The 71655-nt window shown below is 44.4% G+C and overlaps 2 protein-coding genes and 2 long non-coding RNA genes across 5 annotated transcripts in view; 2 read left to right on the forward strand and 2 right to left on the reverse strand.

Annotated features, from left to right (window-relative positions):
- Nucleotides 1-4704, reverse strand: part of LOC309528415 (opsin-5-like) — a 12187-nt gene extending 7483 nt beyond the window's left edge. Inside the window, exon 1 of one of the 2 annotated variants that reach the window (XM_082215813.1) lies at nucleotides 4563-4704. Coding sequence is in view for 1 of the 2 variants with exons in the window: in XM_082215812.1 (XP_082071938.1) it covers nucleotides 4608-4659 (52 nt within the window). In the remaining variant the exon portion in view is untranslated. The remainder of the gene's footprint in view (nucleotides 1-4562) is intronic. The other variant, XM_082215812.1, reaches the window with a different exon arrangement.
- Nucleotides 4705-7800: 3096 nt separating this feature from the next.
- On the forward strand, nucleotides 7801-35568 carry CDC5L (cell division cycle 5 like). Its single transcript, XM_082215757.1, has 16 exons — nucleotides 7801-7952; nucleotides 9348-9451; nucleotides 10970-11131; nucleotides 15359-15486; nucleotides 16496-16595; nucleotides 17576-17794; nucleotides 19356-19500; nucleotides 20049-20237; nucleotides 21546-21694; nucleotides 21943-22105; nucleotides 22913-23077; nucleotides 23171-23251; nucleotides 23739-23984; nucleotides 26325-26522; nucleotides 33949-34161; nucleotides 34992-35568. Exons 1-16 carry the CDS (start codon nucleotides 7908-7910, stop codon nucleotides 35094-35096), a joined length of 2412 nt encoding a protein of 803 aa, XP_082071883.1. The 5' UTR covers nucleotides 7801-7907; the 3' UTR covers nucleotides 35097-35568.
- A 26979-nt stretch (nucleotides 35569-62547) lies between these two features.
- LOC309528433 lies at nucleotides 62548-67232 on the reverse strand. The gene is made up of 2 exons (XR_014217738.1): nucleotides 66901-67232; nucleotides 62548-62847 (listed from the first exon to the last, which is right to left on the reverse strand). It is a non-coding gene; the product is annotated as an uncharacterized lncRNA (long non-coding RNA).
- A 3884-nt stretch (nucleotides 67233-71116) lies between these two features.
- LOC309528432 overlaps nucleotides 71117-71655 on the forward strand; it is a 9965-nt gene continuing 9426 nt past the window's right edge. Inside the window, exon 1 of the long non-coding RNA XR_014217736.1 lies at nucleotides 71117-71655. This exon is cut by the window's right edge and continues 641 nt beyond it. This is a non-coding gene — a long non-coding RNA (uncharacterized lncRNA).

Here is a 71655-nt window from a genome sequence, read left to right on the forward strand (position 1 = left end):
ATTGGGGGGGGGGGCTTTTCTCTATTTGCTCCATGCTATGCATAATTTTATGAACTTCTGCCATGGCACCATTTACCTGCTTTTTCTCTGAACTAAAAAGTCTCCAACACACAGAGGAGTCTCTCCATCCCCAGAATCCTTTTCTGGACCTTTTCCAACTCTACAATATGCTTTTTGAGTGAAGCGACCAGAACTGTAGACAGTGCTCCAAATGTGGTTGCATCACAGATTTGCATAATGCACTACGATGCTGTCAGGTCTTTGGGCTGTTGCTGTTTTGGCACGTTAATCCACCTCCTGGACTCGTGAGTGTCGCCACACAGAGACTTGCACGGCATCAAACAGGGGCTGGATGTGTCCTGAGCAAGCAAGCCTTCCCTTCTGCCTTCCCAGGACTCTGGTTCCCTAAGAAGATGAAGACATTAGGTACCCACAGTTCCAGCCTGAAGAGAGCCAGTTGACACCCCAGCCTGAAGTCACACACCCCCTGTATAAAAATAAAACCTTGCAAACTGCAAAGAGGACAATTTATCAGTTCAAACAACTTGTGTGTAAGTGCTCTACTCTTCTGCTTCCTTTGCCTGTCATCCGGAATGTGCCATCAAAGGCCACTTCCACTTTTGCAACAGGACTTTCCCTTCCTCTTCCCCCTCCTCCAGCCCCCCGCCCACCTCCAAAACCCAACACTCCAGGGCAGATATTGAGGGTGTGGGGAGGGCTGCAGTGATGGGGAGAGGATAGAGAAGTCATGTTCTGTAAACAGACATCTCTTCGGCTCATGCAGAGAGAACTGGATGCAACCCTAGATGCACACTTAAAAAAAGGTAAAAAGGTAAAGGACCCCTGACAGTTAAGTCCAGTCACGTGGATTCAAACTGCCGACCTTCTGATCGGCAAGCCCAAGAGGCTCAGTGGTTTAGACCACAGCACCATCCGCATTCCCAGATGTACACTTATACACTCACAAACCAATGTAGCCCTTATTTTGTTAGGGAAGATAAGGGGGGGGGGGACCCACTTTTTATTTTATTTCATAAGGTCAAATATTCAGTGTATTTTGAAACTTTTAAAGTATCAAACTTTTAAAATACCAGAACTGGTTACAGTCTATAAACTAGTATATACCAGAAAACAGTGGTAGAATTTCTGCCTTATGTGTTTTGAAAGTAAAGTAGCCCTGGCAAATTACAATTATCTACAGCATTTTCTTTCTGTTTTGGAAGAACAAAATCAAACATTATTCAATGCTTTCGTCAGCAACAAGGATTTTGGTGTCCCCGCCCCCCTTTGAGAAGCATTTCAAATGAGGCAGTAGGAATGATCCGTGTTGGCATATTGTACTTCCCAGTCCTATTCTGACTGCACACATACTTTAATGTGAAGGAGATCTGAATCTGTACCAAGGGGTACTGGCTGTGAATAGTTTGTGGTTACCACATGTAGATTGGGACCTGCTTGTTCAGAATAACTAGAGGACCAGATGGTTCATTGGAGTCTTATAGACTTAAATTACTTGCTAGGCATCCAGTATGAACTGGAGGGCCAAACATAATAATAATAATAATAATAATAATAATAATAATAATAATAATAATAATTTATTTATACCCTCCCATCTGGCTGGGATTCCCCAGCCACTCTGGGTGGCTCCTCTTGAGGCAGAGAATAATAATAATAATAATAATAATAATAATAATAATAATAATAATAATAATTATTATTTATTTATACTCTGCCCACCTGGCTGGTTTTCCACAGCCATTCTGGGCGGCTTCCAACAAAACACTAAAGTACAATAACCTATTAAACATTAAACACTTCCCTAAACAGGGCTGCCTTCAGATGTCTTCTAAAAGTTTGGTAGTTATTTTTCTCTTTGACATCTGATGGGAGGGCATTCCACAGGGCGGGTACCACTACCAAGAAGGCCCTCTGCCTGGTTCCCTGTAGCTTGGCTTCTCACAGTGAGAGAACCCCCAGAAGGCCCTTGGCGCTGGACCTCAGTGTCCAGGCAGAACAATGGGGGTGGAGACGCTCCTTCAGGTATACTGGACCGAGGCCATTTAGGGCTTTAAAGGTCAGCACCAACGCTTTGAATTGTGCTTGGAAACGTACTGGGAACCAGTGTAGGTCTTTCAAGACCGGTGTTATATGGTCTCGGTGGCCGCTCCCAGTCACCAGTCTTGCTGCCGCATTCTGAATTAGTTGTAGTTTCCGGGTCACCTTCAAAGGTAGCCCCACCTTCAAAGGTAGGATTCAACCTAAATCTGTTAGCCGCCATCCATCCTCCAACCGCCTCCAGTCACTCACACAGGACCTTCACTGCCTTCCCTGGTTCTGATTTGAAAGAGAGGTAGAGCTGGGTGTCATCCACATGCTGATGAACACCCAGCCCAAACCCCATGATGATTTCTTCCAGCGGCTGCATGTAGATGTTGAAAAGCATGGGGGAGAGGACAGAACCCTGAGGCACCCCACAAGTGAGAGTCCATGGGTCTGAACACTCATCCCCCCCGCCACTTTCTGGACACGGCCCAGGAGGAAGGAGCGGAACCACTGTATGACAGTGCCCCCAGCTCCCAGCCCCTCAAGACGGTCCAGAAGGATGCTATGGTCGATGGTATCAAATGCCGCTGAGAGATCCAGCAGAACTAGGAAACAGCTCTCACCTTTGTCCCTAGCCCGCCGGAGATCATCAACCAGTGCGACCAAGGCAGTTTCAGTCCCATGGTGAGGCCTGAATCCCGATTGGAAGGGATCCAAATGGTCCGCATCCTCCAGGCGTGCTTGGAGTTGTTTGGCCACCACCCGCTCAATCACCTTGCCCAAGAATGGAAGATTTGAGACTGGGCGATAGTTGGCCAAATTGGCAGCATCTAAAGATGTTTTTTTAAGAAGCGGTTTAATAACCGCCTCTTTTAGCGAGTCTGGGAAGGCTCCCTCACGGAGGGAAGCATTCACTACCCCGCGAAGTCCATTGCCCAGCCCTTCCTGGCTAGCTTTTATAAGCCAGGATGGGCAAGGATCAAGGAGACAGGTGGTTGGTTTCACTCGTCCAAGCAGCCTGTCCACATCCTCAGAGGTAACAGATTGGAATTGATCCCACACAACTTGACTAGACAGAACTCTAGCACTCTCCCGCCCCGGCCCTGCTCCCACGGTGGCGTCTACCTCTTCCCGAATCTGAGCGACTTTATCTGCAAAAAACTTTGCAAAATCATTGCAGGAGATCATGTGGCCCGTACTGGGCCCCGATGTTGCAGGTGGTTTCGCTAAATTGCGAACCACCTGAAAAAGTCTCCTGCTGCTGTTTTCTGCAGATGCAATAGGGCGGTGGAGAAAGTATTCTTCGCTGTCGCTACTGCCACTTGGTAGGCTCGACATTGAGCTCTAGCCCGTGTCTGGTCAGCTTCAGAATGGGTCATCCGCCACCGGCGCTCTAGCCGTCTCAACGATTGTTTCATTGCCCTCAGATCCGTGGAAAACCACGGGGCTGTCCGGGCTCCATGCAATCGGAGAGGGCACTTCAGAGCCAGACAGCCAATAGCCCTGGTTAACTCCGCATTCCAGCGGGCCACCAGGGAATCAGCTGAAAGGCCATCAGCATGGGATAAAGCATCCCCTACCTGTGATCACTGAGATCGGTTGTCCCAGTCCATCCCCCCCCCCGTGGAACATGCCCCAACTATTTTGTTGGCTGGGACCCGACCCACTCCCCGGCAGCCCTGACCCTCCCCTTAAGTACAAAATAAGACCTTAAACAACAACAACACAATAAAACAATGCAAACAAAAAACTGTAAAAATTACAAACACATCAAAATCAAACAAATTCCCGAACCCAACCAAACATCCATCCCACCCCCACCCCCAAAAAAAAATTCAAAAGGGAAAAAAGAAAATTGTAAAACATTTTTAAAAGAACTCTGCGCCGCTCCGAGTCCTCCTGGACAGCAGCAGCAACCGTACTTATGAGGCCTGTAGGACCCCGCCCTGGGCCAGGTGGTGAGTGGCAGGAGCGGGGCCCTTAGGCACTCACGCAGGGGAGCATCAGTAACTTGTGTGTGAGTCAGCAAGGCATCCAGAGCTACTCCTTTATTTTTAGTTATTTTGATCAGCACTGGATTGGTCACTGGACTACAACTCAGAGGTTCCCATTGCCTGCTCTTGCTTTGGGGTACAAAGCAGCTCCAGTGTTTCCTGCTCATTGTTCTCCTGGATCCTCAGTGTGCCTCTCCATCCCGCTTCCCCTTCCTGTGCAGCCTCTCTGGAGCGCTGTTTGTTACAGCAACTTTGCTAGGCATAACCAAGGGAAACTGGGTAGAAGAAGCTGCAGCTGCCTCATTTGTGGATATAGCAGCAGATTTAAAACAAGGGGTGGTCTTGGGGCTGCAGCCTGGTAAGCCTATCCTGATGAGAAACAATATGCTGCTCTTCCCTAAGAGCACATCCAGAGAGTAACACCAGAAAATGGAAGCAGCACACAACGAGGCAAAAGAAAATGAAGCAAGGGGCAGAGGAGGACATAACCTAAAGTCTTGGAGAGACGGCCACCCTCTATACCTGATGAGCTTGCATGAAGGCTCAGAAGTAGCTTGTTTCACACACCTTTGGCTACTGGCTTTCTCTGGAACTGAAGAGAAGATACCCTTCCTTGCATGGCATGAGCACATACTGGCTGGCTTCCTGCGCTGTGGAGTGGTTGGAACAATGTTCCTATTGGGGCCAAACTACTTTGTGTTTGGAAGACAGGCCTGAATGTTTGGAGAGAGATGCCAGATCTCCTGACAAAATTTAGAGCCAGTCACAAGACAAATTTCCTCACCAGTGTCACACTACGAATACTGTGGTTCTAAAAATACCAAACAAATGTTCCTATAGTTGCTAATGCTTTCTGTAACACTAGGGACCCTCCTGGAAAAAGCTAGACTATATAAGCGTCTGTCACATAAGGAGAAAGTGTTGTTCCCACCCTCAGAGATTACTAACTTCTCATAGCTGCATTTGCGTTGTGTCTGGGGAGAAGGAAGGAAGGAAAGAGAAGGCCAAGCTGTAAGGAAAACAAGAAAGTGGTGTCAAAAAACAGGGGCAAACCCATTTACACTAACAGTCCTGCACCAGTTGAGTAATACCCAAAGCTAAAGGCACCAGGGGATTTTTTTACACTGTTTGCAGGCTGATATGAGTTGCATAAACTGGAATAAATTTCAATCCTTTGCATTGTTCTGGTGTGTCAAAATTAATTCACTGCTAATACAAACAAATCGTATTTCTATCAAATGACAGTTACAACTTGGTTTAGAGTTACAAGTGTTACAAGATGCCTGTCTCAACTAAAGGCACGATCCATTCTGTGATCTGTACCTTCATCCCTTTGTTGTGAAATATAAGTAGGAAACATTGTGGCAGAAGACAAAACCCACCTGGAGAGGCTTCTGATAGAATTTCCTGCAGAGTCAGCAACCTGCATTCAGATATCTTCAGTAAAATGCACAGAGATTTCCATTTCCATTTTTATGAGGACTCTTTCAGAGACATTCTTACCTCACTCTTCATTTGAGGTTCTTCATTCTAGACTTATTATATGCCCTGTAGTTGAGCTGTCACGCCTATTGTTTTTATAGAAAAATGTTCGTGTGTAACATTTCAGTGAAAGCTCTCTCAGGAAAATCTCAGAGCAAATAGGGCTGCTACTCACACTGGACAGCTATAAAAATGGATGGTGTTGGGTCTTCCAGAAAGGTGTACAGAACTGAATTTCTTTTTTAAAAAAATATTTTTTTATTGAATTTTACATGTTTTCCATCAAAATATCATGCCATATAACAAGAATAAAAAAAGAATTCCATTCCCCAATTACCCCCCCATGACTTTCCTCAACTTCCTCTTCTGTTTTGGGGCATTATTAGCTTCTTTTTATTATGCTTGTTTTTATTATGTCTTAATTTTTAATATCTTTAAAATAATAATTATTATTCTCTTAACATTTTGACATCATCATTATATTTCTTATATTCATTTTGTTAATTGCAAGTGTTTAATCAAACTCTGGTAGTGAGTCCATTTCTTTACATTGATCCATCTCCTAGCCACAGTTGTAGCATACATAAAAAGTTTTTTTCTTCTTTTTTGGCACCTGAAATGCCTTTTGGCATTCTCTTTTGGCACCTGAAATGCCTAACAGAAAAGCTTCTGGATTTTTCACAAAAGTTATCTACAGAACTGAATTTCTGTACTTAGCTCTGCTTTTCTCCTATGGCTGCTGGTCTGATCTACTTGGCTCATTCCCCCCCCCCCCCCATTTCACTTTCAATTTATATACCGCTTTTCTATATTACTATACAGTGGTATCTCAGGTAACAGACGCTTCAGATTACAGACTCCGCTAACCCAGAAATAGTACCTTGGGTTAAGAACTTTGCTTCAGGATGAGAACAGAAATCGTGTGGCCCCATTAGCTAAAGTGGTGCTTCAGGTTAAGAACAGTTTCAGGTTAAGAACGGACCTCCGGAACGAATTAAGTACGTAACCAGAGGTACCACTGTACACAATTGCACACCTTATAACAATCTGATCCAATACAAAAATGTCACAATAAAAACATAACTTTAGAATATAACTTTATATCAAATAAAGTAATATTCAATAATCCATCAGAATATAACAGTACACAATAAAATTAAGTATCAGCAAATAATTGGACAGCAATTCATGGACAGCAGAAAGTCTCTTGCCCCTCAGTGTCCAAAAATTATTTGAGGTGGCAGTATGAGAGGCCCTGTAATAAGGTGATGGCCTGACATGAAGGTTGCACCAGCCCTCTGCAGTCTGACCCCAGGAGCACCGCAGCACGCTGCTTTCACCTTCTTCTAAACTTGACTCACCAGACTGATCTTCGGTGGAAACGGAGGCATGGGGTGCTCCGTTGAACAGAGGGAGTTCACAGGAGATGCAAAGCGCTCTCTCACTTGCAATGTTCGTGGCAGACTGCTTTGGCCGAGGGGCTTCCAAGCCCGACTCCGTTTCCAGAGAGGGAGCGCTCGGCCCTCCGTGGCTCCCGGGCGGCTTCACCGCCGATGGAAGATTTGCGCGTTGACCCGGGTCCCAGTTTGACACGCAGGCATTCCTTCAGCGTCGCGGTCGCTTCGCCCACAAAAAGCGCCTCCGTGTTGAGCCCCGCACCCGCCGCGCGAGACAGTCCTTGGCCTGGGAAACTGAAAGACGCACCTTAATTCTCCCCCCCCCCGACGAGATGAGGGCGCCAACTTGAATAAAATATGGAGGGGGGGGGGAGGGAGGGAAGCCCTGCGCCGCGTAACTGAGCGCCCACACTCTGCGAATAGCAAGGACGACAACAACAACCATTTTATTATTTGCACGCGCGCACCTGACCGGGCTTCCCATAGACCGCGTAAAAATATTAACAAGGCATCACACGTTAAAAGGCTGCCTAGAAGTCGTCCATCTCCCTGGCACCTGACGGGGGGGGGCGTCCCACAAGGACAGCGCCCCCTCAGCTACGGGGAATCTGCTCCCCCGGGAGAGGAAGATCCTGAACAGAATCCGACCCTGAAATCCCGGAAGTCGCTCTATGGGCAACTCTCACTTCCGCTTTGGGAAAAGCTTTCAAGGAACCCGGAAGCTTCCTGCCTCCAGAGTGGAGCGGCTTCAAAGGCGCATGCGCGCACCCCACCCTCTCCCCTCCGCAAGCGCCGCCGGAAACCCAAGAGAGCACCGCCTCCTTCCTCCTCCTCCTCCAACCAGAAGCGGAGTTCGATCCCGCTGGCAGGCGGCGTTCCGCTAGTCCAAGGCTGCGCCTGCGCAGTGCCCTCCTGCACCCGCCTCGCGCTCGCGACCTGACGCGCCTCTTCCTCGCCGCCGGCTGCCGTTTCCCCTCCCGCCGCCAAGATGCCGCGGATCATGATCAAGGGGGGCGTGTGGCGAAACACGGAGGTAGGTAGCGCAGCTCCCCTCGCCCCCCCCCGCCCCGAGTGCCGCCGTCCCTTCGCTCTCCGGAGGCCCCTCTGAGGCGAGCGGGAGGAGAGCGGTGCGCCTGCGCCAAGTGGGCTACGGCGCCTGCGCACCAGCAGCGCTCGCTCTCTGTCTCTGCGTAGGAGGCGATGGCGCCTAATAAACATTTAAAAAATAACATTGTTTAAAAAGTAGGAAGCAATGCCAAGGTTGCAAGAGGCACAGTCTTGTCCGATCAATAAATAATAATACATGTTCGTGTCTGTAGCAGCCTGCCACCCACTTTTTCTCCTCTTGCTGAGGGCACGCCCCTCCTCCCGCTGGAACTTAGCGCCCCAGAATGAAAAGTTTCTATTTGGGCTTGGCGGGCAAGACTTTCCCTTTGTTGGATTTTGCTTTCCACTGTTTCGTTTGGATGCCTGCCCTTCACCCTGGGGTCCTGGAGTGCTTGGTAGCAATTTAAAATGACTTTGTCAAAAGGTAGAAAGAACTGGGTGGGGATGGCTGGGGATCAGCTTTTAAGGCATGTGACAGGTATAGCGAACGTTTGGCTTTTCAGATGTTGCCGAACTGCAACTCCCATCACCCCGGGCTGGTGATCAGGCTTGTTGCAGCTGACGGCAGTTGCAGTTCAACATCTGGGGAGCCAAAGGTTCCCATATCTGATATACAGGATGGCACTATTGCCTTTTAAACCTCTCCATACCCAGAATGAGAAGCTGTTACATGAAGTCCTCTAGCTGGGGAGAAATAGTGTGTGTGCATCCTAAACATGGAGAAGGAACTGGCAAGCCACTCCAGTATTTTGCCAAGAAAACTCCATGGACATAAAAAAGGAGAAGCTTTGAGAAGAAAGTGAGAGTTTCCAAGGCATGCTCTGGTTCATGGCATCACGGAGAGTCAAACACGACTAAGACGACTAAACAACAACATCCTAAACGAGCCCCATATTTGTAGGCACAGATAAGTGCATGAACCTTCTGCTTGTGGTTGTAGTCATAGTAAGCAGGCTATGGCACTCAGGAGACATTTAAAACACAACTTTCTATTCTTCCTATGCTTTAGTCAGTTTTGCAGGCTTTGACATACTAAAACCATGTGTGCAGTTCCTGGACGCACTGTCATTAGTCTTCAATAAAACCCTCCAATACTGGAGTTTATCTTATCTTTAGCTGTTTGTGCAGTGTTGTGATGGAATTCTCTTACTCAACCTGAGTGAGGTGTGCCTACTCTAGTAGCAGCAGTAAAGGTTTTTCCCCTGGGATGCATTCTTTTAGCATCATTGTTGGGATGAAAAAAGCTTGTCTTGCCTTGCCTTTTTTTGCATAGGGTATTGTGGTAATGACTAATACACTTTTATTCTCTTTTCGTTTTAAGGATGAAATTCTTAAAGCAGCTGTAATGAAATATGGCAAAAACCAATGGTCTCGTATTGCCTCTTTATTACACAGAAAATCAGCAAAGCAGTGCAAAGCCAGATGGTAGGTACCAGAAAATAACCTATGGGGGAATTTTGATACGTTGTTATTGGGAAACGTCTTGAGAGTTTGTCAAGTCAAGGCAGGTGAAGTGGGGACTACATATTGTCTGTGTCAGAAATTCCTGCACAATACTCCACAGACATCCTAATTCTGCAATCAAAATAAGTAAATTTGTGTACAGTAATTGTTTCTGTGCAGAGAAGGATCACACAAATATATCCAGAGGCTAAGTGAAATCCAAGTGAGATAAATTTTCCTGCATTAATAATGATTCGTGCTTTACATTTAGCTGCTTACATTCTTTGATATTCTTCTTACAAGAGTGGCTTTTTTAAGTTGTGTATTTTGTAAGATGGAGCTTACAGAGTTCAGCTACATTATCAAACAAATTTCAAGTGTAACTTTCCAGCTCATATTATAGTTTGGGGGAGAGTAAGCACAAGTATGTAATGTGTTGTCAGGTGTATCCTAATTTTGTCATATCAACTGATATATGACTGCTTAGGTCAGTGATTTTTAGCCATTGTGCCATGGCACCCTGGGGTGCCTTGAATGATGGTCAGGGGTCCTGTGGGCAACAGTGGCCTCTGTCCCTCTTTCCGTCCCTCCCCAGGGGGAGAGAAAAGGATGCTGAGGTAACACTCCACTAGGGAGGGTGTTCGAAAAAGTGTGTGAGGCTGCCAGGTCTGCAGGCAAGGGGTGACATAACTGGACTCCTGAGCCCCACAGGGGTGCTGCAGAAAGAATGTACCATATTTTTCGCTCCATAAGACACATTTTCCCCCCTCCTAAAAGTAAGGGGAAATGTCTGTGTGTCTTATGGAGCGAATGCACTGCACAGCAGAGGGATCCTTCGGCGGCGGCTGCAGTCGTGAGCTGCGGGATGCCTCCGCAGCCGGAGCCATGGCTCCTCTCGCCTCGCTGGAAAGCAAGCAAAGCACCTGTCCTGGTGTCTCCCCCTCCTCTTCTTGCTCCGGCATTGCCGTGCTTTACAGCGAGGCGGGAGGAGGGATGGGTAAGCAAAGTGAGAGCTGCGCAAAGCGGGACAGAAGCCATGTAAGCGGCTCTAGCTTTGCTTGCTTTAAAGCGAGAGCCGCTTACATGCCCTGCACAGAATTTTTTTCTTCTTGTTTTCTTCCTCTAAAAACTAGGTCTTATGGTCAGGTGCGTCTTATGGAGCAAAAAAATACGGGTAGTTGGTTAAGGGAGCCGTGGACTCAAAAAGGTTGGAAACCTCTGGCTTAGGGCATTTTTTAATTTGCCTGGGCCATGTTAGTTTTTCAGTGTAGATTACAGTTCATACTTTGAAAGTAGCCTATATATTACCTTTATAGATGCAGTAATTATGAGAAATAAAGTTGGCAAAATTGGGACTGTTCATTTTCTTTATGTATCTATCTATATACTATAGAAGATTCAAGAAAGGCTATGTGAAATCCTCTGTGGAGCTAATTTATAGGTGTTTAATCATGTTAACAGTATCTTGAAAGAATTCTCATTTTTATTATTTTGAACAAGGTATGAGTGGCTGGACCCAAGTATCAAGAAAACAGAATGGTCACGAGAAGAAGAGGAGAAGTTGTTGCATTTGGCCAAACTTATGCCAACCCAGTGGAGGACAATCGCACCAATTATTGGGAGAACAGCTGCCCAGTGCTTGGAACACTATGAATTTCTCCTGTGAGTAATTCTGCTCTATAATGAAGTTAGTTTTTGATATTGAGAGACCTAGTTACAGAACTAACTCAGGATTTCTGAAGAAAGCTTTTAGGTGTTTAAGAGTTGTTGTTTGCATCCAGAGACAATTGAGGAGTGTACCTTTGGGGGTGAAGTCAACCCGTTATAGGGTTAAAGTGCTTGCTGTGGCTGTAGAGACCGATACAGGAGAGACATTTTTTGTTGCAGCTGGGGCAGATGAAGGTGTCCTGTTGTGCTGCTGCAGATGCACCATAGTGTGCTCTCTGCACTCCTCCAGCAGTCATTCCTCATCTGGTCACTGCTGTAGATGCATGACTTGACTTTCTGTCTCCAGACACTCTGATAATCTGTAAGGGATTCCCATATGAAGGGATTAATGTAGCCAGCCTTCATGTCATGCTTGCAGACATCTTTGGTCTGTCAGCGGGCCTGGTACTGGAAGCCTGCTCCCCGTGGAGCACGTCCTTGGGGATCCTGCCATCTTCCATTCTGTGTACAGCATCAAACACAAATATGGGCAGCAAACTCAAAATGACAGCTGTGGGGCATGACCTATTGCTGCCATCTCTTAAAAAGCAGAAAAAGATAGGGCATCACAAAATGCCTGCCCCATCAATGAAGTAAGAAAGTGACTGTATAAGTCACCTGCACACTCACAAACTCTCTGCACCTCTCTTCTGTTCAGAACAGATGGAAAGATGGGTGTTCAGTCCTGGCATCCATGAAATGTGAACATGTTTAAGGAGGTTGTGCTCAGTATAGGAGTGGGTGGGTGAGCAGGAATGAATGAATGAATGAATGAATGAATAAATTTATTACGGTCATAGACCAGAAGAAAGGGAAAAAAAAAAAAGGAAACATAAAAGGCAGCAATAGTTTACAAGGGAATGATGGTGTCAGTTAAAAGTTGTAAAGTTATACATAAAAACAATACACATATACTCACACACCCACACACACACACATATACATACTCATATATGCACTACAGTATATGTATGGGCTTAAAAAAGGGGGGGGCTTATCCGGGGGTCAGATCTTTTACTTTTTTACAGCTAATGCCCTCCGCTTGATCGCGGCCGCAGAAAACTTGGCCACTTTCAATGTTACTGGGTTTTTATCTCCTAGTAGAATTTTCAGCCGCTGAGATTCAGATCGACCTGGAAATTTCTGAACGATAGGGGAGATAAACAGTAACCTGATATCCCCGTAAAGGTCGCAGTGTAACAGCACGTGTGAAGCCGTTTCCACCTCCTTCAGACCACATGGGCAAACTCGTTCAGCATAGGGTATGCCCTCGTATCTGCCCTTTAGTAAGGCAGATGGCAATACATCAAATCTAGTAAGGGTAAACGCCCGCCTATATTTTGCAATTTGTAGGTCCATCAAATATGGGGTTAGGTTAAACCCTTTTCCATAATCTTGGATAGCTGGATATTTATCTATCTTGCTCATATGGTCCTGAAGCTCTACATCTCTTATTCGCTGGCTCACCATCATTTTAGCCTTTTCAAAGCCTGAGGCTATAAGTTCTTGTGAGGAAAGCCCCAGGCCCCTCAGTTTTTCATAGAGCGACAATCTCCATTTAGACTGGAACGGGTCTAGTAGAGTCAATGGAGCCACTCCCACTGGGAAAAATATGAGTTTTAGCCAGAAGTGAATCTTCAGGATCCATATCCTGGCATTAATAGGGAGTTGGCCAACCTCCAGCCTAACGGCAGTGTTAGAGACACAGGTAGGTAACCCTAGTAGGGAACGATAGAATTTAGTTTGTACAGATTCCAGGGACTTGAGTTTTTGACAATTAAATATCTGGGTGCCATAGGTCAATTGTGGAAGTATTTTTGCAACAAAGACCTGGGAGGCAGCGGGAACATATTGACCTCCTTTTCTGTAAAAGAATCTTATGATAGCTCTGGAAGATCTTTGCGCATTTACAATGGAATTCTTAATCTGATGGCACCAAGATCCCTTCTCATCAAAAATTATTCCAAGATATCTAAAAGATGTTACTTGCTCAATAGGTTGGTTATTAATTTTCCATTTATGTCGGAGTTTTCTCTTGGAGAACACCATAATTTTTGATTTGGTGTAGTTTATTATTAGGTGTTCAACTTCGCAGTACTCTGTAAGAGCTCGTAAAAGTTTTCTTAGACCCACACAAGAGAAGGAAATAAGTGCCGCATCATCCGCGTACAAAAGGACCGGGATTGGTGTATTATTTAGATTTGGGGAATGAGTACTTGCTTCCTCCATCTTTCCGACTAAGGAGTTTATATAGAAGTTAAAAAGAATAGGGGCAAGAACACAGCCTTGCTTGACACCATGGGAACTTTGGATTTCCTTTGATAGGTTCCCATAACGGTCGCATCTAACACGGATCCGAGTATTTTCATGTAGTCTACGGATAAGAAGCAAAAGACGTCTATCGATGTTTGTGACATTTAGTTTTTCCCAAAGTCTGTGCCGGGATATCGAGTCGAAGGCTGATTTGAAATCTATAAAGGCTACATAGAGAGAGCCTCCTTTCTTTGAGGTGTATTTCTCCACTAGATGTTGCAATACCAGTCCTTGGTCTAGAGTTGATCTATGTGCCCTGAAACCAGCCTGGGCTTCCTTTAGGATGTGCTCCTGTTCCAGCCAGTCCGCAAACTTTTCACGTAAGTGAGTTGCATAAAGTTTGCTGATGATGCTTAAGAGACTGATTGGTCTGTAATTGGCTGGATCAAGTTTACAGCCTTTCTTGAATATGGGAACGATGATTGCCAATCCCCAGTCCTCTGGTATTATTGCTGTTTGATCTATGCTGGTGAAAAGGGTGGCAAGGACTGGGGCCCACCAGTCAATATTGGCTTTGAGAAGTTCAGGAGAGATGTTATCTGCTCCCGGGGCTTTCCTGTATTTGAGTGCCTGAATAAGCCTCCTAACCTCCGCAACCGACACCGGAGGCCACTCATCACCTGCCGCACACTGTATTAGTGGCTGTGTCAAAGGCAGAGCTGAATATGAAGATTGAAAAAATGCCTCCCAAGTCCCTACAGGTATAGTATACTCCACTTCTGAGGAAGTAGGTCGCACTCCATTTGCTACCAGTCTCCAGAAGGTGGCTGAATCTCTCTCTCTGGATGCATCTATTAGGCATTTCCATTCTCTTTTCTGTGCCAGGAGTTTTTTGTTTTTGATCAAAATTTTATAATTCCGTTTATCTTCAACCCAGCCCGTGGGGAGTTGGGGTAAATTAGCAGATCTATAATTCTTGTATTTTTTCAGCAAATTTAGCTTCATATCCTGACATTCTTGATCGAACCAGGGTTTGGAGTTTTTATATACTGAGGATTGCCTACTTGGCCTGTTCCTTTTTTCCTTCAGGGGATCTTGAAGGAGTAAAATTAGCTCCTGAAATAAATTTATCTTTAATTCATGGCTTGAGGAAGTTATGAGGTTTTCTCTCTTATCGAGGAATTCCTTTGAGCATAGCTTACTTGAAATTTCCTTATGCAGTTCATCTGTCCATCTAATGCGCGAATATCTGAACTCCAAAGCTGTAGGGCTCGAATGCTCGATTTTTTCAGCGCAGGATAAATCCTTTCCCGCAGCTACAAGTGCACTTAATGGCAGATGATCACTGTCTAAGCGCTCCTCCACTTTGCATTCCAGAACTTTGTTTTGAAGATCATACGACACAATTATATAATCAATTGTGGAGGCGCCATTGTTAGATATAAATGTGAATTCTCCGACCTTCTCCCCCTCTGTGCGGCCATTTAATATAACCAGGTCCAACTTATTGACCAAGTGTAGTAGGCATAAGCCGGCATAATTGCAGCCTTTATCCTTTGAGATTCTAGCTGGTATTGGGTGGGTTTCCTCTGTAATGGGGACTGTTTCGTGGAAATGGGCACACAAAGCCTCATCAGATTGTCCAGTTCTGGCATTTAGGGGTGAGCAGGAACTGTATTCTGGATTTTTGAGGGGATGTTTACTGAGGCTTTTCGGTTGTGCCATAGGAAGTACTGGTGGGCACCATGTTGATAGCTCCTGATTTTCTTTGTGTTGGTTGTATTGGCTTTGGTTTGTATCCAACTAAGTCATACTGAGAGGAAAACCGCTGATATCAATAGATATGGATAACTTAAGTCCATTCAATGTCTTATATTGGTATATATTTGCTTCATATTTTTGCACTTGTTCTACATGTTATCTTTTCAGGGATAAGGCTGCTCAAAGAGACAATGAGGAAGAAACGGCTGATGATCCTCGAAAACTTAAACCCGGAGAAATTGACCCAAACCCAGAAACCAAGCCAGCCAGGCCAGACCCTATTGATATGGATGAGGGTATGCTTGAAACAGTTTTATGAATTTCCCCCCACTCCATCCTTTGACACATTCATTATGTAGCACAATTCTTTCCTTTTGTGACTTTCCTTCATTAGCCCATCAATTGTTTTATGGTTTCAGTCAGCTATTGCAAGGCTGAAGAATCTTCCCCCAAGCACAGAATTCTGTTAGCATACATCACATTATTTGTCTCTCACAAACACAGACACACCATGCACACATGAATAGAGCTGGGCTTGTGTTTCATCTTTGCAAAGAAAAAGAGTTCCCCTTTTCTAGCTCACAGACTAAAGCTGCGCATGGCCAGATCCCTCGTGTGTGCTGAGAAGGCATTCCTTTTCAGAGATTGAATGTAGCAGGCCAATCATTTGTTTCATTTCCGCTTCTTGGGGAATGAAGTAAACGGGCCTCACAGGAAGAGATATTTGACCGCATGGCTAGTTCACTGCAGAGTGAAACTTGGTAAAAGGGCCAAGTGACAAAGGGCAAGTCTTAAGGAGAGTGCTGAGGGGCACGTAAAGAGGTATTGCAGACTGGATGAGGTCTGCAGGCTGGAGGTTTTTCCAAAGGATCCCCCTTAAAGTTCTGCCTGCGAATTAATTAATTAACTTTGAAGTGACTCCAGTTTGATAGGAAGAAATAAATTTTATTGCTATCATGTTAAAGAAAAAGTCATAATATACAAACTGTTGGTGGACACGGTCCATCATTTTAACAATATGTGTGCATTGGATTGAAACCTCAGTAATATAGAAAGAAACTTGTTGATTACACTTTTTAAAAATCTATAGAAATAGAATTTTTTTTTCTTGTATTCGTACAAGCGATAACAATAGAGACTCCTGTTGGCCTAAATCATGTTTTGAACACATTCAGAAAAGGCAGAAGTGACCTGGGATCTGTTAACATACAGATTTTCCTACTTCTGAGAAGCATTTCATTCTTACCTATTTCATAGAGCAAGGTGTAAATGAGAGTGTGTGAACTGTGTACATTCCTTTTGCAGATGAACTGGAGATGCTTTCTGAAGCTAGAGCTCGGTTGGCTAACACTCAGGGAAAGAAAGCCAAAAGGAAAGCAAGAGAGAAGCAGCTGGAAGAAGCTAGGTATTACTTGACTCAGCTAAAACTGTTAATTGGCAGAGCTCCAGTCGAGGCAGGACGCTTCTCCAAGGGATGGAATAGCTGTCTTGCCATAAGATAGCAGCAGAATGGTTAATTCTACTCCTTGCAACCCCTAATTGATTTGCACAAACACTGTCAGACTCTGCATCTCTCCTTAAGATGATAACTGCCGTGCTTGGCACATGGTTTGTTTTCTATCTGTTGGAGTCTAATGTTGGGAAAATAAATAAATAAATATTGGGCTAAGATTGAGATGGGATCTTGAATCTCAATGCAGTGCTCCTGTGTTTCCCACCTATTTTCCTCTCCCCTTTTATTAATGACCCGAGTCACCAGGTTTTATTGATGCTGTTAGTTACCTGTTCTAAGTATTAAAATGACTATAAATAATAAACTTTAAGCAGCTAAAATGCTGAGCTTTGATGGGTGAAATCCAGGTTCAATTCAGCATTGGCGAAGCTCAAGGTATGGTTTGGTGCAAGTAAATATTTCTCAATCTGACCAGTTTTGCAGAGTTGCGAGGATAAAAGCCTGAAGTGTAAGGTTTGGATTCAGATGTAAGAAATAAACAAGAAGCTGTTTTAATTGCTTGCAAACCATGCACCTTTCTTAATAATTTCTGAATTTTCAGGCATTCTTTATGAGAAGTCCAGAAACTCGGGATGATTTGTTAAATTGACAGATTTGGAGTTCAAGGAAGATTCTTCTCTTCCTCTGCCCCCGCTCTGCAATCTGGCAGCAGCAGAAGTAAAATCAAGCAGATCCTTGAAACTTTGTGTTAAAGCCTTTTGAGACTTTGATCTCATGACTCAAAACTGATGTCTCGTGTGGAACTAATTTTCAGTATGGACTGCAAACATTTTACGCAGTACACCACAGTTAATGCTTCCTCTAGAAGTGGCCTGTTTTTCAAAGCTAATAACAGCTGTTCAGATTTGTGTTAAACTATCACACCTTTGCAGGCGCCTTGCTGCCCTCCAGAAGAGGAGAGAACTTCGAGCTGCAGGGATTGAGATCCAGAAGAAAAGAAAGAAGAAAAGGGGAGTAGACTACAATGCAGAAATCCCATTTGAGAAGAAACCTGCTGCAGGTTTTTATGACACATCAGAAGAAAACTACCAGGCCCTGGATGCAGATTTTAGGAAGTTAAGGCAACAAGACTTGGATGGGGAGCTGAGATCGTAAGTTGGTTCTTGACTGAAAAGTTACGTTTAAATGGGGCAAAACGGACACAGAGCAAATTCTTGTAAAATGTTGCCAACAGTATGTGCTATGACACATTCCATCCATTTGTGTACTGTTGCTTATCTTTACTTTTTGTGAATTCTTACAAGACTTAGAATTTGAATGTCTTAGCTTTTTTAATAGGTAACCTGAGTTTCTAACTATTGTTTTTGTGGAATGAAAATCATTAAAATATGTAGCGCTTCTCTGTTGGCTGTTTGAAAACTTAAGTTGGAGCTGGTAAAGGAAGACACTTTGGTGGCTTGGACAGTAATATTGTTCTGTTCCTAATTTTTTTGATTGCTCTGCTCCCATTTTCCCTTTAATTTAGGAATTGTTGTCATGCAACAAAATCCAAATCTTGCATCAAGAATATTTTAAATGTAGCACAGAATTATTGGTTCTAAACAGAGGCATTAGTGTATAATTCACACAGATCTGCTCCTTATCTCTGAGAGTGGTACAGCAAAAAGTCATGGTTCTTTAACTGATGGGCATATGTCATCTCCTTTTTACCATCTAAAAATTCCTAGAGGTCCTCTATCTGCAGTCCTATTTGTGATGTCTGTTGGACCATTAACTATATTGATTTGAGACAATATTGGTGTTACTGGAGTCTCTGTTGGTAAAAAGAAGAAGTAAGATTTAATTTTAAATAAGTAAGGTGACATAGCCTTGACAACTAATCCTAAAACCTCATAGAAGGAATCTGATTAACATGTATTTTTAAGGCTTGCAAGAATGACATGATGGAGGCCTCTAGGATAAATGGCAAGGATAATTATGAAAGACCAAATTTAATCAATAAATTAAGCATTCTTGGACAGATACACCAAGATTTTTTTTTGTCATGGCTGATATCCTGCTGAGTTAAACGTGGGAGTAGACGGTAGAGCCATTGAAATCAGTGCACTTTTGTAACTTCAGTCAATGGAATTCAGTGTGTCTACCTTGAGTATAGCTAACGATATTACCCTTTATTAGACATCTTATGAAATAATTTATCAAGGTGCTGTACAATAGAAAGGAATAAAAATGTAATAAAAGCATAACTTCAGAGACAATAAAATGCTACAAGCAGCAGAGTACTGGTTGTTTTCTGTGCTTCAGAGGCCCAACTGGCCTCAGCCACAAGTCTGGCATGTAATGTTATCGGTTGCATCCTGTGGATCACTTTCAGCAGGCATCCTCACTTTGGCTTTCAGGTGTCCAGAAGGCTTTTTATGCCAACAAGCTTTTCAAGTTGTTTAAAATCTTCTTGAGAAACCAGCCATTTTAGTGATGGATCTTTATTGATTCTAAAAGTTTTTATTTTGTTATTCACCACCCTGATGCCACTTTTCTCTTCAAATTAATACAGTTGTCTTGCAAATAACAACAAAACTTTATTCATCTGTCAATATGATGTGACTTTAAAAACCTCGACTTGTGCAATAGATAAAGCACCCCACGCCTTTCTGAACTATTTATTGAATTATCAATCATTGGTACTTAATTGAGGCACTTCTGTTTTAATAGGGAAAAGGAAGGAAGAGAGCGAAAGAAAGATAGGCAACAGCTGAAACGGAAAAAAGAGTCTGATTTACCTTCAGCAATTCTTCAGACTAGTGGTGTGTCAGAATTCACAAAAAAAAGAAGCAAGCTGGTGCTTCCAGCTCCTCAGGTAAGTTGCTTGTTCCTGTCACCGCCTTGTGATTTGTTTAAGTCACTGCAGATGCATGTGATGTGCCCAAATCATGAGGCTTTTCAGAAATTAAGGCTCAAATGTGCATATATAATCTGCATTCCCCCCCTCCCGATGCATGTTGCCCATGGACTCCTACTTTTTAGCCCCCTTTTCATATCCCAGATTTGCAGTGCGAGAGTCTCTCAGGGTAGCTTTATATCCATTCATTTGCATATTCTTCTTGGAAGCACCATCCTTTTTAGCACTATTTCATTGTGCCAGACACATCGTTTTGCAGGAAATGCTTTTAGCACTGCAAAACTAGCAAAGGTTGTACCACTTTCCCCAGTTAAGTTGTAGGCTTGACCAGTTGAAGCAACTGCCTTTTTCCTGTTGGTATATTGACTAAGGGCAGTCCCTATGGCACTGTTTTAACAGCCAGTGTTTCTGATGTTAAGACAACTTTTCATTGTTGGGTGTTTCTCAGTTTATTAGGAATCCTGTCATACTCGTTGCGATGTATGGATTTATCTCCTCTTCTTAAGATTTCAGATACAGAACTTGAAGAAGTAGTTAAAGTTGGCCAAGCAAGTGAGATTGCACGTCAAACAGCAGAGGAATCTGGGATCACAAACTCGGCATCCAGCACACTCCTGTCAGAATACAACGTTACCAACAATAGCATTGCTCTTAGAACACCTAAAACGCCGGCAGCACAGGACAGGATTCTACAGGTAAAGCCTAAATACGGTTTCATTTTAACATTGCACTGGTATCCTTTGCAGCTTCGTATTTTATTTGTAGTTAAGTGAAGTAAGTCATCAATCTTCCACCTCTGCTCCGTTGTGTTGCATGGCTTGTTGGGAATGGGGAGCTACCAGCCCCTGCTTGGAACATAGCTTGCGGGTGGCTGCATAGCAGGAAGACTAGATGGCAGATGAAGCTCAAAGATAGACTTTTGTTTCAACTTGAACAAGCCATCCTTTCTCCTACCTGCAAGAGGAACAAAGCCCAGGATGTCAGTGGAAGACATTTTTATCAGTCCATTATACTAGATATTCAATATGACTAAATGGAATTGGTATTCTTGACTTGAAAGAAGCAAAATACTAACTTTTCATCCAATTTTGTTAGTTGATATTTGAGCAACATTTGGTTCCTTTTTGAAAATTGCACCTTGACTCATTGGATTGGTATTGGTGGTTTGTGGGTAATTGCAGAAGGAAAAAAGTGGTTTATTTTTCCTCCTACCCATCAATAGGTAGTATCTTTTGACATTGGAATATCTTTCTATATACATAAAAATTTAAGGCTGCCATTGCACATTTAGAGCATTTGCAGTGCCTCATCACCATCCTGTGTTTGCATGAAGTCATGGGGGAGGGGAGCAAAATAGAAGGCAGGTCGCACAACACGGGTGTCTATGGCATGAGAGGGAGAAGGGGGAAAGGGGCAGTATAAAACAACAGCAGAAGATTGAACAAAGCAGGTATGAAGCATTTGAGGGCTCTGCCTTGTTTATCGCTCTTGTAAGGTAGCTGAGGAATGGGAGAAGTTTTCAGTCTAGTGAGAACAAAGAGGGAAAGTGGCTCTTTTAAACAACAGCAGAGATTTCAGTAATGTGAGGATGAAGGAAAACGTATTGGAAGAGAAAGATTTGGGAGGTTACCACAGAAGTGGTTTGTTTATAAGAGTTCTGTGCAAAAGGATGCAGGCAGGAGGCATGGACATGGGAGCAAAGGTGAAAATGGGTGCAAAGCATGGCTGTAGAATAGAAGAGAGAAATAACTTTGGAAATGGGTTGAGCTTAGTGGTTTCATGGAGTGGGAAGGGGAAGCTCCAGGGAGTTAATGTGGGGGGAATGGCAGGGGGCAGCAAGTGGAGCAAGCAGGAGTGCAGCCCCTAGTTGAGATATATATATATTTGTAGAATTTTAGTTTGGAAAATGATTCTATCTATCTATCTATCTATCTATCTATCTATCATCTATCTATCTATCTATCTATCTATCTATCTATCTATCTATCTATCTTCTTATGCAGGAAGCCCAGAATTTGATGGCTCTTACAAATGTTGATACCCCCTTGAAAGGTGGTCTGAATACCCCTCTCCATGAGAGTGACTTCACTGGAGTAACACCTCAGAGGCAAGTTGTTCAGACGCCAAATACAGTGCTTTCCACACCCTTCAGGTAAGTCATCTACTTGAGCTGCTGGGGAAGGGCAAAGATACATTTGAGCTTTCTTTTACTTTAATAAGGGGGTGTGGGTGTGCATGTATTGGACACCAGATTTCCCAGGTTCCTCTCCATGATGAATTGCTGACAATAAATTCCAAATCGAAAACTGGGACTTGTAGGCTGGTAGTCTTTAAACAGTTAAAGATGAGCACAAAAATTGTGCTACCGCACTCATATTGGAGCAAATAATTTTTTTCTAGGACACCTTCCCATGGAGCTGAAGGGCTGACTCCTCATAGTGGAATGACTCCTAAGCCGGTAGTAGGTGTGACTCCAGGGAGAACTCCCTTGCGTGATAAACTAAATATTAATCCTGAGGAGGGAATGGCAGATTACAGTGATCCATCCTATACAAAACATATGGTAAGTAAGTAGGAAATTATTTTCATTTCCACAATTTTATCCATTGCATTTCACAGGTGGGGGCTCTCAGAAATGATGATGGATCCATCCACCACCATTATGTCTTCCAAAAACAAATATGAATTCATTTGAATCTTTACAAACATAATTACGGGCACTGACTAGATTTCCTGGTTGCTGTTTTTTAAAAAAATTAAAGCATGGGTGCTCTAGTTTTGATTAGAGTAGTGACAAGCAAAGGGGATACATTTTAACTGTTTCTTTTTCCTTGCACCCATTTTCCTAATCTTAAATCCCCACCACCACCAAGCTACTTTGGGAGTTGACAACATTGCCGGGGGGGTGGAGGCGGGAGAACAAATTCCTCAGTTCAGTTTTACAGCGTAGATTATATAAGTATTCTCTAATTTAAGGAAGTGCATTTGTAGTTAAGAATAAGCACTTGATCACATCAAGGCAAGCAGTTGTGGCTTTTTGTGGGTGCACACGTTTGTAGACATCATTTGGGCAGCAGCTCAAGTTCTGTGATTGCAGCCACTGTGGTCACAGAAATAGACGGGAGCAATCGCAGTGACCGCCCTCAAATCCCAAAGTGACTTGTTGACGATTGCCTGTCAAGACCTTTCATTGCTTTTGAGAATTGAGTCATTTCATAACTCTGAGCCCAGTGTGAAAGGAAGGACACAAAGCTGGTCCATAAGTAGTTGAAATCATCAGGCAGGCTTAAAAATAAAATGACGGCTTGCTTTATTGCTGTTTTTAGGAAAGTGAACATTTAGTGTATTAAATTACTTTAACATTCAACAGGAAAGAGAATCCCGTGAAAATTTGCGTCTCGGACTTATGGGTCTTCCTGCTCCAAAGAATGACTTTGAGATTGTCCTACCTGAAAATGCGGAAAAGGAACTCGAAGATCATAATGCAGATGATACATATATAGAGGATGCAGCTGATGCAGATGCTCGCAAGCAGGTAGAACGAATTATTAGATTTATAAAGCAGTGTAACATACTGTGTCCTTCTCCCATGAACTTCACCTAATTCATGTCTTAAATATCTTTCTAGAGTATTCGAGAAATGGAGCGTATAAAGGCACTAAAGCGGATGCACAAAGCAGTTCAGAAAGATTTGCCAAGACCCTCTGAAGTAAGTTGTTCCTAATTCTGAAGAAGATAAAATAAGTTTAAAGCTGAGGGGAGGGAATGCTAGCAGTAAAATGGTGAATAATAAATATTTGTAAGCTGCAGTATCAGTATTAGCAACTGGAGGCCTGGAGCTAAGTCTGTCCCCCGAGAAGTGGGGTAAATGCCATTTAAGACACGTGGATTTGCTGGCCAGTAGGAAGTGTAGGTCAGGGCACTGGTCCACCACCCCTCACTTCCTTTTCAGAATAGCCATTCCAGAAAGTCGGTTGCTGGCCAAGCTGTTATAGTGCTAAATGAAATTAATAAAGACAATAGCACATTATTTTCTGATTTTGTCAAATTCTGTGGATTTAATGTGTGTCTTGGCACTCTCGAGCACCTCTTAATGTAATGCAACAGTTGATTATCACATATGTAGTGTTACATGACTAGCAGCAGTGGCTGCTCTTAAAAGGCTGGCTTTTTTGGTTTTTTTTTTTTTGGATTAGGTAAATGAAACAATCCTGAGACCCTTAAATGTAGAGCCACCTCTAACAGATTTACAGAAGAGTGAAGAGCTGATTAAGAAAGAGATGATTACCATGCTTCATTTTGACCTTGTGCATCACCCTTATGGAGAACTCCCAGGAGGCAAAAAGGGGAAAGTACCAGGGTTTGGACCCGGTAGCACAGAACACCTGTCTTATCTTGAACACAATCCTTATGAGAAATACTCAAAGGAAGACATCAAAAAGGTATATATATATATATCGTATTTCTCTGCATTGTTTATGTTCTCTGCCTACCATAGTACTACATTTTGCAAGGTTTAAACTTTCTAATTCTATTCTTTCTTAAGCTGATTGGAAAATTTCTAAAACTTTCTTTTGGGAGTGCTTTGGGAGTACTGATGGTGTTTCAGTAAGCTTCTCTCTGCTTAACACCCAGATTTATGATAGGACATCACTGAATGGCAATTAGAATCTTTTTAGATGAAATTTATGAATTATATTCTGGTGGTTTACCTCAATCATTACCAGTCTTTTTAAACCCAGGGCCCACTATAATTCCAACTTGAAAAATGGGATCACATTTTAGTTTTGTTTTTTTTAAGCATATGTGTGCCTCTTCCTTCCTCTTCCTTTTTTTGTGGAAAGTCCATGCTTCAGATATTTTTTCTAAGGAACCTTGAGAACAGTAGTTGTGTGTCTGGGGGGTAGAGATCTCTAACAGAGAATTCTTAGCACAGGCACAAAGCTACAATTCCCTGAGGTTTAGGGGATAAGCAGTTACAGTTCAAATGATATAGAACCAATATAAATTTGTGGTGTGTGTTGATCATACTTACATCCCGCTCTTCCTCCACGCCGTGTACATGGTTCTTTTCACCTTTCATTTTAGTTAGGCAAAGAGCAAGTGATTGGTCCAAGGTCACTCAGGGAGCTTCATGGTCAAGTCTCCTTGGTCCTAGTCCAACATTTTAGCCACTGTGCTATGCTGACTCTGTCTAAACATGTTCTCACTTTCCCTCCAATCTCTCTGTTTCTCTTTATTAGAAAAGAGGGAACTAAAAAACTATGTGGTGTGGTGCACCTGATGTTATACCTCTCTGCCCAAGACCCAGTAGATCACAAGCACCTGATATTTAGCCTGGTAGTTACAGTTTGAGTTCTCCATAATTAATTCACATTTACATTTAACACAGCTAAAAATGGGAGAGAAGATTGGTAGTGACAGACAAGCTGCCCAAAATGTAGCTGTATCTATCATTACTGATCTTTCCCTGCAATGTGCAGTGACAAGACCATGTTTATTGCGTGCGAGGGACTGAGTGCATTCCTACTTCACTGGGGTGAGGCTTTACAGAAATAACTGGCACCCTAAATGAATAGTGCATATCTTAGAATATGTTCCCAGAATACCTACACATAAAATTCCACAATCTGGATTTAAGGTGGCTTTATGTAATTGCCTTGTAGTGTAGATCCACATGGATTCTGAACTCTTTACTCCCTACTCTGAGTATAAAATAATGTAAGTTCTACAGAACAAATGCTTGAAGTTGAACAGAGTTCTACAGAACATTCTTTCATCTTCCTCACATTGGCCCACGATTCCAAAATGTTTTGAATCTGTTTGGACTAGATGACCCTTGAGGTCCCTTCCAACTTTACAATTCTATGAACCAGTTCTAAGACCAGAATCACATAGGTTGGTGCTGTTATGTGGGAAGTGTCTTTATGAATACACACATGGACTGCTTACTTAAACAACAACAAAATGAATTAGAAGGGGTGTTGTGTGTATACTCATTTTGTATACAGTGGTACCTTGGTTCTCAAACTTAATCTGTTCCGGAAGTCTGTTCCAAAACCAAAGAATTCCAAAACCAAGGTGCGCTTTCCCATAGAAAGAAATTCAAAACGGATTGATCCGTTCCAGACTTTTAAAAACAACCCCTAAAACAGCAATTTAACATTAATTTTACTATCTAACGAGACCATTGATCCATAAAATGAAAGCAATAATCAGTGTACTGTACTATAAAATAAGTAAGTATCGTAGATGATAAAAATAAAAATATTTTTTTCTTACCTGCACTGATGATAGTCATTGTTTGGATGGGGGGCTTTTATCCATTTCCACAGTCAAAACAAATGAACTGAAAAAACCTCAAAAACAAAAGTGCCAAACTTAATCCATTCCGGAAGTCCGTTTGACTTCCGAAATGTTCGAAAACCAAGGCGCAGCTTCTGATTGGTGCAGGTGGCCTGGAAACAATAGCCGACAGCCGCATCGGACGTTCGGCTTCCGAAAAAAGTTCGACAACACTTCCAGGTTTTCGGCATTTGAGTACCAAGGTGTTTGAGAACCAAGGTCCCACTGTATTCTCTACAGCAAATGCAATGTGAAAACTGGGGAAAGTGCCACTGATGTTTTATGTTTTTTATGTGACTGTGTAAGATGTGTTGACACAAACAATAGAAAATGCTTTTCTTCAGATGGAGAAGTTTGCCCTGTAAATTGTTGTATATATATATAGTTCAAGAACAGCAAGAAAGGTGAAGTTGTAACTAATTCCTCATTTCAAACAGGCTGAAGAACTCCTGGCCCAAGAAATGGAAGTGGTGAAGCAAGGAATGGGGCATGGAGAGCTTTCAAGTGAAGCTTATAATCAAGTGTGGGAAGAATGTTACAGCCAGGTGTTGTTCCTTCCTGGGCAGAATCGCTACACACGAGCTAACTTGGCCAGTAAAAAAGACAGAATTGAATCCCTAGAGAAGAGACTTGAGGTTGGTATACATTTCCTTTTGAGAAACAGGCTTAATCTGACATTATACCGTGTGTTCTGTCTTGTGTTTTATCCCTAATTTGGAAGCAGGGGCACTGCTATTTCAATGGAATTCTATAGAACTGAAAAAATAAATATATTTTTAAAGAAAAACGTCTAGTGACACATGGCCTTAATTGGCACCATTCATATACTGGATAAATCAAGTTGAATCCAAAAACAGGAAGTGGTGCTTCTTGGTCATGCTAGTGTGTCCTGATACGCTCCATCCTGATATGCTCATCCTGTGGCTACTTAGCTCAGTTTTGTGACTAGAGGTGGGCCTCAACTTGCCCTCCTGATAGCTGGAAGAGAGTAGTAGTTGTTCTTTCTGCCTAAGCTTCGTGGTTGGGGGATGCAGTGAATGGATTCCAGTGTTTCATATCTGTTTTGGCAAATCTGGCTTCTATGTTTGTGTGCTGAGGAGCTGGATGTTGAATGTAAATTGACAGCATACACTTTAAAAATATTTTGTCAGTTTAAAGTTGGGCAGAGCAACACAATGTTAACGTAAAATATTTATATATTCAAGTGTACAGTACAAGAAGGGGATTCCTACAAGCCCTGTGCAATACATTGTGTCACACAAGCTTACTATCTGCACTAGTGCCATCTCAAAGTTACTTCACACTTTACATGGTGATCATCTTTGCTACATCAGTTTCACCCCAAAAGGCAAGGGAACTGTTGGGCAGGTATGTGGAGCTGAATGTTTGGGGAACGTAAAGGATGGCCTGATTGACCCATCCTTGGGTAGGAGTGCTGTGTGTAGAATAGAAAAGAAAGGCAACTCCTGCAGAAGAGCTGGGCTTAGAATGAACTTGTACTCCGTGTTGGCCAGCAGAAGGCACCATTGCTCTGTGGAATACTTCAGATGACACGGAAGGATGAACTGTCAGTCGCTTTCCTATTTACACTTCAGCTCAATATTTTTATTGAGTGGGATGATATAGTACCTTAAATACTCTTGTTGTGCAGCCCTACCAATTAAAAGACTGATTAAAATGGTGTTTTTTCTGTTTTAAAAAGACAAAACTGTTTTGTTTATATGACTGCAGTGCCTATTATATGGATTTGGGGAAGAAATTCCATAATCTTAGCTGGATTCACTATTTGGCCAATGTCACAAAAGACCATCAAAAAAAGGGTGTGTGTGTGTGTGTGTGTGTGTGTGTATGAAATTGCTAAAATAAATACTGCATTTCATGCAGAAGTCCAGAGAAGGCTACCTATTAAAGTTTAAATGTAAGTTGTGTGAGATCATTCTTGGAGTGATGAGAAATGCACGGTATACAATTTTACTTATTTTTTTTTCATTTCCAAAGACGTACGGTTGAGTTCAGCTCAGGGTGGAGGGTGCTTGTTTGTGTGTACATGCCTTTAAAGAAAAAGTAAATTGCTCGGAGACCTTAAATGTAATTAATAGTAGTGGCTTCATACTTCTCCCTGCAGCCCTAGCACCATTTCTCTCACTGTTTAGGAGATTTGGATGCAATGCTGGGGAAGCCTGGATTCTCCACCGTGGGAGCAGGCCGGGGCGGGAGAGTGCTAGAGTCCTGTCTAGTCAAATTGCGTGGGATCAATTCCAATCTGTTACCTCCAAGGATGTGGACAGGCTGCTTGGACGAGTGAAACCAGCCATCTGTCTCCTTGATCCTTGCCCATCCTGGCTCATAAAAGCGAGCCGGGAAGGACTGGCAATGGACTTCACAGGGTGGTGAATTCTTCTCTCTGTGAGGGAGCCTTCCCAGACCCGCTGAAAGAGGCAGTTATCAAACCGCTTCTTAAAAAAGAATCTTTCGGCCTGGCCAATATGGCCAACTATCACCTAGTCTCAAATCTTCCATTCTTGGGCAAGGTGATTGAGCGGGTGGATGCTGAACAACTGCAGGCATGCCTGGAGGAGGCGGACCATTTGGATCCCTTCCAGTCAGGATCCAGGCCTCATCATGGGACTGAAACTGCCTTGACCACGCTGGTCGATGATCTCCGGCGGGCTAGGGACAAAGGTGAAAGCTGTTTCCTAGATCATCTGGATCTCTCAGCAGTCTTTGATACCATTGACCATGACATCCTTCTGGACCGTCTAGAGGAGCTGGGGGCACTGTTACACAGTGGTTCCACTCCTTCCTCTTGGGCTGTATCCAGAAAGTGGTGGTGGTGGGGATGAGTGTTCATACCCCTGGACTCTCACTTGTGGGGTGCCTCCGGGTTCTGTCCTCTCCCCCATGCTTTTTAACATCTATATGAAGCCGCTGGGAGAAATCATCAGGGGGTTTGGGCTGGGTGTTCATCAGTATGCAGATGAAACTCAGCTCTACCTCTCTTTCAAATCAGAACCATTGAAGGCAGTGAAGGTCCTGTGTGAGTGTCTGGAGGTGGTTGGAGGATGGATGGTGGCTAACAGATTGAGGTTGAATCCTGACAAGACAGAAGTACTGTTTTGGGGGGATAGGGTGTGGGTGGGCGTGGGGGACTCCCTGGTCCTGAATGGGGCAAGTGTACCCCTGAAGGAGCAGGTGTGCAGCCTGGGAGTCATTTTGGACTCACAGCTGTCCATGGAATCATAGAATCATAGAATCATAGAGTTGGAAGAGACCACAAGGGCCATCGAGTCCAACCCCCTGCCAAGCAGGAAACACCATCAGAGCACTCCTGACATATGGTTGTCAAGCCTCTGCTTGGAGGCGTAGGTCAATTCTGTGTCCAGGGTAGCTGTCTACCAGCTCCATCTGGTACACAGGCCGAGACCCTCCCTGGCCACAGACTGTCTGGCCAGAGTGGTGCATGCTCTAGGTATCTCTCACTTGGACTACTGCAATGCGCTCTAAGTGGGGCTACCTTTGAAGGTGACCCGGAAACTACAATTAATCCAGAATGCGGCAGCTAGACTGGTGACTGGGAGTGGCTGCCGAGATCATATAACACTGGTCCTGTAAGACCTACATTGGCTCCCAGTACGTTTCCGAGCACAATTCAAAGTGTTGGTGCTGACCTTTAAAGCCCTAAACGGCCCTTGGCCCGTATACCTGAAGGAGCATCTCCACCCCCATCGTTCAACCTGGACACTGAGGTCCAGCGCCGAGGGCCTTCTGGCAGTTCCCTCGCTGCGAGAAGCCAAGTTACAGGGAACCAGGCAGAGGGCCTTCTTGGTAGTGGCACCCGCCCTGTGGAACCCCCTCCCATCAGATGTCAAGGAAATAAACAAGTATCTCACTTTTAGAATACAATCGAAGGCAGCCCTGTTTAGGGAAGTTTTTAATGTTTGATGTTTTCTTGTGTTTTTAATCTGTTGGGAGCAGTCCAGAGTAGGGAAACCCAGCCAGATGGGTGGGGTATAAATAAATAATTTTTGATTATTATTATTAAATTACCTATTTATTATTCTGCCCTTATTTCAGTTGTAAGCTATTCAAGACATTTGATTGTATCCAACAAAGTTGTCCCTTGCATGCAACGACTTCCACTTGCACAATGGAACTTTCCTTCCCTCTCCTCCCCTCGTGAGCCCCCCTCAGTTTCTGGAGGTTTTTTCAGCTCTCTGAAGCAGAGGGGGTTCTGGTGGGGGGGGTGCCTCTTGTGTGCAAGGGATAATTTTGTTGGATACAACCCATTAGCTTATTCATTGAAAGGTTGACTTTAGAATACTGCATATTGGTTGAAAACTTTTTTTCGTACAGTCGGAAGGAGGTCCTTTGAAAATGTTGTTTTCTTCCATTTTAGAACTTAGAATTCAGTTTTTCTACAAACATTACAAGAGAAATTCAATACTACTGATTGACCATGTCCAAATATTTTTATTTTTATTATGATGGGTTTTATCATATCAGTTGCATGCTTTACCTTATAAATATTCAAAACATGCATCTATAATGCCAGACAAATTGAAACAGTTACATTTAATATTCCAAATGCAGTCACTTCTCCATTCCATGCACTTTGAAATATATTGCCGCTTGGATAAGTACAGCATGCATAGGTTTGATTTGATAGGGCTTTAGTAGTGAAGAGAGAAGGAACTATTAGTGTACACTTCGTAAGCAAAAGGCAGTAATGTCTCAGAGTGCATTTTCGAATAGAGCATTATAAATCAAGTATTGGGACCAGCTCCTCAGTTCCCTCCCACACCCCCCATGTTAGCCCCCTGGAGCTTCCCTTTTGCATCCCTGAACGCACACCCATTTAAACAACAGGAGAACTTTTGAGTAGAGCAAGAAGGGAAGTAGAAAAGGCTTCCTTGTGCCCATGTAAGATTTTACATCTTGACTTCTATGTTGTACCTCTCTCTTCTATTTCTTGCTAAAACTATTTTTGAACAACTACTCTCCCTTCTCACTACTCAGAGTTCTGCTGTTGTTTTTCTTGTCCCTTTCTGCCTCAGTGTTGTACCATCCCTGCTTTGCTCTAACCTTTCCCATTGTGGAAACCGCCACCTATTTCCTGTAACGTGTTGCTTCCCTTTCCCCTCTCCTCATTTTAACACCAAGGCAGGAGAGCATCTCAGTATTGAATATTGGCCTAGTCAATAAATAGCTTTTGGCTTGTACCTGTCTACACTAACACCAAAAAGCAACTTGCTCTCCCAGGCAGCCTGCTTGGTGGTCCCTTGGTGTGGCCCCAGGCCATTGCAAGGCTACACCAAGGCAACTACCTAGACAGAGGCAGTTGAGGAGCAAAAGGCAAAACTACTGTGGCATCAATGTAGGACTGTAATATAGATAGACATGGATTCTGTGTGTGAGAGTGTAAAAATTTGAATGCTTCCCATCTCTCTAGGGAAGGTCTTAGTGGTATGTTTTTGAAAGAACCACAAAGGTTCTGTTTCAGGGAAGAGCCTCACCTTATCTCAGACAGGAGGAGGAAATGACTGATCACAGGAAGTACCATCTTTCAGTTTCCTCTTGCTTATTCCTCTCACACTTGGAAGTATTTATTATTTTTAGATTATTTAAAGTTTGCAGGCTGTTCAGTGTTGTACAACACCTTTTCGCAAATGCATTCGCACCTTCCAGTGTCCCTTCCAATTCTCTGATTCCTTTAGTGTCCAGAAATTCCCTGGAGGTGCTGGCTATCTAAATGGAATAAGAAGTTAGTAAAAATGTCTTGCGCTGAACTACTCAGTTTTGTTCATATTTTGTCCACTGTTTAAATGAAAAGCTCTATTTAAATTGCTGCAGTTTATAACCATAAATATGGCTTGACCAGTCAGACAAGTATGAAAGTATTTTTGTAGGGCATGTTGCACACACAAGGCCTGTGGACATCTGGTAGGCCTCTCCCAGTTGTTCGTGGTCCCTAGAGGAACTCTGAGTATCTGTAATCTGATTTCCTTTTCTGTCTCATTGTGGAAATGACTAGGGCTGCCAAACCAGGAACAGGGGAATGCCTGCATCACTTTATCCACCATGCTCCCTGGCTTCAGTTGTAAATTTCCCGTGTCTGGAGAAGAATGCATTAGACTGCCTCTTGAGGTCCCTTTCAGCTTTGATTCAGTGGTGTGATTATCATTTCCTAAGGCTGTAGATTGTCTTAAATAAAAATTCCTCATACTGCATATTTTGCAGGAGAGGTTTTTTTAGGCATTCCCCAAAATTTCCAATGTTTCCAGTGGAAAAAGGTGTTTACAGTGATCAGGGAGTAAAGCTACAGTTGCAGCATTTAATCGACCAGTTTAAAGTGGTCAAATTATAATTGCCAAAGAGGATTCAGCAGTTAAGTGATGTGAGTGTTCCAGAACTGGAAATTTTTCCACTGCCCTTTTCTGACATATTCAGTAAACAAAGCTACTATGCTAATTTTACAGGCTATGTAAATACCTCAACAGTTTTTCTAACAGCCAAAAGTAGTTGAACTGAAATATTCATAAATTTAAAAAGTAAATGGTTGAAAAGTTATATTCAATGGTTTAGCAATTATAAATGTGATAATTAGAGAAATTCAAAGATTTACTTGGAGATTTTTCTTATTGAAATACTTGTAAATATTTTGAGAGATGGCAACGTAGTTGCATATACTTTGCTAACATTATTCAAATTTTATGAAACAAAATTTAGGCCCACAGCAAAACTGTTAAAATACTAATTAAGCATGCCTGAAGAGTTGTGTATGTAAGAAAATGTCCTTCATAGAGTGAGTGATCTGAAAAAGTTAATTTTACTTTAGATTTTAGGTTTCTCTGGTACTGTATCCATTCCAGTTGCCCAGTTTGTTTTGAATTGTATTCATTCATGATGACACTACTTTTATGAAACAATATATTTTTTAATTTTACAAAATAGGAAAAAATAGCATAGTGGAAAATGTACTGTACTGTCAAAAAATTGGTGGTATATTAGTTGCAGTGTGCAGCTCCAATGAAGAATAAAAAAGGAAATATTAAATATACTCTTCTAACTGTGGCTTACCATAGTATTTTAATATCCAAATGTTATTTAATTTCTGAAATACTTAATTTTTATCAATTACTTGATATGTTTTGCACAATGCTTTCCCATAAAAATAGCCTTTAAATAGAAGCAAGTCCATGTGCCATTTTAATAAAGATGCTGAATACCTCTCCTGGTCCCTCTTTGATCATGTTTGATCAACTGGTGGCATTAAAAGGGCTTCTTTTGCAGCGCTATTCAGAAGACCGTAAGGGAGCATCCCACCCATTTGGCAAGCAACTGTATGCTACTTGCTTGCTGTGTGAAGCAGTGACCTGTGGATGCAATTTCAAGCAGACTCACAAGTAGCAACCATTCTGCCTTGAGGGAACCTCAGCTCCCTGAAGGATGTACCCAGCATTTCCGTCTTGTGTTTATGGTTTTCAGCTACCCACCCAGTGCCGCCTTCTGTTTCCCCCTTGCTGTTGTTTTGTGCCTCTGCTGTCTGCTGTGTGTCACTTCTCAAACTCCTGAGAGCCTTACATCCAAACTCCTTAAACCCAAACCTGTCTCCCTAACAGATCCACCAGGGCTAGGCAACCTATGGCTCGTAGGCCGGATGCGGCCCAATCACCACCTAAATCCGGCCCGCAGGCGGTCTGGGAATCAGTGTGTTTTTACATGAGTAGAATTTGTTCTTTTATTTAAAATGTATCTCTGGGTTATTTGTGGGACATAGGAATTTGTTCATATTTTCCCCCAAAAATATAGTCCAGCCCACCACATGGTCTGAGGGACGGTGGACCAGCCCACAGCTGAAAAAGGTGGCTGACCTCTGCTCCAGTGTAACAGAAAAGTCTTTGTTTATACTTTCCTGTACTGGAGGCAAAATGTTTTATAGTGTAACATTTCTTCTGTTCCTGAATTACAGCTCCACAGCTCATGACAGAATACATTTCAGAAATGTAACTGTTAGCACAGTTTTGCTCCGTGAATAATATGCAGGCTGTATTTCTTCAATAGATTAACAGAGGTCACATGACTACAGAAGCTAAGAGGGCTGCCAAGATGGAGAAAAAACTGAAGATATTGCTTGGTGGTTATCAGTCTCGAGCGATGGGGCTCATAAAGCAATTAAATGACTTGTGGGATCAAATTGAACAAGCTCATCTTGAATTGCGCACATTCGAGGAATTAAAGAAACATGAAGATGCTGCTATTCCTAGGAGATTAGAGGTAAAGTCATGAAATTCTGTTGGCCATCTAGAAAGAAGGAAGGTGGCAAAAGTTGTGTTAAGTCATGTAATTTTATTAGAGGTTGCTGCATCCATTAATTAAAAAAAAAAAAGTAGAGTAGGAAATCAGCATTTAAAAAATAGTATATTAAAGGTAAAGGTACCCCTGCCCGTACGGGCCAGTCTTGACAGACTCTAGGGTTGCGCGCCCATCTCGCATAAGAGGCCGGGGGCCAGCGCTGTCCGGAGACACTTCTGGGTCACGTGGCCAGTGTGACGAAGCTGCTCTGGCGAGCCTGCACCAGCGCAGCACACGGAAATGCTGTTTACCTTCCCGTTATAAAGTGGTACCTATTTATCTACTTGCACTTAAGGGTGCTTTCGAACTGCTAGATGGGCAGGAGCTGGGACCGAACGACAGGAGCACACCCCGCTGCGGGAATTCGAACCGCCGACCATGCGATTGGCATGTCCTAGGCACTGAGGTTTTACCCACAGCGCCACCCGCGTCCCTAGAGTAGAAAATCAGCATTAAAAAATAGTATATTACTTTAGTCCATTTTATTTAGATGATTTTGTGTTGCTTATCACCATGTCATCAGGAGTCTTTATTTTTTCTTTTTCTTTTTCTTTTAACAATTGATCCTATCCACAGAGTTGCATGAGCTTCTCTAACATAAATGTGCAGGTACATCATGGGAAAAGGCTCCTATGTGTACGTTATGGGATGTGTGCTTGTGTTGCATAATCTGAGACTCCCTGATCGTATAATAATTTGCATTCTGCTACTTCTGGTGCCTTTTTATCAGCTGACCATTTTTATTGTTGCAGTGTCTAAAGGAAGATGTTCAGCGGCAACAGGAACGAGAGAAAGAACTTCAGCAGAGATTTGCAGAGTTCATGCTGGACAAGGAAGCTTTTCAGTCGAAATATTAAGTCACACATCTTGCTTAAGCCATGTTTTGTAACATTTCTCAAATGCAATAGATAGGTTTTGCCTCCTATGTCTCAAATCAAACATAAGCAAATTGGGTCCCAAATCCATTTTGTGTTTTACGTAAGACTGAAGGCCATGCGTCTTTATGGTGGAGAGGTGGATTGAAACATATACAGAGAGGATAATTGACACGCACTAAGGGGTGCTGTCCAGGGTAGAAATTCCAGCACCTAGGATTGGTTATGTGATGATCTTTGCTGATCACATCCACATTTTCAACCCTTTACAAACTGATATTCTGATACTAAAAGGAAAAACCAGCAAATTATTTTAAATCACATCATTTGCTAAATTGTTATTTTACCATTGCTATGATCCACAAGAACCAAACACTTTTGTCTGTGTGCCAGCCGCTATGTACTGTGAATTTGGGGTGTAAAGCAATGTATTAAACTGTGTTTGTGTCCAGTAGCTTGAATGGAATCTGAAATTATTTGCCTGTAACACAATATTTATTTATGTAAATAATGTGCCCTGAAAACCAAAAAGACTGGCAAGGTGAAAAATAGTCGGTTCCAAAGATGGCAAAGGGAAGAATTCACTGGGAAGCGTTCCTGCACAAGCCCTTTGTGCCATGAAAGGAAAGTGCAGCACAAAAGTACCACATTGCTTACTGTAGCTCCCATCCATTCCAAGGAGCCTTGCTCCCCGTGACGTGTGGTGAGTGGACTGGGGGTATAGGCCAGTCCCCTAAACCTTCCTCTGGTATCTCCTTCCAAAGCCTGGGAAGTTTCTGCCTGGCTTAGGGAGGAAGTCTCAGTGCTTACATGCGTGACGTCGCAACATCACACGTGCAACGTCGTCCCCCACGAAAACAAATCACCCTTGCAAACTGGTGCCTCTGGCCCTAATGGTTCCCCTACAAAAAATTTCACCACACTCCACTGATTGCTCAGGAAAACTTCCAGAAAGATTCTGCCAGTAAGCAGTTGGGTTCTTGTCTCACGTTTTATGTCAGTGGCCTTAACAATATTAATGAACAATGAGTGCTACCTAGCAAACTTAAATTTTGCTGTTAGTAATTTGGAATGCTACAGTGGTATTGGGGGTTTTTAATGGTTAAATTTGCAGATAACTGAAATTAGGTGGCTCATAATACATTCCAGCAGGTTTCTCAGTCGGCAGTGAACAATGGCTGATGGAAGAGGATCACCTGCATCTGATTTATCCAAACATTGAGTACAAGGATATTCCTTTCTCTTCTCCCCTCCCCCCAAGCCTCTGGTTTTTAAAGCGTACAGCTTTGCCAGGCTTGGGTTCTGGTAGAAATCTCTCCGGTTTAAGTCACAAGGTTTTCAATATATCAGCTTAGACAGCACCTGCCTCATTAGATCACTTTAATGTCTGCAGGTTAAAACAGAAATTCTGATGTATTCAAATTACTAAAGAATTCCTCAAAGGAAGCAGAAATATTTAAATTCATGGTGTCCATCACTAGCATTTATGAATTGTGATGCTTGGAAATGCAGACTATATTTCTTATTTATTCAGTTCATATGCTGTTAGGAATCTTTGCCAAATATGTGCATCAGGTAGATGCCTCTTGGGATTCCACAGAGCATTTTTTCTATTCTGCATCTCCTTCAACTCTTCAACATCTCCCCCCCACCTTCCAGTCAACACACATGTGGGGTGCATTTTCGTTGTTCTGGTAATACTTAAAATAATTTAATACATGATCATATCTGCTGAGTCTGTCTAGCAGTAGAGAATAACTTGCCTAATGAAGTTCCATTGTTAGTCAGTGCTAATAGTTGGCTTTGCCACAGTCATGGGAGATATGCACTCATGCAGGATATTTTTTCTATATAGAAATAATATCTATGTTGGGGAAAGTGTACACACATGGGTCTCATGTGCCTCAAATACACTGGTCAGGCAGCGGTTATGCACAGCAGCTACCCCATCTACATACATTTTTTTGTAATTTGTGTGTAACTGTTTATGCTGTTTCTGAGAAATTATTTCTGCATAGGAAAAGGAATGTATACAAACTACATTTATCTCACTACAGTTCAGCCTGTAGCACTGCCAGCCACAAAAAGAAGTTATAAATTGATGCAGGAGTTCTACAATGATTCAGATTTCATGGCTCCTTATAATATTTTTTAATTCAATGAAGTATATTCATACCCATCAAACAAAATCTTGCCATCACATGTGTGATCATTTCTATCATGTTCAAGGTGATGTGATTGGTCTGGCCACCCCACATGCAGTGTGAATGCCTCAGGTACGGCCCTCATTTTAAAGCCCCACAGTGATGCAGTGTAGATGATTGGGAGTCATACCATATATTGGATTCAAGGCTGCCTCTACATCCCTTAAGGCAGTTGTGCAGAGTCGTTCACCCTCCAGATGTTGCTGAGCTGCAAATCCCATCAGCTCCACCAAGCATGGCCAATTGCCAAGGATTATGACAGTTGCAGTTCCTCCACATCTGGATGGCCAAAGACCCTCCAGCTTGGGGCAGGATCATGGCAGCTTCAGCTTTTTAACAAGGAAGCTAACACCTAAGGCAAATCTAGCCAGTCTTCCCTTCTCTAGGGGCAGCCACGACTCCCCACTCCAAGCGTATGCCAGTAAGCCCAACCATTTCAAGGGGGGCTGCTATCCTTTTGGACAATCTAGATGGAGGTCTTGCCTCTACAGGGTGCCAGGCAGTTTTATTCCTGTTGCAGTTCTGGGGGGAGGAGAGAGGACCTCAGCAGAGAGAGAGTTCAGTCTTGCCTACTTCAAAGTTCTCTCAAGACTGGTAGCACCAGAAGACGAGGTTCTGCTGATCTAGTTTTGTCCTCTGCTATCCCTCTAAATCCTCTTCTCCTGAAAGATTTGACACCCCCCTCTTCCTTGAGGGATCTTTGAGGCTGAAAGTATCAGGAAAAAGCCAGGCCAGGGTAGATGTTCATTCCGGACTGCTGTCTGAAACTTGGCCAGGGCTGCAGAAACACATTAGGAATGAACAGATGAAGAGCAACTTGCAGCTTCTGTTGCTTCTATAACGTCAAACTTGCTGGCAACACTTAAGCATTTTCTGTAGCCCTCCCTGTTGCTTCTTTGCTGTCAACTTCCAGCTTGCTTTGGCAATGTTCTCCAAAACGAATGGCTGCACAGACTTAAGGAGGATTTTTGTTTTGTTTGTTTTTAATTTATCAGGCTTGACAAACCTTGTTTTGGTATTTTGCTGTCACTATCAGGACTATGAAATATTGCAGTTAAAGCAAAGGGACCTGCTTTCCTGTCTGCGCGTGCTCATTCTTCTTTACACAAATGGCATCATATATTTGTGTTTTGGTGGGGTTCCCCCCCCCTCCTACGAGGTCAAGTGGTATTCATTACCCTCTGCTCTCCCTTTTCGTCTTTGTAACAGCCCTGTGAGGTAGCCTAGGCTAAGTCAGTATTTGTACTTTAGCAGCAGTTCTTGCCCAATGGATACTTGGGTGGGGTCAGGTGCAGGGGCCCCAATCCACATACAGTGTACTACACCCAGGAAATCCTGTTGGCATCCCACACATGGATAACAGGCCCCATCTACACTATCTATCCTACCACTTTCAACAGTCATGGGTTCTCCCAAAGCATCCTGGTAATTGTAGTTTGCTAAGAGTTCTGAGAATTGATAGGAGGCCCCCCATTTCCTTCGCTAAGCTACGATTCCCATAAATTGTAACAATCACCCATATCTCTTTCAAAGGAACTCTAGGAATAGTATATCTCTGAGTGGAATAGAGGTCCCCTAATGCAGGTGGCGTTGTGGTTTTAACCACAGAGCCTAAGGCTTGCTGATCAGAAGGTCGGCAGTTCGAATCCCCGCAACGGGGTGAGCTCCCGTTGCTCAGTCCCTGCTCCTGCCAACCTAGCAGTTCAAAAGCACGCCAGTGCAAGTAGATATAAATAGGTACCACTCTGGTGGGAAGGTAAACGGCGTTTCCGTGCGCTGCTCTGGTTCGCCAGAAGCGGCTTAGTCCTGCTGGCCACATGACCCGGAAGCTGTACGCCGGCTCCCTCGGCCAATAAAGCAAGATGAGCACTGCAACCCCAGAGTCGGCCATGACTGGACCTAATGGTCAGGGGTCCCTTTACATTTAACATTACTGCATCCAGAATTATTGACTGTTTAAACATGACTGTTGAAAGTGAAATCATACTGCTTTAAATGAATAGTGCAGTGGGGGGGGGGTTATTGGGTTGTTTTTGTTTTGATTATGTATTTTGTGTTTTTATATTGTGATTTTATCCTGTGAACCACCCTGTGGATATATGGTGGTATACAAATAAAATAACAACAACAACAACAATAATAATAATAATAACATAGCCCCTATTATACAATATTGGAGGGAAGGTTTAAAGGGAAAACCACTCCTATTTTCCAGCTTTCCCTTGCCTCTTATTTTTGTGCTGTGCGTCCAGGAATGTAACTATTATTTCCCATGACCCATTACCAAATGCTGGTGTTCTTACTGAGTGTTCCATTTCAATAATAATAATAATAATAATAATAATTCCACTCTGGGAAGTAACTTTTTGGGGGCACACTGAAACCATATTGTTGGCATCCTTGTGTCTCTCTGGGGGTGAAGTCACATCACTGTGTTAGCTGCGCTGAAGTGACCTTCCTGGAAGGCAAGCCTGGGCAGCGTGTCTGGAGGGTCCGGGCTGCCCAGATGACAAGACCCCTCTTGGCCTGACTGATGTGGTCCAGAGGAAGGCAGAGCAAGACATTTGGCACCAGCTGTGCTGCCGGAAGGAAGTGTTCACAGTGCCATCCAAGCTTGCCTTAGGGACTCCAATATGGATTTGTGTAGCCTTTCTTCTCCTGAAGATTGTGTTGTTATTAAATTTATATGCTGTCCTTCTGAAGACCACATGGACCACAATATAAAAACACAAAATTTATTAGCATAATAACAAAAAAGCAAAAATGAAATTAAAATAAAAAATACCTCTCCCCCACAGACATTTTATATTATATTAATTATATATTATAAGGTATGGTTTTTCCCAATATAATACCATTGCAGTGATTAAGTGGAAGTTCTAAGCTGTGCAAGTGTGGAAAATCCCTGCTCTGCTCAAATTTGAGGTACTTTCAGATATGCCCGAATGGACTCCAGGACCTCATTGCATTAAAAAAAGAGAGTGCCCCCTGCTGAGTTGATTTGTATATGATGTCCTAATCTGGTTTCCTTTCAGTCCTCCCATCAAAGCATTGGTTGCACCAGGTCAGGCTCTGCGAGATCCCCCAGAGATCCCAGCGGAAGATGGTCTGCCCACAGGGCAGATCCTGTGATGTAGGAGGTCATGATTAATTCATGATCAACTCATCTCCTCTCATAAAAGATGGCCTTTTACTGCCGTTCGATGCTTGGAGTGACCGGACCACAGCACTACAGTGATTTATTTTTATAACATGGTTTGAATCAGTTTCAAACATTTTGAGTTTGCATTTTAAAATATCCATTTCCTTGCCAATAGTATAGCTACATGTTTGCTCAGCATACTCTCTACCTGAGACTTTGATTGATGACTCTCCCCCCAAAAACCACGTCCAGGACTTAGAGTTGCTTAAGCAAAAATCTCTACCAGGATTGTGGGGAGTAGTTCTCTTGTTCACACAACATTGGCTTTTTCTTAGTCCAATATTTGTTGAGTCTTCGTGGGAGGCCAAATGAGAAGCTACTGGCCATTTGTAGAACTATCAACATATAGAAGATCTGACATGAAAAAGGAGAAACTACGAGGCATTTCTCACCTTAGGAAGTTGCACATGTATGCTTGTGTTTTATTTCCACTTATATTTAGAGCCTACTATTGCATTGCCTTTCTCCCAAAAGTGTGCTGCCACATCTATTGAGCAAATGAGTTGTAACACATCCAGGACCTCCCTGATGTTGCTGGTGGAGAAAATGCTTCCACACAACTCGGGGGAAATAAAATGGAATGGAATGTGGACTGTGGGATTGGAGTCACTTTCTCATGTCTGCAGAGGAAAACATTTTAAAAACCTGACCAGGAGAACCCTGGGACAATGCAGAGAGGGATATTTTGATGTGGGAATTCTGTATACAAAACACAGAGTTGGTTGATGGTATATCACCGCTTCACATTTTGTCATTCATTGCAATATGAACACTAAATTGAATTAAATTCTAGGAGTGTTGTGAACTTTGCTGAACTAGTTACATTTCCATTTCCTAACAGCAGTGAGGTGATGGCAGCAGGGCCAATCTCAGATTAAATGCAGGTGGTATAGAGTACAGTTCACATTTATTCAGCAGTGGTCCAATTCTTACCTATGAGTCTGATGCTATATTGTCTATTTTCACCCAGTGATGCATTTGGCAACTGAGCAAGCTACCACAAGTCAAAGAATGAGGAAAGTTGTGGATTCTTTTTTATTTATTTGATTTTTTAAAATGCTATGCAGGATACCTTTGGAAGAAAACCCTTCTTTTCTTCAGAGAAAGTCCTGGCACCTGGGATATTATTGATGTTTCATCATTAATGGTGATTCTACTATTTGTATATATTTTCGTGAGCTGCAATGTAAGGAAGTTGTTTTTTTTATTAGGGGGGGTGAAGATCTAGAAAACAAATAGAATAAAAACAAAATGCAGTCTTGACTATGCTACCACTCAGTGGATTTGTAACTGGCTGACTGACCGAACCCAAAGGGTGCTCATCAATGGTTCCTCTTCATCCTGGAGAAGAGTGACTAGTGGGGTGCCACAGGGTTCTGTCTTGGGCCCGGTCTTATTCAATATCTTTATCAACAACTTGGATGATGGACTCAAGGGCATCCTGATCAAATTTGCAGATGACACCAAACTGGGAGGGGTGGCTAACACCCCAGAGGACAGGATCACACTTCAAAACGACCTTGACAGATTAGAGAACTGGGCCAAAACAAACAAGATGAACTTTAACAGGGAGAAATGTAAAGTATTGCACCTGGGCAAAAAAAATGAGAGGCACAAATACAAGATGGGTGACACCTGGCTTGAGAGCAGTACATGTGAAAAGGATCTAGGAGTCTTGGTTGACCACAAACTTGACATGAGCCAACAGTGTGACGCGGCAGCTAAAAAAGCCAATGCAATTCTGGGCTGCATTAATAGGAGTATAGCATCTAGATCAAGGGAAGTAATAGTGCCACTGTATTCTGCTCTGGTCAGACCTCACCTGGAGTACTGTGTCCAGTTCTGGGCACCACAGTTCAAGAAGGACACTGACAAACTGGAACATGTCCAGAGGAGGGCAACCAAAATGGTCAAAGGCCTGGAAACGATGCCTTATGAGGAACGGCTAAGGGAGCTGGGCATGTTTAGCCTGGAGAAGAGGAGGTTAAGGGGTGATATGATAGCCATGTTCAAATATATAAAAGGATGTCACATGATTCTATCAACAAGTGTTGCCGTTGGATTTCATAGAATCATAGAATCATAGAGTTGGAAGAGACCACAAGGGTCTCATTAACCCACACGTATGATTCCCTTGTGTGGGTTAACCCACACACATTAACACACACGTACATGTTAATGTGACTGACACCTACGGAAAGTGGGGGGAATTCAATTCAGTTTGCATTTAAAGCAAATTTATCAAATTCACACATCCCAAAACAACACAAGGAAATACAGCTATCCTTTGAAAACTGCACTTACCTAAAATTTGTGATGCAGTTCTCCAACCAAAGAATGTTTACAAAAATGCATTTATTTGGGGAAACTTTGCACAAAAATGAGTACATAGTATGTATTATATTGGGATAAATTGCTTCTGAAAAGTGTTCATTAGTCAAAAAACTGCATACAAAAGTGTGTTTATGGGGGGAAATCCACACACTGAATAATTTCCATGAGGATTTTTAAACAGGAAATCTGCAAATTGCTGCAGAAATGTGGCAAACCCAAATTTAGAAACACAAGAGACTGAGAGAAACTGAAATTGCCAGAGCCCCCCCCCCCCAATGCTATAGATCTCCTCTTTTCAAGATACTGGTATATCACTGTACACCTTCATTTTTAACCCCCCCCTGCCTTTACTGCACAATTGCAAGTAACATTTCTACGTATTCACATTTCTGATGTTCCATATGCTCAGGTCTTCCGGAAATGATTTGGATCTATGAAGTTGGACCGAATTTTAATTAGACATTCTTGCTTTATAACAATATTATTTTACAAGACAAGGATCTCTGCTCTGACAGCAATTTTCAGTGCTCATGTCTGAAGTTACATCTGGCCAAATCAAAGGGAATACTGTAATTTATTCCTTTTACATTGGGTGAGCTGGTATGAGGTTATTTTGCCCCATTCAAAAGTTGGATAGTATAAATAACACACTCTAGTCATAGCCAGTAGAACTAAACTTAGCCTGTAGTGGAAGACTTGACTTGGTATTAGTATAGAGATGGAAAGTAAAGCCCTTTAATAGTTTGACATATTACAACATGCTCCATTTCCCCCCTCTCCCAGAAGATGTTTGTCAAAACATTTTTTAAAGTTAAGGAAGATTTTACATATTACCACCAAGATTCAAATAACTGCATAACTGGTTCTGCACACCAAACTGGGAAGCTTTTCATTTTTGATTCCCTCCACCCCCTGTAATAGCTGCCTTTTGTGCCAGATGGCAAACTGCTTTTGAAACATTAGAATTTTGGACATGTCGGGGGGGGGGGTGCGCGCTTTTTACAGGGAGGAAAGTCAAAAGTCGGCCCTGGCCATGAGCTGTTTCTAACCAAAGATTAGCAGTGGGGGCGGGCGGGCGGTTTCTGAAGCACTTTAAAGTTTATGAATGGCCTTGGGATCAAATGACCTCCTGATGGTGTGACTTAGAGGGATGAAAACTGCGACATGGAATTTGTAACAAGCAAAGATAAATCTGGCAACCAAATGGAAACATGCTACAACTTACAGAAGTTTATTATTGTCTTACTAGAATTTGACAAGCTGCAGGAATTACTAAACTTACAAAATATATTCAAGCCAATGAAGGATACCACCCTACAGATAATTCCACAGAGAACTACACATTGTTTGTTATTTGAACAATAAGCACAGTGAACACTCACTTTGTTTTCACTGTTATAATAATGTTATCTTTGGATTGCAAGTTTCTATATGCACTCAATCTTTTCTTTTAAAAGTGAATAAATTAAGGACAGAGGCATAACATGAGAGAGCAACAAAATCTTGATGCACCTCATAAGCATATGTCATGGTACATCAGTGAAGACCACCTGAAAATAGCCAAACAATTGATACTTAAAGATGCTGTACATAATTTCGTTTAAATGTATGCCTCCTCTGCTAATCCCCACAAAAAGGAACACATGAAAAAGGTGCCACAAAATAAGTCTTGTGGTATCTTTAAGAGTAACAAATTTATTAGGACATAAGTTTCTGTGGACTGCAAAGAATAGTCTCTGTATGTGCAGTTTCACAAAGCTTACTGTAGCAAAAGCATTTTGCTAATACTGACAACAAAGAGAAAAGACTCTGAGCTTGTGCAGTTTCACATTAGAAACTCAGTTAAGTCATTCATCATTGTTTTTGCTCCCTTCCTGCCTTGGGCCAGTCAGTCACCAGCTCTCAGCCAAACCTACTTCACACAGCTGTTGAGAAGATGCAGAAGAAGAGGCAAACCGGCTGCACTGAGGGGAACAAGGTCTTGCACCAGAGGCATCGGCTTGAGGCAGATTAGTGAAGCTCCAAGGCTTCAGTCTTCAACCTTAACCCAGACTGATTTTGATATGTTTTACGGAAGCAGGGGAATTGAACACACACATATATTTAAAGGTAATTGTTTTGCATTAATACCAAATTCCTTGCCACAAACCCTTCTGCCCAAAGCCACAATCCTGTACCCACCTTGGGAACAGAGGAGGAATGTGTCTGCTCGTGGGTTTGTTAGTCAGTCTGCTAAGCACCAAGAGACTTCCTCTGTAGAAATGTAGACTGTGAGTTGACTGGACAGTGAAAGAAAAGAAACTACAGAAATCCCAAGGACTGGGACAGGGCTCATCAACGTTTTTGTACCAGCAGGCACGTTTCAAGTTTTGAGAAAGTGCTGGGGTGCAACTCGCACCAACATTGCTGCCATCAGATCCATGGCACAACACAAAATTAGAAGACTCGTTGTTTCTTCCCTGCCTCACATGGGTAGTAGCATTCATATAAGTCTTACACATAGTAGACCCATTGAAATTAACAAACAGGACTAAGTTGGGTGCATTAATTTCAACTGGGCAGCATCATAGAATCATAGAGTTGGAATAGACCACAAGGGCCATCGAGTCCAACCCCCTGCCAAGCAGGAAACACCATCAGAGCACTCCTGACATATGGTTGTCAAGCCTCTGCTTAAAGACCTCCAAAGGAGGAGACTCCACCACACTCCTTGGCAGCAAATTCCACTGTCGAACAGCTCTCACTGTCAGGAAGTTCTTCCTAATGTTTAGGTGGAATCTTCTTTCTTGTAGTTTGAATCCATTGCTCCGTGTCCGCTTCTCTGGAGCAGCAGAAAACAACCTTTCTCCCTCCTCTATGTGACATCCTTTTATATATTTGAACATGGCTATCATATCACCCCTTAACCTCCTCTTCTCCAGGCTAAACATGCCCAGCTCCCTTAGCCGTTCCTCATAAGGCATCGTTTCCAGGCCTTTGACCATTTTGGTTGCCCTCCTCTGGACACGTTCCAGTTTGTCAGTGTCCTTCTTGAATTGTGGTGCCCAGAACTGGACACAGTACTCCAGGTGAGGTCTGACCAGAGCAGAATACAGAGGCACTATTACTTCCCTTGATCTAGATGCTATACTCCTATTGATGCAGCCCAGAATTGCATTGGCTTTTTTAGCTGCCGCGTCACACTGTTGGCTCATGTCAAGTTTGTGGTCAACCAAGACTCCTAGATCCTTTTCACATGTACTGCTCTCAAGCCAGGTGTCACCCATCTTGTATTTGTGCCTCTCATTTTTTTTGCCCAGGTGCAATACTTTACATTTCTCCCTGTTAAAGTTCATCTTGTTTGTTTTGGCCCAGTTCTCTAATCTGTCAAGGTCGTTTTGAAGTGTGATCCTGTCCTCTGGGGTGTTAGCCACCCCTCCCAGTTTGGTGTCATCTGCAAATTTGATCAGGATGCCCTTGAGTCCATCATCCAAGTCGTTGATAAAGATGTTGAATAAGACCGGGCCCAAGACAGAACCCTGTGGCACCCCACTAGTCACTCTTCTCCAGGATGAAGAGGAACCATTGATGAGCACCCTTTGGGTTCGGTCAGTCAGCCAGTTACAAATCCACTGAGTGGTAGCATAGTCAAGACCGCATTTTACCAGCTTCTTTACAAGAATATCATGGGGCACCTTGTCAAATGCCTTGCTGAAATCAAGGTAGGCTACATCCACTGTGTTCCCTTCATCTACCAGGCTTGTAATTCTGTCAAAAAACGAGATCAGGTTAGTCTGACATGACTTATTTTTCAGAAATCCATGCTGACTATTGGTGATCACAGCATTCCTTTCTAGGTGCTCACAGACTGTTTGCTTAATGATCTGCTCCAGAATCTTCCCTGCTATTGATGTCAGACTGACTGGGCGGTAATTATTTGGCTCCTCTCTTTCCCCCTTTTTGAAAATAGGGACAACATTTGCCCTCCTCCAGTCTGCCGGGACTTCGCCTGTTCTCCAGGAATTCTCAAAGATGACTGCCAGTGGTTCTGAGATCACATCTGCCAGTTCTTTTAATACTCTTGGATGCAGTTCATCTGGCCCTGGAGACTTGAATACACCTAAACTAGCCAAATATTCTTGTACTATCTCCTTAGTTATTCTGGGCTGTGTTTCCTCTGCTGAATCATTTGCTCCAAATTCTTCAGGTCGGGCATTGTTTTCTTTATCGGAGAAGACTGAGGCAAAGAAGGCATTGAGGAGTTCAGCCCTTTCTGTGTCCACTGTTTGCATTTCACCATCTTCTCCTCTGAGTGACCCCACTGTTTCTTTGTTCTTCCTTTTGCTACGGACATACCCATAAAAGCCTTTTTTGTTGCTTTTAACCTCTCTAGCAAGCCTGAGTTCATTTTGTGCTTTAGCTTTTCTGACTTTGTGTCTACATGTGCTGGCTATTTGTTTGAATTCCTCTTTGGTGGTTTCCCCCGTTTTCCATTTTTTGTACACATCCTTTTTTAATCTTAACTCAGTTAAAAGTTCTTTAGATAGCCATCCTGGCTTCTTTAGGCACCTTCCATGTTTCCGTCTCATTGGTATTGCCTGAAGTTGTACTTTTACTATCTCCCTCTTAACAAACTCCCAGCCATCATGAACTCCCTTTCCTTTTAGTATTACTGTCCATGGGATCTCACTCAAGTTTTATGAAGTCGGCTTTAATACTACTAATAATTGTTTAATACTACCCCATTTTCTCTCTGATTTTTCTTTGATATAAATGGTTAGCAGGCTACATATGTCAGTTCTGAACACATTTTGGCTTGTGTCAGGTATTCCTTCCAACACAGCTATCTGCTAACTCAATAGGGCAGTGTATGCTTGTCTGTGTATGTAAACTATATCTGACCTCATGAAAAGTAGGTTTTGCCTCATAGGGCAAATGGAAAACATTAAACAGTTCTTAGTTTATTTTTCCCTGGGTAATGTTTTCAAGTAGCATGCACCAAATGCATGCGCGCACACATACCCACACACCCACACCATTGTATATTTTGCTTGCATTATATTTCAATAGATGCCCCCCATCAAATCTTCTGATTTTTAAATCTAAGACAAAAATGTTCTAATTTATTTTAGTGACAGGAATGATTGATAGGCACTACACTGCTTTGTTTGGTGCTAAGAGATGATTCAAAGTCATCTGATTGCTGTGGACTTGCCAGACTCTCCTCAACTGGAAATGATGGAAGAAATGCCAGCCAGGGAGCAGGGGGTTGGAGTGCGCTGCCTTCTGGTTCAAATTCATGAGCCAGAGGCTCCCAAGCAGGATATCCTCCCAGCATGGTCAAGTGCTGAGCTGCTCAGTGAAGCCTCTTCTTGACTGACTTTGTTCACCTAGGCCACGGTGGAGGACCTTTATCAGCCTGAGGGCCACGTGGACAACCTTTTCTGGGCTGTATGCTGGTGATGGTGAGGCAAGGGGCAAATGGGGGCAGAGAATTGGATAGGACTCCTACTTTTGTGCAGTAGCCATTCAAGACACACGCCTCTACCCCTCTCCACTCAGGGGCAGACTTCAGTCTTTCAAATTTCAGCAGCACCGTGTGCAAGCCCAACATTTGGCACCCCCACTTCTCACCTTCTGCTCATTTCACCATGTCATATTTGCTGTGCCCGCCAGGCTCAGTGTCCAGTGCGGGGGAACTGGTTGTGCTGCCCTAATGCACCTCTGCTCCCCCCCCCCAGGCCAAGCAAGAGGTGCTATCATAGTTCAAGTCAAGGACCTATTTTAGCCAGGCAATGAGGATACAGAGTATGACCTGTGAGGGCTATAACCTGGTGAGAGTTTGAAGGGCCAAACAGAGGAGTCTTGAGGGCCACATTCAACACCTGAGCCTGACGCTCCCCAGTTCTGACCTAAGTTAATCATTGGAACCTTCTGTGCAGGAAGGGGTCTCTTGTTCCCAATGAGCAACCTCCTGGTGTGCGCGCCAGCTCTTCCTTCCCCTGGTGCCTTATTCATTTTACTGTCACCCTGGGAATCTCCCAGCCCTACATTCTCTCTCTCTCTCTCTCTCTCTCTCTCTCTCTCTCTCTCTTACATAGTACATGGTTATTGTTACTGAAAGAGAGCATAGCCATGAAGTTTTTTTTTAAAAAATGTTTACCACATCCAAGCAATCAAACACAAAGTGGTTAGGTACATTAATAGCAGCATTTCTCAGCAATGGAAAGTGCAGTTCACATCAGCATTTGGCTGCCTTAATGGGGCTTTGTAGCTACCTTATGACTGAACATTCATTATACTGCATCTCATAGTTTATAATGAGAAAATTATTCTAAATTGCCCAGGGGATGGTTGTGATTAAACTATTTGCCATTGCTTCCTCTACTAAATTACACACACACACACACACACACACACACACACACACACCCTGCTCCGACCCCCCTGGAATGTGGTTGTAATGAACTGTTACATTTGCCAAATGAACACAATAGGGAGGGGGCAGAGGGCACAGTGAATATTTTTGAATGTTATTATTAAACCTGTTGATTGGACAGAATTTTATACTTCATTGTAAAGCCAAGTTTGCGATCAGTTTAAGGCAGCTAGAAGGAAGCTTTCCATGGGGTTGTGTGCAATTAGTAAAACCAGCTCTGAGCCAATTCCAATGCCTGATCTGCTTTAATTGTCTACGTACTGGCGGAGGCATTAAAATCCTTCCCTTCTCATTGATGAGCTTATATGAGGCGTCGGCTGTCTGTCTCCTCTAGTGAAATGCATTTCACAGGCAATAGCACAGCAGCCTCCTTTCAAATGTTCTCCAACACTCTTAATCCTTTTGAATTTTGCAGGCACAAATGAGGCCAAGTCATTGAAATACAGTCTGTCCTCTTGGTTGAAATGTTTTCCTGTCTTTTTCCAAAGACATGTCATTCACGTCTATTTTGGAGCAAGTTTATCACAACCCTATTAACAAAACACGCAGAGAGAAAAGTTTTGCAGACAATTTCTGTGTGTTCCTGCAAAACAGAGGCTGTATGCGTACATGATTATCTCTGTGTGAGAAACCTCAGATGAGACATGAATCCGAGGCAAATATTCCCACTCCTGATGTATTCAGACAGCTTCCAAATCCAAGGTGATTCAGGTCTGAAGTGGTCCAAGGTTAAGCAGGCTAGTTCTGAGGCCCCACCTCATCTCAAGTGGATACTTTTTTTTAACCTCCCACAAATGTCTCCAAGCTCTCCATAAACAGAAAACACTGGGCAGGAGGGAGACTCCAAGGGTGGGTGAGTGTAGTTCTGTGACTGACAGCTGTAACTTTCAAGCACAGAATGACTTTACCAGGGCTCCCCTTTTTCTCCCAATCACAGTGCTTTTGGGATGGATGTTGAAGGAACTTATTAAAGGCTGTCTCGGTGTTTTTACTGCTTTTTGTGATTATGTCTGTCTGGGGGCAGAAACAGCAGCCAAGGCTTCCAAGAATGCTTTGAGAGTCACCATTTAATAGATCATATCCAGTGCTGTCTGTTTAATGGGATGGCTGACACCAAGTCTCCACAACCTTTATCAGCCTTATCCAATATTTTCCTCCTTGTTGTCTGGAAAAGTGGAGGGCAGGGGGCAGAAGCACCAACCTGCTAAAGGTGGCACACACTGCACAACTGCAACTTACTCTAGGGCACCATGAGCGCCACCCTAGAGCCAGGTTTTGTGTGTGTGTGTGTGCAGGAGAAACGATCTTGCCACTTTTACTGCATCCTCTGCCCCTATCCCTGACAGAGGTGTGGGTATTGAAGTAATGCCACAGTAATCAGATGGACATCTTGGCTCTTTTATTTTTGTATATTTATATAAAAAGCAAAGCAGTCAATCTATATACTTAAGTGACCCCAGATATTGGAAAAATATGCATATGCGTCAACTATTTTCACAGGATTTATATTACTGCAAAATGTGGAGTCTCATCTTAGTTCCTTAGTTTTAACTATTTTAAAATAAATATGGAAAACCACCCAAGAAGTGATTTTTTAAAATAATCCATAACACACACAAATGGGTTTTAGAAGGCATAAGCATGGGCTACCACTTCAGCATTCGTCAGCAAACCAAGAACTAGGCCACAGAAAATGAAGTATTTCCCACAGATATCACAGGTTGGAGTTACAAGAAAGGAGGTTCTGCTACACATCAGGAAGAGCTGTTTGACACTTGGGAGGTGGTGGCCTCTCCTTCCTTGGAGGTTTTAAGCAGAGGCTGGATGGCTGTCCGTCTGTCAGGGGTGATCTAGTTGAGATTCCTGCATTGAAGGGGGTTCAGGACCACATGCCCTGGGGGTCCCTTCCAACTCTACCATTCCATGGCTATATGATTCCACACCAGCGGAATGTCTGCCACCTATTGTGTGCATGTAAAAGCACAGAGAAGGAAACATTATTATGTGCAGAAGGCCTGCAAAGGTATTCCTCAATCCTTTGGTCCTCCAGAAGAACTGTTCTGACCTTCATGACAGGAATACAATTTAAAGTGACCCCACATTTAAACCCTCAGCACATGTTGCTCCTTTCCCAACTAACTTGAAGGTTATGTGATTCTTAGCTACTGGTGGAGTCTGCCAAAAAGCTTTCAGGGAATTTCCTCACCATGTTACAGATTTTATGAGTCATATGAAAAACTGGGAAATGATTCAACCAGCTGCCTTGAGTTGACTTGAAGATTTTTACAACACCTTTGTGCCGCATGGGAGTCAGTCAGCAGAATGTGTTATTGTAACATCAGATGGTTGCGCTACAAGGATGCTGTTTGCTATAAAATGTTGTAAAACATTTGCAAACAGCCAGTCAATAAAGACACAATGCAAAAAGCTACCATACCTTTTCTTTCTGGATTACTGGATGTAGATGGAAATTGAGAATAAGATGGGAATATTAACTGGATGGTTGTAGCAGGTCTCAACCCTGAGCATGTCCAGTGTTGCCAAAATGTGTCCATGAGCAGTTGGTATTGGACTCACAACTTTTGCTCGACTAAATTTTGTGTGTGTGTCACGTAACTCCTTTTCTAGATATTGAATCAAGATCCAGATGGAAAGCGAGGCATTAAGGCTGTATTCACATCACTGTTTAATCTGGCCAGTGGCCCCGGTGTGTTCCCACCACTGGCACTTGAAGCCATGCACACATGACATTAGCCACAATCCATATCTATCGTGCAGTTTTTTTGAGAAATACTGGAAATGGATGCACTTTTCCTCAAACCAGCTTCCGTCTGATTTGATGGTGCGACTGAACTTGGAGCACTGTGTGTAGCTCTCTGGTCACCTCGCCATATAAAGGGCATCGTGGCATTGGAAAAGATTCAGAGAAGGGCAACCCAAATGACCAAGGGATGGAGCACCTACACTGTGAGGAAAGGCTGCAGCATTTGACGCTTCTTAGTTTAGAGAGAAGGGGAGTCCTGGGCTATGTATAGCCAAAACTTGTGGCCATCCAGTGAAGCTGAATGTTGGAAGATTCAGGACAGACAAAAGAAAGTATTTTTTCACACCTCCCCAGGAGACAATGATGGCCACCAACTTGGATGGCTTTAAAAGAAGATGAGAAAAACTCATGGAGAATGAAGCTCTCAGTGGCTTTGAACCATGATGGTTATGTTCTGCCTCCAGGGCTGGAGGCAGTAATGCTCCTGAAGACCAGGAGGGGAAGGTGCTGTTGTGCTCTGGTGCTGCTTGCAGACTTCCCACGGGCATCAGGCTGGCTACTGTGAGAACAGGGTGCTGGACAAGCTAGGGGATTAGCCTGATCCAACAAACTGCTCTGATGCTCTTAACCCACTAAATAGCAGTTCAGTAATGGCAGCAGTGGCAGCAGCAACAAATCTGTTCATCTCATCAGGTCTCACCTCCTCTCATTTGAACAATCAGGAAGAATGCATGGCACATGCATAGTACTACAAGACCTAGGAAAAGAAATACTGAACGCCAAATGAGAATGTCACCTGGGAATTGATCTAGATAAAAGAACAGCTCAAAAAGCAGTTTATTGGTCAGACAGGCATGCTTAAATTAACAGTTTTATACAGTAATATACCAGATGTCAAACCCAAAAAGAACTTATGCTGTCTCATGAGTTTCCAAAGAGATCCTGGCTGAAGCTAAGAATGGAGATGTGAACTTAAAGTGAAATACTATCTTGTCCTGGTTGATTACTATTCTATATGTTTCAGGAAAGCATCACAAGTAAATCAGTAATCAAATTCTGCAAGTCCATGTTTACATGACATGGTGTACAAGATGAAATTGTGAATGGCAGCCAGGACTGCTGGCAGGGGAGTATGACGGGCACAGATATCACCACCACCACCACCACCACCACCATTTATTTATACCCCGCCCATCTGGCTGGGTTTCCCCAGCCACTCTGCGTGGCTCCCAACAGAATACTAAAAACACAATAAAAGATCAAACATTAAAAACCTCCCTAAACAAGGCTGCTGTTAGATAGTTGTTTCTTTCCTTGACATCTGATGGGAGGGTGTTACACAGGGTGAACTCCACTACCAAGAAGACCCTCTGCCAGGTACCATAGGCAGCAGGGCCCCCCAGACTCTTGCTATTTTTTGTTTTTAATTTAGTTAATTGCCCCCCCCAGCTCAATAGTTACAAAGCAAAATAGGCAGGCAAATAATTGCACTTGCGAAGAATGTAATGTGTTCTTAACTTTACAGTACACACAGAGAGTAGACATGTATACAATAGTTTAGGGCTTTCTTTCAGGTAAGTGGGTACAAAATTGCAGCCTAAGCTTTTTTATGACGAAGGGGCAGAGAAGACTTCAAGGTGAGAGGGACCAACCTGGGAGTGAGCTCTATTGAATACAGTTGAGACTTATGCATCTGAACATACAATAATCAGGTTGAAGCCTTGGAGGTGTGCTGATTTGGGGCATGGGGGAGAGCAAAACGTGCTCCTTTACAAAGATGCATCACTTTGGTTAACAGCCTGTTTCAAACATTTGAACTCTCTGTACCAAATTAGTCCAGCAAAGCTTATGAATCAGTATTTACCCCTTGCGAATTTCAGTGAAGCTGCCTTTGCTTTATACTTCCAACTCAGATTAAATTTACCTGACATTTGCAGTCTTTTCTAACCAGTATATCAATGTAGGGGTTTGTATTTCTCTTGGGACAAAAGGAAATGGGAAGGACCAGTTCCTTTTATTCCACTTGACACAAGTTGAACCCAAAGGTATCTGCTATCCTTATTTTTTGGGTGGTGGTGGTGGTGGTGGTAGTAGTGGAGGTTGGAATCTGGACTCAGTGTTTTCAGGCCACCTCCATCTTTTTCCACTATTGATTGCCTAGTAGAGTGGCTAAATACAGTGACTGTATTGATTGAAATGATAACTTTCCAGTCTTCAACTCTGACATATTCTAGCGCAAGGTCCCATCTCAGCCTAAATGGCATTCCTGGAGGAATGCCTCTTTCCAGAATGCCTCCTTAGAGTACTACCCTTGATGAAGTGTGTTATGCTTGACCAAAGGAAAGCACTTTGCTGTGGTGGCACCTGGCAATAGCCTCCCAAGAGAGACTCAAGTAGTGTGTACTTCTTAAAAATAATCTCTGTTAAAAAAGTTATACAAAAATCTGCAGAAAACAGTGTTATCAAACAGGATCTGATTACAATATACATAGTCCATACATAATTCTAGATCACTGTTGAACAAATACAGACATGAAATAAAAGCAAAATAAATAAATCACAGGTATGAGAGTGTGGGGAAGGTAGCAACTAAAACCATATATACCACAGATATAATGAGACAAGGTTACAAAACAAAGGCCCTATTATACCAGAGGAGAGTAATCTCAGTATTCTGATGCCCTAGATCACTGCATCAACCATAGTCGTTCTTGGGCCAAGGGGAGTCCTGGCTCAGCTGGCGTTGATCTTTTAAGGATTTCTTCTTTGCCTCGGTATTTTAAAGGGGCTACATTTTTAACTGTTGCCTTTCATTTTTAGCCATTGCCTTTTGGTCACTGTAGCTTACCGTATGTTTGGGCATATATGGTGGTTTACGTTTTGATTTGGGGCAAGATTTTATTATTTCGTATTACTGCATACCACCTTGGGATCCATTTGGATGAAGGGCAGTTCAGAAAGTGCTGGAAACAAACAAACAAACAAACAAACAATAAACAAATGCCACTAACTCCCATGTGACTGGATAATGAAACTGTCTGCTGTACAAAACTGCCATTTTGCAGGTCAATCCTGACCCTCAAACAGACATTATGAATTAAAACAGTTCAGAATTAGTTCACAAATATTGATACCAGATGTGACCATGACAACCCTCTTGCATGCCAGCCTACATAAACCATGACAAGAAAAAGGGATTGTGTACATATTTGCCATTGCTGTACTGGGGTCATTTTGAACCAAAGTACCTGCCCAATTATTCCATTCATTAGCTTGCAGGAAATTAACAATTGCCTGCTAATGAAGATGGATGCTTACTATTCCGTTTGACAGAAAATAAGATTCTCCTACTGGACAGAAAGATGGGATTCAGATGGTATTTGTGTGTGTGTTTTGAGAATCACCAAGCCTGATGCAGTGTCCTCAAACTTACCCTGAACTCTGCTCTTGATATTTGAGCTGATTAGTTTTCCTAGGTGTTTGATGTTGACTGATGCACCTGCGTGATAATAGTTTTCTGGATGAATATATATGTTGTGATCCAAGTGAAACGTGGGAAGACCCCCACATCACTAAAACTCTTTTTCCCCCTCCCTTCCCAGCCGTCCTTTATTACCTCAGCATGAATCACTTTTCTAAAAGCTACTAGTATGTCCTAGATTTATCAAGGGATATGTGGATATTTTATCATGCCAGCTGTTTAAAGTCTCCTACAACTCAACAAAGTGATCTGTGTCCTTCCTTTTATCATTGCTCAATCTTCCCAGTGTTCTGTAGAACAAAGGAAGGGGCAGCTGTTATAAAACAAAAGCGGTTTGAAACAGCACCCAGGTTTGAACAACCATTTTAAGAATAGCTGTTTTAGACAAGGGTTTCATTGCACGGCGTGTTATTGCCCCCCAGCCCTGACTCCGAGGGGTGCAAGATTCCAGGGGTTCTGGGCGCTTGCCCAGGGTTCACTTTTCTTGGAATGAGGGGCAGCAGGGACTGTGGTGTCTTTAGGATATAAGGTCTATTTACACATGTAATATAGATAACCTGAGCCTACGTTGGAGGGGCTTCCAGCATTAACACCCCAAGAGGGTCTTACTTCTCTGATAGCTACAGCCTTGGATTCCAGCAGAAATCAGGCATGGCCTTCTACAGCTCTCCCTGCCTTCTGCAGCTTCTACCAGCAAGTTGAAGGAAAGGGACTCACCTATTTTTCATCTGGTGCAAAGACACTTCCTTTGATACCTTAGTGGTCCATACTTAGAAGACCATTACCTCTTAGAGGGTCATCGTCTTGGCCCTCACAAAGCCTGCCAGTACATTACTCAAGCTTCTATGGGCAACTTTGGCCTGGGAGGAGTCATTCAAACCCCTCCAGCAGCACCTTTGCAGCCACACCAACCACCCCAAGGCCATCGTTGGGGAAATTTTCACCAGGCTATTTGTGCTGGTCCCGGGGGTAAGGTACCGTGAGTGTAGCAGAGTCCACACGAAGAGGGGCGAGGTCCGATGCACAGAGCCGGGCGGGGAACAGGATCGCTGGAACAGAAGGCTGAGCAGGTAACAGGAACGCCGGATGGTCGGGAACAGGAGGCCGAGCAGGGGACAGGAGTACTGGATAGTCAGGAACAGGAAGCCGAGCAGGGGACAGGTGTACCGGATAGTCAGGAACAGGCGGCCGAGCAGGGATCAAGAATACAGGAAGGTCCGTAGCCAACAACGACGTTGCTCCCGCAACCTGGGACCGGCCTGACTGGGCTTTTATCCTCTTCCAAGGTAAGGGGCGGTCCCGACCCCCAGGAGCCCCGCCTCCTCTGGCCTTAAGGCGAGCACTCCTCCTGGGGGCAACCAGTTCCCTTCGCCTCTCTGCCCTAAGCCTCTGCAGATCAGGAGAGGCCGAAGGGTTACTGGGCCCTGGAGGAGGCTCACCTGTGGCCACTGAGTCATCAAGCCCCTCTGGGGCCAGAAGGGCTTCACCTGGGACCAGCTCCTGATGCACTGCCACAGGTGCAGGCTCCTCAGCATCTAGGCCTTGCCCCAGTTCAGCCGGCCCTGGAGGCGGGGACTCCTGTGCAGGCTGGGATTCCTCTGTTTCATCCTCCGAATCGGAATCCCAGGCCATCACACCATCCCCCCTCCCAGGCCCCCCCCTCAACCGAGGGTCCGGACCCGGCTTGCCGGGGTACGTCGCATGGAACTCTCGGAGGCAGGCAGGTGCGTGGACGTTGGCCGCTGGTTCCCAGGAACGGTCCTCCGGTCCGTACCCCTTCCAGTCAATGAGATACTGCAGCTTTCCCCTGCGGTATCGGGAGTCCAGGATGCGTTCCACCTCGTACTCAGGCTCTCCCCGAACCAACACTGGCTGCGGTCGGGGACGGTTCGGGTGGAACTCGTCGGGTGGGGCCACCGGACTCAAAAGGGACCTGTGGAAGACCGGGTGAACCTTCAGGGTTGCGGGTAACCGGAGACGGAATGCCACAGGAGAGACTTGGTCTACGATAGGGAACGGGCCGGTGAAGCGGGCGTCCAACTTCCGCGAAGGTCGAGAGGGGTGGAGATGGCGAGTGGAGAGCCAAACCAGGTCACCGACGCGAAGTTCTGGCCCCACCTGGCGGTGGCGGTCGGCCTGGGCTTTGTACGCTTCCTTGGCCTGGTGCAGTTGCTCCACCAAAAGCTGTTGCTGGGACTGGAGCTCTTGAAGCCACTCCGTCACTGCCGGGACCGCGGATGCCGGCAGCACCTCTGGAAACAGCCGTGGATGATAACCATAACTGGCCTGGAACGGGGTCTGCTGGGTGGACGCATTCACCGCGTTGTTATAGGCGAACTCCGCCAATGCCAGGTGGCCGACCCAGTCATCCTGTTGGTAGCTGCAGTAACACCGGAGGTACTGCTCCAGCACCGCGTTCGCCCGTTCCGTCTGGCCATCGGTCTGTGGGTGGTAGGCTGACGAGAGGCAGACCTCTGTCCCGAGGGTCTGGTGTAATGCTCGCCAGAACCGGGATGTGAACTGAACTCCCCGGTCGGACACCACTCGCTCAGGTAGTCCATGCAGGCGGAAGACATGCTGAAGGTACAGCTGAGCAGTTTCCTTGGCTGTGGGTACAGATGGACAGGGAGCGCAGTGTACCATCTTGGTGAAATGGTCGGAGAAAACCAGAAGGCAGGTACAGCCACGAGACGAGGGTAAGTCCACTACAAAGTCCAACGAAACCGTGTGCCAAGGGCGCGGTGGAACTGGCAATGGCTGAAGTAGGCCGGGGGGTCGCCCGGTAGGACCCTTGGCGCGACGACAGACATCACAACCAGCAACGTAGCGAGCCACGTCAGCCTTCAGGTGGGGCCACCAAAATTCACGACTGACCAGATGGGTGGTCCGATACCGTCCAAAGTGCCCCGCTGCTGGGGCATCATGGGCCATCCGGAGAACCTCCAGCCGTAGTGGCCCTGGCGGGACGTACAGCCGACCGTGGTGCAGCAGAAGGCCCTGATGCAGGACCAGCCCCGGATACTGTGGGCTGGACCCTTCAGCCAGCTCCCGGAGACGATCCTGGGCCCAAGCGTCGACCCGCTGCTGTTCCCGCACCCGAACCTGCAGTGGCTGCGCCTCCTGGGTGGCCAGGAATGCAGCCGGAGGTAGGATCGTGGTGGGTTCTGCTTGCTGTACCGTGTCTGCGTTGTCTTCAGGTTTCCGGGACAGGGCATCCGCCTTCTGATTCTGAGAGCTAGGGATGTAGCGGATCCGAAACTGGAACCGGGAAAAGAACAACGCCCACCGGATCTGTCTTTGGTTCAGCTTGCGGGTGGTCTGGAGGTACTCCAGGTTCCGGTGGTCGGTTCTCACCTCCACCGGATGTCGTGCCCCCTCAAGATGATGGCGCCAGACCTCAAAGGCTACCTTGATGGCCAGTAGTTCCCGCTCCCACACAGTATAGTTACGCTCCGCTGGTAGGAGCTGGCGGGAATAGAAGGCACAGGGTAAGAGTGGCGCTTCAGGACCAATCTGTTGAGACAAGACGGCACCGAGAGCCGTACTGGAGGCGTCGGTCTCCACCAAAAGGGTCGAGAGGGGTCAGGATGTTGTAAGATTGGTGCCCTCTGGAAACAGGCCTTCAACCCCTGAAACGCCTCCTCTGCCTCCTTGTCCCAGGAAAACGGCGTCTTTGGGCGCAGTAGCCGGGTCAACGGGGTGGTGCGATGAGCATAATCAGCGATGAAGGTCCGGTAGTAATTGGCGAACCCCAGGAAACGTTGTAGGTCCTTGCGGTTCCGGGGTGCCGCCCATTCTTGAACCGCTGTCACCTTCCCCGGGTCCATTTGCACCCTATCCGGAGAGAGCCGGTGACCAAGGAAGTCCACAGTCCGCTGATGGAACTCGCACTTGCTGAGCTTTGCGTACAAACGGTGCTCACGCAAGCGTTGCAGCACGGTCCGGACATGTCCCTCATGGCGAGCCGGGTCACGGGAGTAAATCAGTATGTCATCCAAATACACCACCACGTACTTGTCTAACAAGTCCTGAAACATGTGGTTGATGTAGCGTTGGAACACAGCAGGCGCGTTGCACAAACCGAACGGCATAACCAAATATTCGAACTGCCCGTACCGGGTCCCAAACACTGTCTTCCACTCATCCCCGGCTCGGATCCGAATCAAGTTGTAGGCCCCCCGGAGGTCCAGCTTGGTGAACACCTGTGCCCCTTGCACCCGCTCCAGCAGCTCCGAGATAAGGGGCAAGGGGTACCGATCTGGGACGGTAATTTTGTTCAGGGCTCGGTAGTCATGGCAAGGGCGGAGTTCCCCACATTTCTTCTTAACGAAAAGCACTGGTGCCGCGGTAGGCGAGGTGGAAGGCCTAATGAACCCACGCTCCAGGTTCTTGCGCAAGAAGTCCTGCAAAGCCTCGCGCTCTGGCTCTGTTAGAGAATATAAGCGACTCACTGGTAAAGGCGCTCCGGGTTGGAGGTCTATGCCGCAGTCAAAAGGCCGATGCGGCGGCAGCTGGTCTGCCCCCCGTTCCTCGAACACGTCCTGGTAGTCCTGATACACGGCTGGGAGCGTGGGTGCTGCCTCCTCTGAGGGCGCGGCCGCCAGCGTCCCGGATTGAGCATGGGGACATGGGTCTGGGAAGTGCACGGTCCGTTTGACCCAGTCAATCTGAACGTTGTGGGCCTCCAGCCAGTCCATCCCGAGCACCAGGGGGAAGCGGGGCATAGAGGCAATGTCCAAAGTTCGCAACTCCCGGTGCTGCTGGAAACACAGGACCAGGGGCTGGGTCTCCTGAGTAACGGCACCTGAACACAGAAGTCGTCCGTCAATCGCTTCCACCTGGACCGGTACTGGCTTGTTCCGAAGTGGCACCTGATGATGGGCGGCAAAAGCAGCGTCCATATAGGAGCGGGTTGCCCCTGAATCTACCAAAGCATGGGTGTGGATCCAGGGCCCACCTGGAGGGTATAAACGCACCGAAACCATAAGATGTTACAAGCCCATTGGTGCAGACCCATTCTGCGCGGTTTGGGACCCCCGGTAGCTAGGGCCATCAGCTACTGGGGTTGGCGGTTTCCCTGCGGCTGGCGTTTCTCAGGGCAAGACCGAGCGAAGTGTCCACTTCCACCACAGTAAAGACAGAGATTTCCCTCCCGACGCCGCGCCTTCTCTGCGGGGGAAAGGCGTGGCCGCACTGCCCCGAGCTGCATAGGCTCCTCCGTTAAATCAGTTGTGACCATGGGGCTGCCGGAAAAAGCTGGTGCCGTGAACTGGAAGTGTCGGCGACCCCGGGCCTGACGACGATCCTCCAACCGGTCGTCTATTTGTAGACTCCGTTGAATGAGAGTGTCTAGCGTGGTGGGGCGTTCCATTGTGGCCAACTGATCCAGTACCTCGTCCGAAAGCCCTTCGAGATACTGGTCCCGCAGTGCCGAATCATTCCAGGTCAAGTCCTGTGCCAACAGCCGAAACTCCGTGGTATATGCGGCCACCGTGGACTTGCCCTGTTTCAAACGCCGAATCGCCCGGTTGGCTTGACTCCCTTTCTGGGGGTTGCCGAACGCGGCCTCCAAACGATTGCAAAACCCCGTATAGTCTGCCAGCAAGGGGGAGTCTTGCCTGAGTAGTGGCAACGCCCACTTGGCCGCCTGGTCCTTTAACAAACTAATCAAAAAGTGCACCTTGGTGCGGTCGTCAGGAAAGTTCCGGGCTCGCCCCTGGATATACAGCTTGGCCTGGGCCAGGAACATGGGAAAGCTGGCCGGGGCTCCATCAAATTTCTCAGGCAAAGCCACTGGGTACTTGCCAGGCGCCGGGGCGTCGGCCCCAGGAGCCGGTAGGGCTTCCAAGCGTTGCTGAAGTGCCACAACCGCGTCACTGAGCTGCTGCACGGTGTGAGTCAAGGCCTGGTTCTCCTGGGCCAAAGTCACCAGTGCAGCCGCCTGGTCAGCCATGGCCTCTGGCTCTTCCCGAACGCACCCCTACGAAGGGGGAGTGCGGGTGTGGCGGGAGCAAACTGTGCTGGTCCCGGGGGTAAGGTACCGTGAGTGTAGCAGAGTCCACACGAAGAGGGGCGAGGTCCGATGCAGAGAGCCGGGCGGGGAACAGGAACGCTGGAACAGAAGGCTGAGCAGGTAACAGGAACGCCGGATGGTCGGGAACAGGAAGCCGAGCAGGGGACAGGAGTACTGGATAGTCAGGAACAGGAAGCCGAGCAGGGGACAGGTGTACCGGATAGTCAGGAACAGGCGACCGAGCAGGGATCAAGAACACAGGAAGGTCCGTAGCCAACAACGACATTGCTCCCGCAACCTGGGACCGGCCTGACTGGGCTTTTATCCTCTTCTAAGGTCAGGGGCGGTCCCGACCCCCAGGAGCCCCGCCTCCTCTGGCCTTAAGGCGAGCACTCCTCCTGGGGGCAACCAGTTCCCTTCGCCTCTCTGCCCTAAGCCTCTGCAGATCAGGAGAGGCCGAAGGGTTACTGGGCCCTGGAGGAGGCTCACCTGTGGCCACTGAGTCATCAAGCCCCTCTGGGGCCAGAAGGGCTTCACCTGGGACCAGCTCCTGATGCATTGCCACAGGTGCAGGCTCCTCAGCATCTAGGCCTTGCCCCAGTTCAGCCGGCCCTGGAGGCGGGGACTCCTGTGCAGGCTGGGATTCCTCTGTTTCATCCTCCGAATCGGAATCCCAGGCCATCACACTATTAAGGTGGCCTCCTCTGTTCTGCTCGCTCCATGTTGAGGCCTTTCTAGGTACACAGACTGTTCTTTTTAAAATTTTATTTATAGTTTTCATTTATATACATTTCAATAGCTTAACAATAGTTGTAACATTTCAAACTTCAACTTCCTCCTCTTTCTGCAGTTCCTTAAATTTCTTTTTATCATTTCTTCCACATTCTAAATTAACTTATTCCATTATTCATCTATTTTGATTCTATATTCTTTTGAAACTGCAGGTTATTACAATAATCCTGACAATGTATTTATCTGTTTCATATTTGTTTGTAAATAGTCAACAGACCATTTCCATTCTTTTGTAAAAAAATTGTTATCTTGATTTTTATTCTTCTGGTAAGTTTCGTCATTTCTGCATAGTCCATGAGTTTTTGTATCCATTCTTCTCTCACTGGGACTTTTTCTTCTGACTGTTCTTGCCCAGTTGTTCCACCAGCAGATCCAGGGCTCCACTCCACTGGGCTCATCACCCCTCAGCCGTAACTCGTGGCCCTTCTGGTGATTCAGCCCAGCAGTGTGTCAATAGTGATATTCAGTTACAACCCTGACAGGGATGATTTGGTGTGCAGCGTATGATGAATGCCATCTTTTGTCCTGAGGAACAAAGTAAACATGAGAAACAGCTAGGCATGCCTGGGGGGCAAATACAGGGGATGCTTGGGTTGCGAACGTGATCTGTGCAGGGTGCACGTTCGCAACCCGCAACGTCCACAACCCGCAGCAGCGTGTCTGCGCACGCTTGGGTTGCAATTCAGTGCTTCTGCGCATGTGCAACCGCCCAAACCCGGAAGTAACCCATTCAAGTACTTCCGGGTTTTGGTGGTCCGCAGTCCGAAAAAACGCAACCTGAAGCATCTGCAACCCGAGGTATGACTGTATAACCTTTGTATGCTCGAGAACACCATTGTCCCACCTCCACGATGTGCTGTTCCTGCATACAGCATTCAGCCACAGACATGGTGGCCCTGAAGGAGTGAGTGCCAAAATGATTAGGTGCCAGAACCTTCCTTTCCAGGCACCTTTGCAGTACAGCCTGAAACTGATGTCAAGTAAGGGGTGAGGTTAAAAAGAAGAAGAAGAAAGTAGGAGGAAGAGACCTTTAGATACAATTTTCATGCTGTATACATGCTCCATGTGTTTTTGGCTGGACTCTGGATTATACATGCCAACACATTGTGTGAAACTGCAACATTTCTGACTCAAGAAGATCAGGAAGTACTAAAACTCTTAAAGTATCACCTCTTCCAAGGGACTGTCCAGTGCACTTTTGTAGACTGAAAGAGCTTGGAACAGCACCTGTGGTTATTTATGGATCGATATCTGATGTGTCTGCTCATCTGTTTTTTCAGCCCACCAACACAAAGAGTGATTTTGAAAGTGAGCAAAGGTCACACTGGAGAAATAACGTTTAGTGGTGGAAAAAGAAAATTCCATTTATGAATGAGTATTCTGCTTGTATTAATGGTATGGAGATATTGCTACAGTGGAAGCCACTAGATAATGCAAGAAGGCACACAACCATTTATTTACAGCAATAAGCATGTTTCTGTTGAAACAAACTTTGGTTGACAGCCAGTTTTTCCACGGTGAGAAAAGAGCAAGTCAACTTCCCTGTCTGCATCCCTTGTGGTCAGTTCAATGACACAAAGTGGTAGTGTCAGTTTTGCATTTTGTGGTACAGAAAGTATTGGTTTAAAGTGCAGAGATTTTTTCTATTCTAACTAATTCAAGAGGGTTCTGGAAGCTTCTCTGTGTGATACAAGCTGGTGCAAGCAGGAAGTTTCTAGCTAACAAGCAAGCAAGCAAGCTTCTATTCTACCTAGAAACAAGCAGAAGGATCCTGATGTTTTGGTTATTCCTTCAGAGAAGCTGAACAGCTGGTTCTGTTATCTCTTTCTTTCAAGGTCATACTGATTATAAGAACAGGCCAGAAGGAACCTGAGTTTCACTGTCTGTCTCTCTTTCCTTCTGGTGTGGTGTTCTGTACATATTGTGTTTAAGTGTTAAGTAAATTTAAGTCTGCTGCAACTGGATTTCTTACTGACTGTGCCGATCCTGAAGATGTATGGAATTGTGACTGTTATGCTCATTGGCCTTCAATAGTAAACTCTGTTGGATGAAGCTAATTGCCTCTGGTTTATTTTTTGGGAATCCTGCAAAGTGTTTATGTGTTTACTCTGCTAACTATACATTGGGGGCTGCTCTGGATCAATATGGAGCAGAATCAATGACAGGAGAAACTAAAAGAAACCAAAACTGATCTATTCACCCATCCCTATCCACCATCAATCTGGTGGGCCGACTTCTCCAACTGTGGGAAGTGTCTCAATGATGGCACTAAGTCTGTACATAACATCCTGTTTTTCTGGAGTGGCATCCTATTTTCCCTTTCTTGGGTGGCACCATCTTGGATACGAGCACCATTGTGGGAGGCACTTTCCCCACAAAAAACTAGAGTGAAGTTGGAGAGATTCCTGGAGAGTCCAGGAATGATGTTCAATGATGGGCCAAGAGCCATTCTCATGTGACCTTTGCTCATGAGGATGCACCATTGTCTACATCTGATGGGTGTCAGGTGGCGGAGGGGACAGCAGTGATTGGGGGGGGGTGGCGGCAAAGAATGACAGTCCGGTGGAAGAGCACGCAGAAGGCTCCAGCTGCAATCCCAGCCACCTCCTCCAAAAAAGTTCTCAGGTTTTAGGAATGGAAAATACTCGCCCCTGAGACTTTAGAGAGCCCCTGTCAGTCAGAGGAGATAGCACAGGGCAAGGTGGACCAGTGACCTGATACGGCACAAGGCAGTTTTATCTGTTCATGCAACACCTCTGCATGTCATCAACCCATGGCCAAAGGATGTAACCTCATCCGAAATGGATCAGAACAGAGATGCTTTCTGATCACTGTGAAAGTTTCCAGATCACAACTGCCCCATGGATTGAGCAATGGGAGAGAGCAGTTTGATTTAGACCTACTCAGTCCATTTATTTTTCCTACTGATCTGCATCGTGTTTACATGTTACTGCATGGTTTGATGCAGCATGATTGCAGAATATTTGAGAATAATAAGGAAAGAGACACCACTGTTCAAACCGTGATAATCCATTATAATGTATTTAAAGCAAGTGAGTAGAAGATTCTCAGATTCCCTCACTTCCTTCCCTTTCTATTTATGGAAAAGGAAATGAGGTGCAGCCCCAATTAGGTCTCACTTTACCGTCTGCACCCTTCCCATTCTCTGCAAAGCAGGTACGATGCCAAGATCATCATCGCAGGTATGCGTGCCAAGTATCTGCTGCAGCACAGATGATTACATCTTACAGATACGATTGTAAGTTGACAAGCACATTCCCCCTGGAGACAGGATAACTGAATATGCAAGCTAATGCGCTTATGATTCTTTCATGTGCAGAGCTGAAACAGATGTTCAGAGATCATCCTCTGGCACCGGGAAAGTGTCTGTGAAACCCTGGATGTGAGCTTTCTTGGCACATTCTTTTCAGATGGACTAGAGGGCTCTGTAAGCGATTAGTTGCTGTCAGTTTGCAAACACTTAATGACGTGTGCCCATGGCTTGCATACCAGGAAACTAATCAGGAAGCATAGACTGCTTCTTTGTGCTTAGGAGACAAGCATTTCCTTTTTATGGCCTAACTGGAATTTATTCCTCCTTGGACTTTGCAGGTTTTGCACTTTAGAAAGCCCATTAATAATAATTTGAACATCAATGCCACCTCAAGGAAAGTATTTTAAATGCATTGTGCAGTATTCTCAAGCACACTGGTTAGGGATGGGTGAAATCCACAGGGAGAATTTTCATTGGCAATTCTATTTTCCCCATGCCAAGCAACACATTTGCATGGAAAAGACCCACTGGAAGTTCAACATTCACCTGATTCTGCATATACTCCAGTTGCCCCCTGCTTTCCAAATTAAGCCCTAGTTCAGGGGTCTGAGTCAGCACCCATAGTACTAGGGGGGGGCAGTTCTCCGATGGGGATGTCAATGCCTCCCTCCTTGGCCATTGGATCAGTCATGCGAGCAGAGAGGAGTCAATAATCCTGAGCATGGATCATCTGGGGCGGGGGGGGGGGGCTGTGTATCTGTCCTGTGGGTGCCTTTCTCTGCGTGGGCTGCACGAGTATTGTCTCAGTAGCCACACTGCCTCTCCCATCATGTTGGTCTCTGAATGTATTCATTTATTAGTGAATTTATATCATTTTTAAAAGATGGTTGGACAGTGTTCTCGAAGCTACCAGCATGAGTTTGACTAAACTGCGGGAGGCAGTGGAAGACAGAAGTGCCTGGCGTGCTCTGGTCCAGGGGGTCACAAAGAGGCGGACACGACTAAACAACAACATCATTTTTAAATAGAAAAAAGCTTTCTTATGTCATTGTACAGTAATATATAAGTTAAGGAAATTTATAACAATACATAAAACATCATAACTGAAAAAATGGGCAACAACAAAACAGGTAATAGACAGCAATAGCTAGTGATACTACTGAAGCAGCACTCACCCCAGTAAAATAGTAAAATAACAGTATAAACAAGGGTAGAACAACACCAAAACTATCAAGGCCTAAGTGCAATCCTGAAATTTCAGGAAGGCAACAGCAGAGAGTTTTCAAGAACATCTTAAAACTTACAGTGATGCAGCATTTCAAACTGAAGGACCAACCGCATCTGCTATTGAGTCCCCGAAGCACAGATTCACACAAAGCGGCAAAACATCCTTGCAGGTTATTAACAGGATTCTATTTGAAGTGCATATGCAAAGCAAAGGTACAGGGCGATAAGTACGCAACCTGCACACCCAGTCAGGGTGTGCCCCCTTTATATAGATTTGCAGAATAGAATACCACCTGATCTCTTGTAAGTCACCTGATTTCTTGTAAACCACCTGATTTCTGGGAAATCGAAACTTATAATAAGTTCCTATTACCATGTAAGGTCTTGGTCTTCCCTCCCTCCTTCCTGCAACCTCCCTCATCCTGGTATTACAATAAATTCTTGTTCCTTATCTCTCTCTGCCCAAGCTAGACATTCCAACGAGAGGCCCATTTGCACTGTCCTTCTGGTTGGTGTAGAAACCTCCCCTTTTGGGATAATAATAGAACAATTATATTGTAATATGCCCCTTCAAAACGAAAATGGGGGAGGACCCTCGTACCTACAGGACCGCCTCTCCTGGTAGGCCCCATGGAGGACCTCAAGGTCCATAAATAACAGCACATTGGAGGTCCTGAGCCGCAAGGTGGATAGATTGGTCTCAACTAGGGCCAGGGCCTTTTCAGTACTGGCCCCGACTTGGTGGAACGCTCTGTCACAAGAGACCAGAGCCCTGCGGGATTTGACCTCTTTCCGCAGGGCCTGCAAGACGGAGCTGTTCTGCCTGGCCTTCAGCTTAGACTCACTCTGACCCCTTATATGGGATTTGGTATATAAATTGTCCCTTGGCTTTTTTGCTGGCCCATGTAGGACCAGCATGGATAGCTGGCTTGGGTGAATATCTGATGTTTCCTCCCTTTATGGTCTTGATTTATGGGCTAAATGAGGCTGCATTTTAAGCTGTATTTTAAGCCATATTTTAATTAGGTAACTGTTTGTTTGTTGTTTTTTTCTATTATGTTTTATTGTAATTCATATTTGGTGTTAGCCGCCCTGAGCCCAGCCCTGGTCAGGGAGGGCGGGGTATAAAATAATAATAATAATAATAATAATAATAATAATAATAATAATAATAATAATAATTGATATTGGGGTGCCATCAATGGAGAGGGGTAGTGCAGGATGAGAGAATTGGAAAAGTACTTGTGCAGAAGCCCCCCTCTCAATATCACTCATTTGCTACTCTTATTATTTATTTAATTAATTTATATCCTAGCTTTTCTCCAAGGAACTCAAGGTGTTGTCCTTCCTTCTCCATTTATTCTCACAATGACCCTGTGAGGACAGCTGGGCTGAGAGACAGGGACTGGCCCAAGGCTACAAAGTGAGCTTTGTGGCTGAGGGGAGTTTCAGACCAGGGCCTCCCATGCCCTGGTTCAGTTCTCAAACCATTGCCCCACTCTGGCTCTCACTGGTGACTCTTGCAGTCAGGATCTTCACTCCTGACTGTGCCAGTGTCTTTCATGTCTCTTTCTGAAAAGAACTTTCCAGAATGTCTTTCCACATGGATCTCCAGGAGGTACATAGGCAAGGATGTCACTGTTGGGCACATGCATGGAAGCAAAATGGAAAGGCTACCAGTTTCCAGTGTGAATCCAGCTGTTTTTGTTTAACACTGACACCTTTCTGCCCAGAGTTCCTGAACTTTTGTAAGTTGCTTGGCAATATGTTACCTAACATGAAGAACTATGGAGATTTCTGAAACATTAAGCAGTTTATAGATGCTTTTACATAAATAAATACCTAGCAGGGACAACTGTGGAAAGTTGCATTTGTTACTCTGTTGTTTCCTATGCAACTTCCAGAGACATCTTTCTGACTCCGTGTCATGCAGTTCCTTGGATCTGTTTCTGATGTGTTTACTGAATGCAAGTAACATCCTCCTGTGGACCGAATGGCCAATATAGGGCAAATTTAGCTATCTGAATGAAAGATAAAATCTAAATGCCATTGAAGCAGCTATTGCTGTCATTTGTTTCCACAAATTAATCAGCATGTAGCAGCTCAATCCTCAAACTGGCTAAGTGCTTAGCATAGGATGGAAGTGCACAAGTTGACAGGACAACAACAGAATATGACACTGTGACTATCAAAACAAGCCCAAGGAACTGCGCCTGCCATGGTAAAAAGGTAATATATTACGGTACATAGCTGACCATGTGTTACCCTTTCATAGCACCCTGATCTATTGTGGCACCCAGTTGCTGCCTGAGGGAACCACTTCATGTTGTCTGCGGACACTTGGACACTGTCTTTGCCCAGAGCTGCAGTATCAGCTAAGTTTTAATATAACTTCCTTTATGTGTAAATAGGTTTAAGATGTGTGCCTGAAACTAGCCATGATACAGAGACATAATAAGCTTGAGGGAGCCACACATACTGAACTGTGGAACTTATCATTATCACAACATTAGTCCCTTATTAATTGTCCCCTGCTGTTGTGCTTGGATGGAGATCAGCTCCACTTAGAGACGGGCAGCCAGACAGCGCTGAGGGGAAAGTGTTTGTGGCCGTGCACCACATATGTGAATCATGACATTAAACAGATGGCCCATTCACTCCTCAGTGAAAGTCCCCTGGGGGCTATAAGAGAGAAAGGAGATTTCCTATGCAACATAACAATTTGGACATCATAGGGTATAGAGTTACAAGGTTTTCTTTATTCCCCACCTGAAACTCTTAAAGGGCAACACCAGGGAATTCCATCTGATCTTTGGATACTAATCTTGTTTTATGCCATTTTGATCAGTCTGTTAAGAACTAGCAGTCCGCACAGGGGAGTATACATATAAGTGCACACTTAGCGACAGATGGACGGTCGCTTTTTGGTGACCTGAATACACTTGGAGCCCACAAATCTTCCCTGTCTGGAGAAATCCTTGCACAGCAAGATCTCAGGAAGCAGGAATACTTCAGCTCCACACAAGGCATGTTGGCAGGCAGACACAGCCTGGTGTGGAGTTGGCAAAGGGAGCCACTACCAGCCATACAGAGGGGAAATCAAAGCAATATTGTTTGGAATCTGTTGAATATCTCTCTACTTCAAGGCTACTCATTGGCCTTCAAAATCTGTGGGCACAATCCATTCCCCTGTGCAAGCCCCAGTTGAGGTAAATGAGAGCTTCATGAGTGCTCTTAAGCATCTCCTCATGGCAAGGACACTTGCATAGGTGAGTCTCTCAGTGCGTTTGGCTTGATGGAGCTGAATGAATATAGGAGTTCCACAACTCAAAATGCAAAGAAAATAATTGAGTAAGTCCATCACTAAGATGGTGCATTCTTTTCTCCATTCTTTCTCTGGGATGAAGTCAAACTGCTGTGTTAGCAGAGCCAAGGTGGCTTCCCCGGGGGGGCAAACCTGGGCATTATGTGCGGAGGTCCTGGGCTGCCCAGACAACAAGACAGTTGTTCATCAAAATACTTTATTGTAGCTATAGACTACTGTCTTTTACTCAAATAAAGCCAATCGATTCACTTAAGAGACTTTATAAACTGCCCAAAATCTTCCTTTCTGAACATACTGATAAGCAATGCCAGAGAAATTCACACATTGGTCAGTGAGGAGAACTTGGTTGGTTTTCATTTTCATAGAAAAGTTTCAAGAATCACTTAGTGGGTGCTCAGTCAGAGTTTCCACTCTATGAAAGCCATAGAATAAGGAGACATCAAGCGATGTGCTTGCAAATCATTCCATAGGACCATCCTTTCTAGACACTTCCTTTCCGAAGCCAGGAAGGGGGTTCTGTTCTGTAGGTGGAATTATCTTCCTCAGTGGCTTTGACTGCAAACAGCAGTCTCTCTATAGAGAGAGGTCTGAAAGGCGTTTCTCACTTTTTTCATAGCAACAATAATGATGTGGGGATAAATGTTGGGGATTAACCACCATCTGGAGGGACGGCTAATGGCTCACAGAGCAGCTGAGAATCATTAACTCCAACTACTCATTAATCGCCAGAAAATATCCTGTGCCAATGCCCTTATTATTGGCACATGCTAAAAGCAGGGGAAAGATTGTGAAGTAAATATATGGATCTGATTCATAAAAGGGGTGTCCTCTCCCTCACAGTGTAGCCTGAGGAGAAAGGGAGAAAGTCACTGTTGTTGAGGGTGGGAAAGCGATCTTTTTCTCAGCCTCGGAAAAGATCCACGTCTTGTGGGAACTGGAATTTGGGCCCCACGAGACACCAGGTGAGCGGTGGGGAAACAGATCTCTGTAACGTCTTTCCCCACCAATCCTTTGGAGGAATGGGACACAGTGGAGACTGTCATAGCTTTAAGAAATATGGTTTATTCACCTATTTACACCTCTCATGGGGGTGGGGTCCAGATCTTACAGTATGGTCATTTCAAGATGAGCTTGTACCCCATAGCAGTGCAGCCCTGGAATCCAAGGAATCTCTCCCAGCCAGCAAACAGCCAGCCTGCCCAAGATGGATACCGGTCTTTTTTCCTCCCCCTCCTTCTTCCCAGCAACCCTTGCTAAAGATTCCCTTTTCCTGTCACCTGACACCCATTTACTCTGGCAACTTGCCAAACCCCCTTATTTTAAGCTACTTGTGTTTTAACATATTTGCAATGTTTCTTTTAAATAATCTACAAACATTTTCCAATCCTCCTTAAACTCTTCCTCATCTTGATCTCTAATTTTAAGTTAAACTTGCAAATTCAGCATATTTCATCTGTTTTAGCTGCCACTTGTCTTTTGTACGTACAAAGTAATGGGCTGATCTCAA

Source organism: Podarcis vaucheri (assembly GCF_965113315.1).
Source record: "Podarcis vaucheri genome assembly, chromosome: 3".
NCBI classification, from domain to species: Eukaryota; Metazoa; Chordata; class Lepidosauria; order Squamata; family Lacertidae; genus Podarcis; species Podarcis vaucheri.

What these genes read in the sequence shown, in the direction of transcription:
- CDC5L (XM_082215757.1), top strand. Translation starts at nt 7,908, where the DNA reads ATGCCGCGGATCATGATCAAGGGGGGCGTGTGGCGAAACACGGAG. An exon ending in CATCCTATACAAAACATATG is followed by an intron (nt 22,106 to 22,912) that starts GTAAGTAAGTAG and finishes AACATTCAACAG; the next exon opens with GAAAGAGAATCCCGTGAAAA. An exon ending in ATGCAGATGCTCGCAAGCAG is followed by an intron (nt 23,078 to 23,170) that starts GTAGAACGAATT and finishes ATATCTTTCTAG; the next exon opens with AGTATTCGAGAAATGGAGCG.